Raw genomic sequence first — 62,813 nt, 5'->3', positions numbered from 1 at the left:
ACTGTCTTCCCCCCGACTGAACGTATTATACGTTTGAAGACACTTGTTCAAACGCCGAATAGAAAAATTTGTTCCCTATCAATGAACACTGAAGAAAGCTGAATCTAACCACAGTTTAAACTATTCGAAATTCGGTGTGTAGGTGTTAAATTCCATTAATAATAAGACGTGCCAATTTTTAGCCAAATACTGACAGAATTACTAATCTATGTACGTTTTAAACTGAAGTACATAAGACTCACGGTAGGGCGAGGGGAATTGTATGGATTTGAACGCTGGCCTCGATATTCTTGGGGATAAAAAGTTGCGCCGGGTATCGGAAACGTTAGAATATTACGTTTCCGTGATTTCAGAATCGAGTAATCTGCGCTGTGTATGAAATGAACGATCTTTGCGGCGATGAATGATCCGTGGATCGTAAGCATGAAAGGTGTGCAGAGTTGAGGAGAAAAGATATTGTCAAAAACGATTTCTTCGCTCGAACTTCAGTCTCCAGCTAGATGCTGTTCCTTTTCTTTACCTTTTTCTCTCCATCTCTTTTTCTCTCGCCAATCAGCGCCGCTACCTACATCCGCATATGTCTTACCAGCTGTGTTACCGTATAATTTTCATCCTGAAACAAGAGGCTGCTGCTCATATACCCTCAACGAGTCTATCCACGTGAGCATACCTCAATGATAGTTACGAGGCTCACGTACAGAAAACTACTTAGCTAATAAGTAACAATTTCAGCTGAAAACAAGAAATTACGTCTCTAGTCACTTCTTCACGAGGTATATTCATGCAGAATTGTTTTTCATCGCAGAGGTGATGACGCTGTTAATTCCCAGAGGGTTTTAGTCACAATTATAAATCCCATCAATCCATTTACTGGAAAGCTGAAGATACACAACGAATCCTCACGCATCGAGATCGCGTTGGGATAGCGGCAACATGCAATCTATAATTGCATCGGCAGTACGTCATAATCGAAGTACCTCTCACACTCTCGAACCTGGTCCGCTGATATCTCAGTCCACAGGTAATCTGCGCTATCCTTTCTCACTTCGTTATTCCCATACAGTACGCTTGTCGTCGCTCGAAGATCCACCGAACATTTGGATTACGGCGGTTTCATTTTGAAAATAAGATTAATCGTAACACAGTTCAAAATCTTGCATTGGTCTTCATTCTTTTTAACCATATTTACAGAATATAACACTTTTTCAGGTGTTAAACCGAAGCCTTTTAGGAAGTTCAGCACCTTCCCCGTCAAAGTGCCCGATTCATTAACACCTGGAACAGAGTGCACCGTTGTAAAATTTGAGAGGGAATTTTTGTTCATCGAATAGACTTTCGCCATTCTAGTTGTATTTTCACTTTTGACAACTATTGCACCTCATACTTCTGCCACTTATACCGGTATTTACTCTCAAGATTTACAGCAGCGCACTTTGTCTCGCGTTAATTTTTACCTCAAGTGTATTGCACCGCACACAAGCCAAGATACGGTGAGGATAAGTGAGGATCGGGTTTCGCGGTGTTGTTGGCTTGAATCTACCGACGAGACGGTTAGCTAGGTAGGTAGGCAGATATAAGGATACCATTGGAGAGATGCTATCTGGTAATAGTGCAATATACAATGAATATTTAGACTACGAGGTGGTATATTACCATACAATACTATGTGGAGCGGATCTGCGTGCCCATAGAGGTGCGACTAACCATGTACAAGGTGTACCTCTTCACTGTGTATACATAAACTCGTGTATTTAGATTTATTCTGTTCCATAATATCATGGTACGAGTATATAGTATGAAGACGTGGTGCATAAGGGCAGGTCTTGGGGTATGCAGAAATATCTTCAGAAGTCCGTTGGGGCGAAATTTAGTGAGTGTTGTCATTGTAGAGTTAGCCGCGTGGATTCGGCGTACCGGCGATTATGCTGATAGCTCATTTTTTGCCACGACCTTCGAGTGTGAGCACCGACTATTCATAAACTGCCCGAGTAGTGTCCTACCTTGACATACCAGCAGGAGCCGAGCTCTTGGAGCCTGTGTAAAATCATGCCGCCTTCCCTTTGAGCCCACAATGCGGCGTTGCTGCAGTCAGCTCCACAGTATGCGGCTGCGGGACAATAACCGAATCAGCATATTATGTATACCGACCCGGAAGAGACGCGATACATGGTGTCGCTTCTTCTTCAGGATTTGTGATGGTTTTTCTCTGCAGATTACTACCGGTTGGGGTATACTTTTTCAAGTGTCGCGAATCTGGATTTTGTTTTCTCACTCTTCGAGAGTGCGCTAAGCGATTCTACAACGAGATGCTTTGTGTATATTGGTCCATTACCTGATGGGACAATAATTTAAAGAATCTGTACCGGAGTTGATTAACGCCGTCGAGACCACACCCTCGCTAAGTGCAGTTTACATTATACCCTAGGATATATCTGCAAGTTATAGGTACGAGTGTTTCAACTGTAACAAAGAGGTTCTGCGACCGCGATACCACCCACTCATTCTCTCGGCGATGTGGTATACAGTGCCTGCATTTCATTCTCGAAAGAGAATGCGGGTATTGAAGAAAAAAAGGGGTCGTTTTTTAATAGTTATATTCAAATAGCCAATTAAAATGGTGTACACGTAACAGATAGTATATGTGACGCAGACAATGTGTGAAATTGCAAAGAGAGTGTCAAAAGAAGAAGAGGAAGAAAAAACACCAACAGAATCCCACAGAAAAGTAAAAAAAAAAGAAAATAAAACGAAACCGGGCGGACAAGTTTGGGTCTGCCAATTCCGTCCGGCCCCGCGGGTATTGGTCCCGTTTGAAACAATTGATTGCGACACATCGACAATGTAGCTGTACATGTTATGCTGATCAGAGAGATCCCGGGTGCAGACCTCGGAGATCTAAATTCAAATGATCGAATTGTGACCAGCGTCCAGTAACGCGAGTATCGAGTTCATCGCTTCGGTGTGGCATTCGCAAATTTCTTGTGGATTTGACAACATTTTTTTTCAATTTTTCCGTTGTACTTGACTACTATCTAAATGTGAATCAGTTATAAATATACTACTGAAGAAAGTCCACTCATTATATACACTGGCAATCAGTGAAATATCAGTGATAAGTCACTGAATAGTCAGTGTATATGCACAGATTTTTCGCAGCGGTATACTTATAACTGGGAACCAGTAAAGCTTCGCTGATTCAAATGTAGAGAGTAGTGTGACAGAGTGATTATGTGTGATAAATCCACACTCAGACGCTCAGTGGCACCCGGATGATGTATACAGCACTGTGCTGAGGATACCTGGGATACAGTGTCCAACGGGTTGTCGCTAACGGAAAGCCGTTCGTCGTCGCTTGAGACGTGGGCCACAGTCGCAGCGCCGGTTGATATAAGAATTTCTACCCCGGGGGAACAAGGACCCGAGCTGAATACTTAATTAATTGCCAAAAGTAAGTCACTATCTGATCGCTTGTCGGTATTCGTATGTGTGCGAAGAAGGCGACGGCACAAGACGGTTTTGTACAACGACTTACAAGTATGCGTATGCGTATTTCGCTGAAAAATCCCCGGTCGGACTTGACGACTGATGGACAGTTGGTTAGAATAGTAAAACATTACTCAACGAAGTGATCTCTCTCTCTCTCTCTCTCTCTCTCTCTCTCTAGGGTCTCTCTTCTTCGCTAAGCACTCGACACACTGCGAAATTCCAACATCATCACCGTCGTCATGTCGAAGCCTCAAATGCAGCTTTCATTCGGCAAGTGGATTTGGACTTCTATTTCGATGACGCTAAGTGTACCTGATGGAAATCCCATCCACTTCAAGTTACACCACAAATCACATCCACAATATACTCGTCAGATACCACGTTGATACTTAGAAATTTGGCACAATGTGGTTATACTTTGAATCAGTCCATGGTCCGTCCCTCAACTAGCTTAACGTGACTTATCTCCGGATTACGTGAACGGATTATTTCTGATTCCTTTTTACCGTCATGCCAGTCTGTAACGATTCTCTCGCATTATGCTGAAAACCAGCAATTGGCGTAACTTTTCGATCGATCACCATTTGTATTTATGTAATTTGTCGTTATAGCGGTTCTTCGTTAATTTTTATCTTTTTTAAATTATTCGTAACTTTACTCTAAATTTTGGTAAAAATTCGCCAAATATTGGCAATTTTCTTTCATCCGAACTAACGATATACATGGTAAAAACACTCGAGAGAATCTTTTCTGAACAATAGTTTCAGAGTCAACTTCCGAACCATCTGTAGTGAGAGCTGTGTGAGTAACCTGTAAAAAATGATCCAATTTTTGTTCCAGGGAATGATCTTATCCACGATGTTACTTTCCAGGTAATGCAAAGGGCACTGTTTTCGTTTACACGATAAATCAGCAGCGAGCATGTTCTTCCAGCGTCGATTTCGCCGGTGGCAATTGGGAGCCGTACAGTACATCCATAGGATTCTGGATGGGTGTCAGAGTTCACGTGTCGTCGGTACTCGACGTCCCGTTTCACCTATTCCCTAACCTCCGTTCCGGGGTGAGTCGGGTTAGGTTAGGTTAAGTTTACCTCGATACTCGGCTAACAGTTACCCGGCTACGTTCACCGTGCGGGTCGCACAACTTATATCCGCGTTATGCCCACGTCGATGTCAGCGTCCTCGTCGTTGTCGTCGCGGGGAGAGAGACACGCCAGACATACCTACCCACTTACTGCTTCTGCAACTATGGTGCAGAATGGAAATAACGCCGCGAGTGGCGAACTGCACGATCAGTGGCTTCTGGATCCTGTTGCCAGACGCTGCGCCGTGCGGGAAAATGCTGTCAACAGCTGTGCCACCGACGGAGCGAAGTGTGAAACCCATCTGCGAATTTTGGCGATAAATTTTATTTGATTCTCTTTCAGGTACTTATCAGTCTTAGGAAATTCAGTGGGTCACTGAAAGTTCGACTGTTCTCTGCGAATTCCAAATTCACAATTACAGAACGTCAGCATGAAACCTTCTTCCGATTCATGGTAATGTCCGTTCATCATAGTATCTCGAGTTACTGAGATTGCATATTTTGTCCAAAATTGATATTCAGTATAATTAAAACATACAACTGTAACTTCGACGAAATCTGTACTAACATCGGTACGTCAGGGATTTTGGGATCGGTGCAGTTTTAACATATTACGTAGAAAATTTAAATTACCGAAATGGTGGATTCGGTGTTGATCCATTGGCGTAATTAAAACGACGAATTCTGAATTCCTGAAATTAATTAATTCCGACCACTTTACAGTGTATGTCTATCCAAGGATTGAAAGTTCTTCGTTTAGGATCCTGCGGCAGGATAATCCAAATCTCAAGAATAACACGTCTCTCCGTTTGAGCTTCATGTTTGGCGATTGGATTGGAGGAGGGTTGGAGTTTGGAAAAGGAGGCGTTCCGGGTGGAGCAGGAAACCATGAGTGGAGTGAATAAGAAGGGTGACGAAAGGCAGGCCGAGGGATGCGCCGAGAGAGGAATATAAGGGGAGTGCGAGAAAGAAGCGGCCAGAGGTTGAAAGTCAAGCCACTCCGGCGGGACGGTCCGAAGGATCGACGTAGGCGAACAAAGAGAGGCGAGAGGCCGCGGAGGACCGCCGAAGGCGTTCTGCTTTCCCTTTCACACGCAGCGCTGGTGTATGCCCGCCACACACTGTAGCGCCGATCATGCATCGCGCAGTGCTAGTCACTAATCTGCGATTATACGCTGCGCCGTATATTTCGCATCGAAAGGTGCCCGGCGCTGGTGCAGGGAGATACTCCGAGGATTATCTCCAAAGGATTTATTTCTACCTTCCTCATTAACTCCGCTGCCAAGCTCGCCCATGGCGCTCCTCGGGTTCCATCGTTTCACAATTAATCGCCCGCTCTCAGCTCCCAACTCTCTCTGTCCCGGCCAGTTCCTCAATTTCTTAACTTATACATTGGGCCTATTGCCCACGGGGACTCAGGACTACAACCTGTCAATGAGACTCACCATTCAACAGCATCCCAATTAGGTACAACCTGTCTATTTGCCCATATGGCATCACTTCGATCACTTAACATCGTAGTTTTATCACTTTCTGTTGTTGCAGTTTAGAATATCTTACCCTGAGGGTTGCTTATAACTTTTCGTCCATACCCTTATTCTTGTCGTATTTCATCTTCTTTACGGCCATCTTCATCTTCGTTTAATTTTTTTCCATTCTCAAATAGAATTCCTACGCACGGTGTGAAATAGTACCAAGTGAACACGGCACACCGTGTTCAGCGATGGGCTACAAGCACATTCGGTGTATTGCGCAACAGTCGGACGCAGGTACGTACAAGAGATTGCCGAGACACACGTGTGCAGTTTTCGCATCTTCTATTTCAACGCTAAGAAAAAAAAGCATCAAATAGAATAAATAATTTTTCTTGCCTTCAAATTCGATTTAACGAAAAATTTACAAGTGCAATCAACTACACACATCTGTTGGAACAACAGCATCTATGCATTAAATAAAATTTTACATATTTTCAAGTTATATATATCTCAAGGAAATAAATATTTTTCCCGTGAAATTGAACTACTATTTTATAAATCGAAAAGTTCGCTTGAAAGAAGCAATTCAATATCATTCGTAAAAAATTAAGTCTGATTGCCGATTATGTCAGTTCAAAAGTATCAAATTATTGAATGTAATAATCGCTCATGGGCATAAATACTTATGTGATGGCCAAAATGTATATTTTGTTCAATGTGACGTCCATCGGATAAAATAAATAACTATTTTAATAGACGAAATGTAACCTATGTGGAAACAAATATTCGTCAAGTGCGTGAGATTCTAACATTGATTTTTAAAAAGTGTATTTTTTATCAGATTGTACTACAATTAGAAAACAAAAATTCTTTCTAAAATTAACTAAAAACGTGTAAAATCAAACAAAAGGTACGCTATAATAGTTCTATATCATGCATTTTATTTAAATATCGGACGAATAAAATTAAATATACATTTAATTGTAGTCGACAAAAAACGTGTCGTTGAAAATCATAAATAAAATCTTGAAGCCAATTTCGAAATCTAGCGATTAAATGCTACATATCTGCTTTTACGAATTGAATATTATCTCACCAAAACAAAATTGAGATCGATCTGATAATCTCCTGATTCTCTGATTTCCATGTTTCGAGTTGGGTTATAGTTTTGAACCGATTATTTCTTCGAAAAATTATTTTGGAGTGATGCTTTTACACCTATTTGGCGACGGTCAATGACAATAGCATATCGTATGCAATAAATCATCAAATTATCCAAATGCATTTTTTATTGAAATACGAGGGTGAGTCGCTGTAGTTTCAGTTTGTTGTGTACAATGTCATATCTCCTTCAGTTTAAAAAATATTGTATCGGACAAGCTAAATACGCTCGGACTTGAATTTCCTTTTTGACAATAAACCAATCTATTGAGTTCTCCAGACTCTGCCTGACCAACTAATTAAATAACCAATTTTGTTTCATCGTAAACTTAAATTCGAAATTCATAGTATATCTACGTGTACTGTTAGGACTATCCGAAAAAATCGTTGAATTAATTCAATGAATATTTAATAATTTAAATCCTCTTCTTGTTTTTCTTAATGTATATAAATATAAATATATTCTCGGTATTGATTTTTATTTTTATTCCTGGTGCGGAACAGCTTCTAGTGCCTGGTATGCCAAGGACTAGATTTCTAATTAGCATCACTCGATCATCCCGTGTAAACTCTGAATAAATTTCCATTAGTGTTCGTGAGTACGACACCGTGCCTTATATCTCTTCAGTCCTTTTTTACGCTGAAAAACGCCATACGCGCTAGTAATGCTTCCTCCAATTCATCTTTTGCTGTGACTTCTATTCCTTACATTAACCGTAGTATGCAAACAGGTTAGGTTATGTCATATGAGATTAAGTCAGGCCAGATTACACCTGTAGTGAAGATCGTCTTCGCGGTTTCTTACGGGAATATTGTACTCGATTCCAACGTAGACTTAGACGTATCCAAATATCCAAATTAAAAGATTTCGGAGGCAAAAAACAGGATAACACTTACATTCTACATGTAATTTAGAACAAAAACATGTCAAAAAACTTTGGTTTTAGGCAAAAATAAAGAAATGTTCGGGTATCTCTTCGTTCAGGATTCCAATGTAGATTGTGGCGGTTGAGCCTGTTTTCGCGTTCGAAATCGTGGACTTTGATCATTCGGAGATACCCAAGTTCACATCGAAATCGAGTATCGCACCCACTTAACGGTCTTTACATTAGCTGTCTCAGAATTGACACTAGACCTCAGGAGTGATTCAGGAAATGTTTCCTGTGAAGTGTTCCAGTCGCCCTGTAGAATTTCGCCCAACATTCATTTCAGGACAAAGGCACAGAGAAAATCAAAGATCGGAGCACACGCAGCTTGTCAATTTAGCGTTTACTGGAAGGCGTAAGGCATATGGTACAAGGAACCTCGTGCCGCACGGTCCAATCATTCGTTTGCAACCGTCCGTGTGTTTGCGGCAGGTTGCCGACGCGGTATTGCAGTCTTGAGCTGCGGCAGCTTGTCGATGCCAAGCTAGCTGACTAGATAAGCACGCGGCCATCAGGGAATGAATCGTCATACCTATTTCGGAATGACAGCCGTTCAATTATTTTCTCGTCTCTTGGATGGATCGTAAGTAAGGTGCATACCTTGGTGCAGCCAGTCGGCTGCGTTCGCTTTGCATCTCCCGCGGCGGTTGGTGCAGATCGTCTGTCTTCTCACTGAGCTTAGTTCAGCTCCACTGCGAATCAACCGCAAATGGACCGAACCGAGTTATTCGATCTTATAAATCCGCCGAGGGTGCAACTGCGCCGAGTTTCCTACTTTATGCATACTCCATGTGCACGTAATACGCACATGGCAGGTAACATAAGTGGAAACAGGTAACTTATTCGAACTTGTAATCGGCGCGCGGTTTCGTCGATCGATTACAATCCCGTAATGCCGATCACCGATTTCATGAACGAGGTTGGGTTAGGCTTTTCTTTTCTTTTATCACCAAAACAGCACTTGTAAATTTAATTTATTATAGCCCGTATGTTTTCTGTGTTTTCTTTTCATTATCTTCTTACGTCTTTTTCTTCCTCTGTATTTAGTTTATAGCGTTTCAGCGGTATATTTTTTGCATTAACATATAAACACATATATACGGAAAGTAACGTGCGCATGGATTTTTTTCGCAATTCAATCATTAATATTAATTAAAACACGCTGATTCACGTTGCCCCTGGCCCTTTTATATGTTTTTGCATTTGTCACTTTAAATTAGAATGCGGTAAATAAATAAACATAATATATAATTCTCCGCATTACGATCATTTCGTTTCAGCTATAAGCAAGTTTTTCGCGGGAATTTCAGTTGTGCACAGCGATCATTCAAACCAGATAGCTGCGTTATAAATACATGATAGAATGTATGAAAAATATCATTTTTGATTCTTCGTCTGACCATTATTAATGCTTCGGTCAGCAGCAATCGGATTTTACATTTCCGCAATATTGTTTATAATCGTGCATCTAATACGACCTTCGATAGCTGATGAATACTGGGAATAATACGGAGGGAACATCGCATCGCACACGGTTGTATTAACTATCCTATCGCACGATTATTCTAGCGGGATAGGAATCCTGATTCGAAACAGAATAAAAAAAAAAATTATAAATCCCACGAGACTTACATAATAACAACAATAATGATGATCACTATCGTCAGATAATATATACATGTATATTTGAGTTGATCTAAACTCGTACTGAGAATGCGCGCGAAACACTATTGCCTGTATATATATATGTATATATATATATATCCTATGTTAATATATTAGACATATGCGTGTGCAGGTAAAACCGTCCGCCCAATTTATTTTATTACCAGAACTTTCAATTTCTTCTTTAATGGATGGCCAGTCCTTACCATACGGTGTTGATCAACGCCCCGTTACTCTTATGTACATACACATGCACATGTATATATATTTATGCTTATACTTGCATGCCTCCAACTGGTACTTATGTATATTTATAGATACGGGTTACACAGGCGCAATGCAGCACGTTTGGACAGGTCTTGGTTTAACGATCTCATAGCTGCGATTCTTAACTTAACGATAATCGTTTATTAGGAGGACCGTGTGCAGTGTAATTTTATTTTACAGATAATTAGATTTTCGATTCGTTTTTAGGCACGATCGTTAAAAACGACGTGTCTTATACATTCGCTATCGCAAAAAACTACGGATCGAGAAAAAATTGTCAAACCATACAGGAAGCATGTTTTGGCACCTAAGAAGTTATTTTCGACCATTTTCAACAATGGATGCACATGTTTAACTACCGATTCCTTGTAAAGAAGGTTACAGCCGAACCGCCGAACCGGTTTTCATAAAATTGGTGCAGGATACTCTTTCTATCCCGAAGGTGTGCAAATAAGCATTTTCACTTGATCCCGCTCCTAATATTTACAAATCTTGACAGCTATTGTAAAGCAATTTGGTTCGAACTATAAAACCGACACGAGCAGTTGATACGGACAAAGAAAACCGAACCACTAAACAAACTAGCATCGTACGATCGTGCCTTACGCAAAAAGGTGACAAGTTTTTAGCCTAAAACGAGCTATGTTTTCTTATCCTGTGTGGGATCAGTCTCCTTGTTTCTCGTTCGACAAAATATATAATTACTGATGTGTAATGCCGATGGTAAAATGAAGTATATGTTTGACAATAATTTAATGAACGACTGACAATTATAGTAATAAAATGCTAATGCACAAATAAATTCAAAGTTCAAAAAAGATCTATCGATTGGCACATCCTTCGAATTTTTTAAGCTGTTAATGCCATCGTATCTTCAACGTTAATGCTAGAAAAAAAAATAATAATAATAAAACAAGAAATATCAGAAAGTGAATGCAAAGTTAACCACGCAGCTACATTTCTGGTCATATTGATAGATCACATGGTTCCACACTTAACAGCTAGAAACGTTTATTGTGTTTCATGTATGTATAACACACAAGTGTATGCACAGAATTTTTGGGAATGAATCAGAGAATTTGATAAACCGAACCTTGATGAGGTCGCCAAAGATCTGGCGAGATATTAAAAATGCGAGGAGTTAAAAAAATAGAACAAGAAAACTAAAAAGCGATTATTTAAATACCGTTTAACGGGCAATACATGCATACGACAAGGTAACAAGTACTGATTGACTGCAGGCAGGCGTTCTTTTTTGGAACGGTCAGAAGGATTTATATTCTAAAATTATGAGGGAATAAATAAAATTACAACATTGCGTATGTGTGAATGTATGATGCATGCATGGACGTTATGGCAGCGGTATTTAATATTTATTACACCTATCGAGCTTTCACGGATGTCCAAGCTTTTACCTACACGAATATGTGTACATGCCGCGCACAAAACATGGGATGGGTGAAAAATGTAACGTTAATGTAATATATGTATTCTCCGCCTACGGGTTCACACCTTTTTTGCAGATGTATAGAACAGAAATAAACAAAAGATTGTAATCTCGTCTTCACTACCAATCGACGACCACTGATCAGATTTAATTTTATCACTCGATTTAATACATACATAATGTGACACTCCGACCATCTTGCAAAGCATATATACTAATAATGTTGGGCGCCATTTGCTTGTTGCAATAATATTTAATAATAACGTAACGGAAGTATAAATGTGGCGAGCAGAGGTCCTTCTCAGGGCTTTGGAATTTAATCAAGGGTATTATAACAGTCTTAGATTGGATGACGAAATCGAGGCAATAAATTGGCAAAAAAAGTCAGGTCGTTACAGTTATATATGATATTGATTGAAGATTAATTTATTCAATAAATATTAGGATAAAGGAACAAAATACATGGAACGAATGGTGTAATTATGCTAGATATTTGTGGGTTAATACAATTTTAAATGTATTTGGGCATATGTATGTAAATTAGAATGAATCTGTTTTCAGATTTCTTATAAACAAGATAAATAATAGAATTGCCATTATCGGATAAATAAATCATAATTCGTTTTTCTTTTCTTCCTATTTTAATTTCTGAGGGTCTATTAACGTTGTATTGAAATTATATATATTATAATATTAATTATTATATATTATAACATAAATATGTCGAAATAATTTCCATACTATCATGATGAAAAGAGAGACAAAAGAAAAAGGAGTTAGAAACGTAAAAATAAAATCGATTAAATCCGATTTTATTAGTACAGAACCATCTTGATTTTTTTCTTTTCTTCGCGTACGATAGAGCATTGTTTCAGAGGTAGTATCTGATCAGCAGTTTTGTCAATAATCCGACCTTTTCGGTTTAAAGTTCACGGAAATGAAAAAAGCATTCGAATTTGCCAGATATGATGAAAATCTAAAAATAAAAATTACAATCGAAAAGCTCAGATACGTAGTAACCACGGAAATCCGTTAAAAACCTATCTTCAAATGGAACAAAAGAAGCATTGAGAATGAAATCAGGGTGAATCGGAGAGAAGAAAAAGCTCCCAGCACCTCTTGAGCCCGACGAAGTAGCAAAATCTTATCTTAAAATTCTTTTTCCCTTCATAGCAACTAAATCGTTTTAAACTTTGGAAAATGGTAGTGTTTGCAATTGTTCGTAAGGGTTGGTGCGAATAAGATCGAAAATTGATGCAAAAATATGAAAAATATGGGATTGAAATAACAGTAGCGTGCCATAATCTCAAAGCGAGTGAGAATCCGTTGAACACGTGTTCAGTGTTTTCCTCAATTTTTCGTACATACTCGAGCCAACCTACAAGCACAATCATATAAGCCTTATCATCTGCCAAGATTTAAAGAGATTTCACAAACGTAAGAATGTTAAAATATGATTTGCCGCATTCAGCAGAGGTCCAAAATCCCCTTAAGGAGAGAAAGAGATAGAAAAAGTAAACGTTGGGTATGTGTCCGTTACATGTGTACCCGTAAGTACAGTTGTGAGTTACGCAAGAAAACCAGGCGCCCTCGACGGGTCCCTTCCTGGTTTATTACTGCCAATCGAGACCGGTTCTTAACTCTGGCAGGTGTGTTCTTGCGTGATAATGACGGTGGTGATGATGGGGCGGTTGAGAGTCGAGTTTCAGCTGTATTCATCCGCTCTCCTGATCCCGATTTCGATTTTGATACCAATCTTTCAGTATAGCTTGAAAAGGATAATTCGTCATCTGAAATTCGTGATTTTGAATTAAAACGATGTTATGCTGTAAATGCTGCCGCAAGTTTTGAAATTGGTCGATCGGTGTGTGTAACTAAATTTACATAACTATTCGATTTTCGAAATGTCACGTTATTCCATTATACATTCTATTCACACATTATACTCTTATACAGTAAGGTGGTCTTTATATGCGATCAAAAAATAAAAATTCATGACGGAGCCTTTCAAATCGGTTCCAAATGGTGAAAGAAACATAGCTCAATTTTTTCATATTTTTATTTCGTTCCCCTAGTCTCCCTATGAATGAAATAGAAATCTGAAAAAGTTGGGGAATTTTTTTTTTTTCCACCATTTGGAACCGATTTGATAGGCTCCATTATGAATTTTTTTTGACCCCATATAAGGGCCACCCTAATATATTTTGACACTGCAACTAAACATCAGTCGACGTAATTAAAAATTCGCTTAAGGGGGTGCCCAAGTCAATGTCAGCGTTGAAGTAGAAGTATGTCTCGAAATGTCAAAGTCCGCGTATTTCAAAAGCGAAAAAGAGCTTAACAGCCCCATTCTATACACAATCCTGAACTTCTTATCGGTGCGTGTTCGAGCTCTGTAGGGGAAATTTACATTTTTGTCCGATCTCTTTGAAAACTCGTCATTCCCCATGCATGTAAAGCAGGCACAAAGTAGCGCGTTTCAGGCCAATTCGAAAGCGGGTGGACAAGGACTTTCCGAATTGGTCTGAAACGCGCTACTTTTCACCTGCTTAGCATGCATGGAATGACGCGTTTTCAAAAAGAGTCGGACAAAAAATATCGTGTCCATCACGGGTGGAATGCGATTTGACTAGTGTGAAGGCCACCCTCGCTTCGCTTGTGCGGCTGACTTCGCGCTGTTCAAAATCGCCTCCTTGCCGCCCTCGATACACAATATACTATTTCTTGAAAATCGATCCGATGTCGAGTTGCATAACCACGTTGTGTGTTTATTATTCTGCGATACCACCACAAGTTTCAAATTCAATTGTCTCAAATCCCCGATTTTTCTTCAATGGTAGGGATCAAAATTTGGCAATTTACAAAAGAAAAACAAAAAAACAGATGCTTTTCTCATGAGAATCGATCCTAATCCGCACTTCATAGTCTGAACACTTGAAAGATTTGGTAACCGATCTAAACAAGACAACGATCGGTAATCATTATCGCTTCCATTTATCTCATGAAGATCAGAATCAGCGTGCAACAGTAACGCACTGCCGCAGAGTTCGAGTTTGTCTATTGTTAGATTAGTCAGGTAGCGGATTCTAGTCTGTTTTTTTGTTCCCAAGTTTTTTTTATTCTTTTCATTCTCTCTCCTAGGCGGAAGGCATCTTCTCGCTTCATGCCAAGAGACTTGAGGGACTTGTCATGCGGGACAGGCTTGCTAAAGCTCATCGCAGGGTTGAGGAAGCGCCTCAGCCGCTAATCCGGTGGCAACAACTTGACGTTGCATCATCAAGACGCCTTATGCACTTTTCCACGGTTGTATAAAGACGCGTGAATCTCGTTTCATCGATTTTTACCCGTCATGACACCGTCCTTTATGAATTTTTTCTTTCAATTTTCTCTCTTTCCCTTTCATATTTAGTACATTTTCTGCGACGCTGGAAAATTGAAGGATCTAGAGGACAGAAATTGGAAAAGGATGGAATCTCAGGGAGACAATATTCCCACTCTTCCGTGACGTCACAGCGGAGAATGCGGAAAGCCAAGCACCCAGACAATCAGGAGCGGGAGCGATTGGATAATATCCAATCATGGGAGGGACTGGATCAGATGACGTCACCGGTATCATCTCTTACTGGTCTTTTTTCTCTCTCGACGTATCTGCAAAATGTGTTGTCTTCTTTCATATTTGCATACGACTTGAATTTTACTATTTTTCAGTGTGTTCGTTTACTAGATTTTTTTCCACAGCTGACCGTACTCAAAATTATAATACAGTTAATTTGTACAATCGAATCTAAGATATCGCCTGTGAGATATTTACATTTACCAAATATCAGCTCGACACCTAACTCGAAACTTGAATCACCTGTCTTTCACCTTCCTTTTCAATATCATTAGGCTTTCTGAATCCTTCCAGAATTTTTCACAGATCATGAGGTTCAACTGTATATTCAAGAAAGTGTTAATTTCAGGTGAACATGAGGCCACGACGTAGGTATCAGATATTTTATACCGATACCTTCACAGCACTTTGGACGACTGAACAGACTTCCTCAAAAGATTATTCATGCAAATCTATCAGGATTGAAAAAAAGAAGAGTATCAATTCCAAGAGAGACCAAATAGGTACTGTAAATTAGACATTTGACGTGTAACTGGACTGTACTAAACAGTTTTAGAACTTGCAACCATCAAGCTATTTTTCTTTCCTATCTGACGAAGCAGAAAGTGTTAGTAGGTTGGCAACCTTTGCATAGCAGGTGGTGTTCTTGACTGCGTACAGAGTATTTAATCCTGACTAATTAGACTGACGTCATCTATGTAATAAGGACTGAGAAAAAGCGACGTGTCAATTCCAAGAGAATCCAAGTACTGTGTAGTAAATAGGACCTCCGTTGCACTTGAAGTGTGATTGGACTGCGATAAATTATTCCCAAACGCATTGATGCATGATTCCGGATGCATTGGTTACCTCTGCATAGCAGGTGGTGTCCTTGAACGTGAGAAGAGTCGTTCATCCTGGGTGGGCTTCCGCCAAAAATTAATCAAGTAACGAGGTCCATCACGACTGAAATGAAGACCAAGTGTCAATCCAAACAGAGTCCAAGTACTGTGAATCGGACTTTGACTGCACTTGAGGTGTAATTGGACCGCACTCAATCATTCCCAAATCTCACCATCCAGCAGTTTATCTTCCTATGAAAGCCGGAAGGGCTGTCAGTTTCCGGATCCCTTGGCAACCTTTCTCTACCAGGTGCTGTCTTTGACCGTTTGCGGAGTCTTTGATCCTGGATGGCAGTTGGAGTGGTAGTGTGACGAAGGTCAGCCACGTGCTGTTTCCTCGAGCGCACCATCCCCGATTTTCCGATTGATGGCGCGTCGATCATGAATGGAACGCGGCGGAGTCCCGGACCAACGCAACGGGCGGCAGCCCAGGTGGCCCTGGGTAGCCCTGACGTCGATCATCGGTCTCGCTTCCGCCGGTGTGTCGGGGTGTCAGCGTCTCAGTCGGGTGTGACGTGGCAGGTGATGACGCAACTGGTAGCGCGTCACGTGCGCTGGCGAGTGGAAGCGGTGCCCAGCGCCGGTCCATCGATCCGGCCCGCGGTGGGTGTGACGTAGCCGCCGGGAGTGACGTCACGAAGTGCCGTTCGCCAGGCTACACACAGTACGGTTTTAATATAGCGGGCACCACCGCCGAGCCCGGAGTCAGTTACGCGGTGGCCGGCTTTTCGAACGGACGACCAGCACGACTGCCTGTCCAAGACGCCTAGACTCGATCCCGCCTCGGGAGGCTGTCTCTCCCTCTGCGTTCATTTCCCCTCTGCCTCTCGGTCCAGCACCGAGATCCGAGCACCAGCAGGTTCTGCCCGCTCACTGGGGAGCAGCCGCGTTTCGGAACCGCGACCCGTAGTCAGTGTTCGTGCCGCGGAATCGGTTCACTTCAAGGAACCAGATAGAAGTCGCTCGGTTCTACACTGGCGAACACGTGGCTCAGGGCATTCGGAGGGTGACGTGATCAGTGCAGTGGGTGTTTAAGTGACCAGCCCCTGCATGCGCTACCCCAGCAACGGTCAGCTACGGCTTCTGCGACCCACGGTATCACCATCGGCAAGTGGGAAGTTTCTCGGGACCGATGTTCACCGGCCGTCGCTTCCAGGTTCGTCACAATGAGATTGGTCACTGACATATCACTTTAAAATACCACTGCACAAGTCGAAAAGCGAACAAGCATTATGATACTTACCTGATGGTCGTTAGTAAGACGCCCTCTGGGACATCCTGGCTCTGCACAAACCTGTGGATCATCTTCGAAAACCATTCCAACGTTATATTAACACTGACATGTAGTATGCTGATTACCTGCACACCTTGACTTGCAAGTATAGTCGTTTCATGGATCTCGTGTCGTCTATTTAACCCCTGGATCAGGACTACTGATGGGATGCTTTTTCCCGCTCGTAACAGAGTCATTCCCTTCTCACGTTCGTTCGCTTCACGACCTGATGATTATCCAACTGACTTCACGGATGAGGATTAGGTGTCTCAGCTGATTTATACATCAGTGGCAATAATGCCCGTCATCTGTACTGCGAGGGAGGGTCTGCGTTGAGGAGATATTGAAGTGGGTTAATTAATGTACAGTGTGTTGTACAAATGTAAATAAAGAGAGAGAAGGAGAGAAAGCGAGAGAGAGAGAAAGAGAGAGAGAGAGAGAGAGAGAGAGAGAAAGAGAAAGAGAGAGAGCGAGAAGGAGAGTTCTTCCGTCATAACAAACCGTCGAAGGAGCAAAGGACTTTCTCGAGTCCCCCGGCCCCGGCGGTTGTGTCCGGCTGCTTGGGGATGGTGACAGTGAAAAGCCGATGAGAGGTGAACTAGCAGGCTCTTCAGTTGATGAGAAAAAACCACAGAGGGGTTAGTTGTGCGATGCGTACTGTCGAGAGTGCCGGGACTACGGAGACTACGACGCCTTGCACCGGGTCAGCCCAGGACCTCCACATCTGCAGCTTGTACCTGTCGTCCCAATCCTCCTCGGTGACAGTCCGCCGGAATTTCGACACCGGAGAACCTCCCTCGGCATCCTCGGCCTCGGCTGACTCCAACAACAACGACAATCATCACCGGAATCTAGAGTCCTTCGAGCCCCACCTCGGTCAGCGTCTCGAGTCCAGAACGAAGTGTAAGTCTGACTATATGTACAGTATGATCGAGGAAGAGAGAGTTTGTCTAAGCATGCGGATCCACCGGCGAAGGGTCCGTCCCTCTCTAACCGTGACTTAAGCTGGCCAATTGCGATTAAGTTGCGTAAATTGCGGAGGGAATGCTCGACACCGGTTGGCCTCCAGTCAATCCTGCCGTATATCCTAACGGGCTGGAAACATGAACGGGCCTTGCCACTCGCCGACGGTGTGTTCAACAGGTCGCGATTAGCTTTCATCGTCTTGATGAAGAGCTCTCGCAAAATTCTGGAGTCCACGTCTGGTCCATGCATCATGCCCGTGAGACTTCCAGACGATAGTATTTATCGGCCGTCTAAGCGTTGTCTGTCTTCCCTCCATTGCGTCGTCGGGATTCGGTGTCCAGGTTACGCTAATCGTTTTCCCAGACACTAATTCGGGTTCTGGTATTACTGTTAGCGAAAGCCCGATTGCTTCGACTCTTCTCTTGATGCCGAATTCGCGGCACGCTGGATAGAACCATCTGCCAGCGTGAAATCGGTAATCGTGGGTCTGGGATGGATTCGATAAAGTTCGATTTCGCAAGTGGTACCGACGATGATCACTGGTTTCGGTACCGGAATTTGTATCACGATTAAGATCCCTAGTCGCAAGGTATTGCAGGTCATGAATAGCACCGCCCTTCCGCGTGATAATAACACAGTCGAAGCCGTTTCTACTTGAACCGAATCTCTGCCTTTCTTTCACGCTCCGTCCCCGCTAATCTTAGATGAACTACAATTTAACCCGGTGCGTGACAAGAACGTTTCGTCATCATCGGTGCGATGGTTCGATTCGGGTTTCGGCGATCTGGAGTGCGAATCTGCATTTCCATTGCCTGAATAATTTAATCGACGTTAAACGCGACATAAATATTTCGTGATTGTCCGGCTAGCCGGATGGGTTGTGGGTAGTAGTGGCGGTCGGTAGTACGTGAGATGCATTTCACCAAACCTGTTTCCAACAGTTGCTCATCTATTTTAAAACCGCTCTATTTTCACCATCGACACATGCTCCTATTGTCGTTACGATGTAACCGCTGCTGGTACCGAATACTCAACAGCGCATGTAGTTCTGTGTCATTTTTTAGTCATTACGCCTGCAGCCAGACCTAGACGGGTGAAAAATTCATTTTCCCCCAACCACCGCCCCGTGCTCTGGTCTCTCAACTCTGTTAATCCCGAATCCTTGATCCTTGATCACATACCGAGTGATTGAACCATGAAAGGTTTTTCGCCATCAGTCTGAGCTTCGACTGTCCCTGTTGTATGCAGATTCGAGGTTGCGTAATCAGGCGTCGAGGTACAGCTGCCTCTGGTGGACCTCGAATGCGCTGGTATAACTCAGGAAAGAACTTCCTAGAGGCCAACTGCATTGTTCCTACCCCAACTATAAATATATACACACTTAACTCGCGAGGAGACAGACAGTACCTGCCTAACTCGCGATCCGCGACTGCGATCCAGCCTCTCAAGCTCGGGTCACAAACGCCAAACGTTTCTTTACACGCCTTCTGGTGCGTGCCATCCGCGATACCAACCTTTTTTCCCCGTCAACACTTCAGTCGACTATTTGGATGGCTGTTACGACTACAAGATCCTCCCGTTAATAGGTACTGGCATAATTAATGAAGTGATTTTCATGCAATTATAACTATTTCCATATTCAGGAACCAGTGACGCTTCTCTAATCCTGAAGAGTTGAAGAGCTCATAATAACAATCGAAAGTGAAACTATCAATCAACGTGGAATTTTCACATGACTACCAGGTCATTTTATCCGGAAATTAATATCAGTTATTTCCTACATTTGCAACCACCGTCTACCGATGGTGATCGATGAATTAAAGTGTATTTCAGGAAATCAGGAACGTCATTTCGCATCAATGATTTCGAGTTTCTTTCAGTGAACCAGTTTTTACGCAACTTAACGATAGGAACATACTCAACAATCCACAGTCCTTTTCGAAAGGTGGTAATCGTAACTGTAATCACGAATAAAATAGATTTAGCATAATGAATGAGAAATCTGAAAGATCGCGCGCATTATGTTACCGATCGTCAATTGCGCTCCAATCTCACGAAGAATCGAAAAAAGTAGTTTTGACATCCTGATAATTTTAAACAAATGAAATTTTGCCCGTTGATTGCTCACCGCACATCTGGTGTGTAAAGTTTCGTTAATGCGCAGATAATTTTTGCGCTATGGTACTTAGCCTGTGCTGTGTTCGCTGCACAGTAGCTGGTATGAGTAATCAAAATTGGTAAAAATCCAACCGGTGAATACAGAGGCTTATATATATACCTGCACGTATATGCATATGTGTACACCTTGACAGCCTGTGTATAAAGAAAAGCTCCTCTGGCTCAGTGCCGACGGGCCTCGATCTAATATTGAGATGTTCGTATGTACCGGTGTCACTATATGATCACGTTGATGGAAGACTTCCGCTTGCTTTTATTGTAAAATTCATCTACGAGGGTGTGTTTTCAAAACTCTCGACTGAAATTTCATTTTTGGCAATAACATTATCATCTCACTTCGCGTGTTTCTTCTTTTCTCCACTTTCATGCTATTCACTTATGCTCGTTTTTTCCTCGCGTTCTCATTCGTCGGGCACAAATGTCCGAATGACCTTAAGTGTAGCTGACTTCGACGCTTTGAAGTCATCCCCGCATCCTTGCAAAAATACGTTTTTTTTACCGATAAGAAAAGAAGATGCTTCAACCTCATAGATGCATCACAAGTCTTTGCATGCTTGAAAGCCGTTTCTTGGGTCGTCTTCAGATAAATCAGAGATGCATAATAAAAATGTAATGTGCTATCAAGTCTGTAATCGTTTCACGTCTTTTCGACTCGTAAAGACCCTCTAGACGTTTTCGCAACGCCTTTACTGCGTTTTTTGGCGCGTGTTGTTCGGGTATCGACTTAACGGCCTGCGGCGTTCCACCCTCGACTCGTTCGCACGTGGAATCGAGAAGAGGCGTCACGTAAATTCTTTGACGTCACAGAGCAGCCGCCCCCGCCAGCATCGACCGAAACCAAAGACGTCACCGGGCGCCAAGGACGCCGCTATTTTCAGTCCGTTTCCCGTCGTCCGTCGATCCTGGGCTGGTATTGGTGGTTGCTGGTCGGTTGTAGGTGTTGGGCGCAGGTTCTACACCCCACTTACATGTCCCTCCATATGACACCGTCACGCGCTCGCTCCAGCCTCTGGCAGCACACAGCCGTCTCTGTGTTTGTTTGTGATCGCGCGTGTGCGGCTTCGTCACAACGACGACACGGCGACGACCACCGACTGACTCTCGTCTTTCAGCCTCGGAACGATCGACTCACGGTCAGAAATTCAAACAGTCGTCGATGGCGTCTCAGGCTCCGATCCTCGTCGCTATATTCGCGTTATAAACTCTCCCGCGGTCATGATCGGTTACGGTGCTTAACACGTTGTGCTGTTACGTCGCAGAGACGTAACGCAATAGTGCCGTTGTTTTCTTTTTATATTTAAAGAGTGCAGTCTGTTCAGTAGTATTTTAATCTTTCGTATGAAATTTTCATCCTTTCCTCCGAACGGTAATTTAAAACAAAAATCAGCTCTCGTTGATCTCGGACGATTAACATTGAACGGTCAGTGAAATGAAAAAAAAAAGAAACACATTCACGTACAATTAATACACAATTGCACACGATCGAGTGAAATTACTCAAGTGTACTGTATAATATAGTATTTAATCATGGGATACGCGTATGGATATTGAGAGTGAAACATATATATGTAACGTAAATATACGTGATATATTCATATAAACCGGATGAATAATTTTGCGTCGCAACTGTGTAATTACACGTATAACTCGACTACCCTATGTGTTCAGCCTGAGTAAAAAGAAGAAAGAAAACCTAAACATTAATCCGTGGTACCTACATCTTGAGTATCACATGTGTATCTAGATATTTGAATGTATCTAATATCTGTATATATATATATACGATAGAAATTTTTTCAATTTTTAGTATTCGACACGTGTTTTTCTGCTCCGTAAGCTAACGAAAATAGTGAAAGTGTAATTAATTTCTACTCTACTTACCGCCTTTTTTTATTTCCTCCGTTTAAAGAAACAGTGAAGTGAACTTACATGCTCGGAGAGACTGGACATGTATTCCTGGATCCAAAATTGAAATGACCAAAAATAATTCATACGTAAGTGGTAACACATGCATAGGTGTAGATGTAATACACGTACCTACCTGTGTTGGAACCTGATCACTAATTCGAACCGAACGATCAGGTTGTCACATAAAAAAAAAAAAACTTAGTAATTCAAATTTTCTGACAAGTTTTTTTTCTACAAGCATTGCATCATGGTTTTTATATAAGGTGTTGGAAATTTTCTATCCCGCTAGCCTTATTTTTTTTTTTTTTTGTAAATAGATAAATAAGTTCACGTATAGCGTAAATACGTAACGAGGTACGTACATAAACATATAATAATAAGCACCAGGTGCGCAGGAGATGTAAGTGCGAAACTTTTGGATGAATGGAGAGCTCGTTGCGGTTGAGTGACGTCAGTTGGCTACCGGGCAAGCCGCATGACGTCACCGTTTATGCGTAGTATACGTGGGTGTACCCGTGTACAAGTATGCACGTGCATGTACAGATAATAATAAGAAAGATGTGCTGTGTTGGTGCATCAGTAGCTGTGCAAACATAATAAAGAACTCAAAGACGCTTTGCGGCTAGTACTTCTGCAGACCCGACCGTGACCGACACCCACTACTGCTGTTACTCTTAAGACGATGCTTGATAATACGGATACATATGCCCCTTTTCATTCTCCTATTTGTTTTTATTTCTTTCGCTGAGTTTGGCTCGTCAACGAAGTACTGAACTCGGTTTTTGATACGACGGTACGAATTATTTAGAATTCTTCAAGACGTCTTTAAGGAGTCTTATGCATCGAGTCAAAATTCGAGATGCTTTAAAGATATCACTGATATAATCCGACGCATTTAGACGCCTTCGAGACGTCTTACAAATGGTTATAGTCGTTTGTTTTTTGACCCGCTAGGCGAATCCAGAGAATTCTGGATCGTGAAAATATTGCGAAAACTCGAAAATCGCTTAGAATTGGCTGGACTTTTGCTATTACTTCGTCCGGCGAACGTATATAGAATTTACTTGTTTTTATTTGAGTTAGGTTATATTAGGTTAAGTTCCATTATTGCAATGTTCAAAAATCGCAAAGCTATAGGCTAAATTGACGAAAAAATGTAATCCACTGGAATTTTGGTACGACACAATTCTAAATAATCGTGAAGAAGATAAAGAAAAATTAAACATTACTTAACACAACATTCGCCGAAATTATTTTACTTGAATTTTTATTAAAAAAATTGGATCCGTCATCAATTCAAAACTTGTCTGCGTGCGAATTAAATTTCATCGTCTGTTCCCATCGCCAGCTGCTACCGTTCCTGCCTTTTCTCATCGGGTCGGCGTTAGCAGACGGTCACAGCTGTGTGATAGATCGATGAAACGGAACTGCGGCATTGCCGTGACGTTACCGACACTAGTGTGACGTCACGAACGTTATCACGTTGGTTATGTGAAGCGCCCCGGGTCAGGGAAGGATGGCCCGTTGCGCATCACGCGGAGCGCGGGACGTTCAGCGGGCAAGGTCAACTTAAAGGGGGTGTTCCGTACTTGTATAACCGACCCATCAACCCATCCGCACCAATATTGCTCAGGGCAACAAAAACCGAAACAAGTTTTAGATGGATAATAGAAGTGAGATTTAAATAAAAAAGGGTTTATTGTGGGTACGGTAATTTTTGGCTTAAGAAACCAGGAAGCGAAAATTGCGCGCAAGAAAAATTTTCAGCCATATTGCAACTCTTCAACAGTATTGAGCAACAGAGAAACGAGAAAAAAAATGATGAAAATAACATGGCGAAAATCATTAACAATAATGTTAATACATATTTTATTCCAGGTTTGAGTCTTTGTGCATATTTTATGGAATAAAATCGGGAACAGGTCATATCTGTGATTAGAAAATGCAGGATAGGTGAAATCCAAAATCTGAGGAACTGCAGAGTCAGGGCGACTTGAATTGCGAAACGTGCGCGGCGCTTGAGTGTTTGCGGCAATTAAGGGAGGTTCGAGCCGCGAGACGCCACCGGTAGTTGGCACTTTTCAAACCCCCGAGTTTTTACGCGTGGGAGATTTGAAAACTACAGCAGCGTATACGTTTATATTCTCATTCTGCGAGTGATAAAAAGCTGTCGCACGTTATAAGTATAACGGTAATAATATTTGCCCATGTCTATGGCGATTTCACACGGTATTATGATCAGATACATGGATCGATTGAACATGCTTTAGATGCACGAATGAAAAGTTAGAAGCTCATAATATGTCAAAGAATGCTATTATTATCATGCCTGTGTAAGTACGCGCATGCAGATCTATGTTTGGTACATCCACAGGAAGTAGACGTAAAAATTTCGCAAGAAGATAACGTTAGAACGAGATTATCACACATTTAAGCTTGCTTCCATGTAGACATGCGCAAGTTCTAATGCCTATCGACTGCGATGTAAAGTCCACCCTTTCTTCTTCGTTGTTAAATCCGAATAAGGAGAGGATAGAAATTCGATGAAGTTGGAAATATTTTACGAAGATTGAAATGAGGCCGATTGCATAAAATCGGGCGCGAGTGTTGGGCAGAGATTATAGCCCACATATATATAACCGAAGATTTCACATCACTATGGACATTCCGTACTTATGTCTAAAATATGTAAAAAAAGTGTCAAGAAAAAGGAATGTATAATATCTGATGGATCGGTGCCAGATTTGAATACATATGATTACGCGTATTGCGTAAATTCGGATTTCCAAAAAATTCAAAAAAAACTTTAAACCAAGAATCGATATTGCAACGCGTGATACCTACAGCACGAGGAAGAAAGATGCATGAAAAAATGAGAGCGTGAGAAGGATTAAAGAAATTATTGTAACGTTGTGTATGACGTATGATAAATTTTTTCGTTTTCCTTCTCACTCCTTCCTTGTTTGAATTCTTTACTTCAACTTTTTATCGTCAAGGATCCTGGATATGTAGAGAATATTCCATAGATCGAAAAAATAATCCAAAACTTAGAAAAAAATAACATCTCATTAATTCTAATATAAATTAAGAATTGTTAAATGGCAGAGGCAAGATTGAGAATAAAAAGATTTATATACACTACTGCACGATTCACATTTTTTTGCAATTCGCAAACTACCATTATCGGTTAAATCGCGGACGCGGACACTTCAAGGCGATATGCTAAATGTGTGTAGGAATAGTGTATAAGTATACATCCCGAATATCGGCCTTCAACCAATTATTGCACACCTTGTACGTATACTTCTGATATATTTCTATATTATACTCTCGTCAACTTGTATATTCAATTTTCAATCAATATAGTTGCGATTTCACCAATGTAATCTTTTGTTTCAATATTTTTATTTGAAAGTCAAAACAGATGGAAACAGGAGGAAATTGTACTTTATAATCATTTCTTATGTCAAATGTTCAACGGCCGATGAAATTGGAACTGAAAAAAAGAAACATTATAGCTACGCTGATTCCTTTGAATAGCTTTTTCGAATTGAATAGGGTAAAATGTTTAAAATTTATAATCAATTATTCCCTGCTTAATGCACAAGTAACTACGTAAGAACAAATTTCAACTGTTTGAAATAAAACAATATGGTCGGTGTTGACACGTTATGCACTTTGAAATAAGTGTTGTCTATATGATCGACTCCGGGGCCTCTCGCTTACCGAACGTTATTTCAGACTCAATAAAACCATGTCAAAAACAATTGAGCTGTTATTTTTCCTTCGATTTAAGCTTGATTGACGAGTATACTTAAGTTGCGAAATTTTCCGCGCGTTAATTCCACTGTTAAACAATTTATGTAATCAGTGATCGAGAGACAAGCTAGTGGAAGAACCCAATCTTGTTTCGCTAAAGGCGATGAAGCAACAGAACTTTTGTAAAAAAAACTTCCCTCACTCCAAGACTGCTGATAAAATTTCCGAAATACTTGCATGTGAAACCTGTTTGTAAAATGAACACCCTGTACACCGAATGGCGATGGCTGGGTGACGGTATTCTTGTTGACACACACTAATCCTCTTCAGTCATAAACCATCGCCACTGGTCTAACTCTATTCCGTGGAGTAGGTATGTAATTACTACTCTTCTCAGTGCAGGAGAAAACGATCGAGGTGGTTGAGAGTCACCAATATTTTCAGTCTAATCACTGTAATACCGATGCGTAACGTTGCGAACCCCATTATGCAGAGAATCAAGGTCAAAATAAGGGTGCTTTTTATTTGCAACAGCTTTTGATACTGCTTGTAATATTTTCATAGCGTTTCGCTCATGCGTACCCATCTGCACGAATGATAAGCGGTATGATTGACTGAATTTCCGTTTTAGTCTTTTCGTTCTGAATTCAGAGTTGCGTCGGAAAGCGTCGAAATTTCAAGCGTTAAGTCTTCGTAGTTACAAGAGTGATTTCTCAGCTCTTAAGCTCCCGGGGAACGTAAAATTCCAACGAATCTATTTATACGATGATTTTAGTCGCTAATCGTACTGCGCTCGATCACTGATTAATTGTGGAATCGATTTGATAGTCAGAATCAATACGAAGTGTGCTAACGTGACGTGACGGCCATGTTGTCTTTTCCCCTGGATTAGTAATCGCGTGACCATTTTTTGCTCTATTATCGTTGAAAAGGGTTTCACCCACTGATCTTAGATTGATCGCGGCAGCTTGTGTCGATTAGAAGCCCCAAAAACCGCTGCGATACCCGAAGTTAAAGTAACGGGTCACGTAGGTGATAGCCTATCAGAAACAGATTTAGTCACATGGTTCTACGATTTTAGCCAATGACATACGCAGTGAACCACGTGATTCTTTAGTTCCATTGCGGCTACTGTAGCGTTGGTGTAGATTTCGTCTGCTTCTAACCAACTCAGGCCGAGGACGCTAGTCAGCTATCCAGTCAGTATAGAGATCAATGGTTTAACTAAACCGATTTCTATATTATGGAAATTGTAATTTACACAGAAAACCTGTTGTACTATAAATTTATGTTTTGATGCTATCTTTTTTACATACTTCCTGATTCTGCACTGCAATAAAAGACCGTTACATGAGTACCTGTTGTATCAAGCCAATCGGAAAGAAAAGACGTGAAAAAACCGAAGATAAATTATTGGACAGTATAGTGAGAGCTCGCGAGATCGGGAAGTACCTCAGGTCGTTACTGGATCGGGTTTAGGATAAGCAGTTTCAGAAATCATTGCGTAAGGGTATAACATAGGTATGTACAAACTGTTTGGATGCGCAGGAGGAGTTTATATGAGCGGGTTTAGCGCCGTTTAAAAGCCAGTTGATCAACGGCACTAATAATTATGCCCGAACGATATTTTAGTTTTGTTTGTGCAATACTTACCGAGCCTTTTTGGCCGCGGCAGTTAAACGCAGTGATTACAGATGCCCGTCTGGATCTCTTACTCTTGTGACTCTAACCAGGGGAACCATTTAGCATAATTCATTTCGCGCAACGTGCGTTATTTCTTTTTTTCTTTTCATTTTCTTCCTTTTTTTTATTCATGTTATTCATCCTCGGCTATATTTTATTCGCATACAGCAGTTTATGTATACGTTTAGTATGCATGTATTTAATCCCAGATCACCTCGTCGCAGGAATTACGTAATACACCCGTCTAGCTCAGAGGCTATTTTATTACATACATGTCTACTTACACATACACACGCATGTATATAATATATATATATATATATATATATATATATATATATTAACTATAATATCAGCTTATATATATGTGTGTGTGTGATTTTTATTTTTTTTCTTCTTTTAACGGCAATAATTATAATTTCTGTCAAGCACGCTGCAGCCGCAGAAACGGTACCGACGATAAAGATTGTAGAAAACTTATTCGCAAATATAGGTGGCGGTGTTCCAGCATTCCAAATCTCGAAATTTCTCCAAGCTTTGACCGATCCATTAATCGTACTGCATTGTCGCGATGCGCTGACACGGGTGCGCTATCGACGCAAGCTATTAGACCCCGTTCTTACTAAATCCGTTCTTTCAGCGCATGTCGCCCGCGCCGAAAAAGATTTCCACAATATTGTACAACAGGTCGTTGGTATTCAGGGGGCGGAATTAGACTCCGCGATGCGCTAGCATGCGAACCGCGTACCGCGTCGCTGCGCGGGCATCGATCGCGAAGAAATAAGGAAAGAAGAGGAAGAAGAGATCGTGGGAGAACGACTTCCATATAAAACTTATCGTTGATTTCACACGGACTCAGCTCTCACTCGTTCGAGCCAGGAGCGTATTCAACACAGCGCCACATCTCCACTTCTTTTTGTCGATCCACGTATAGCTGACGTCAGTACGAACCCAACAACTCCTGGATCGTTAAAATCGGTTTAGCCGTTCCCAAGATATCGAAGTTTGGATTTTGCCGCTAGCGCGAGGCGTTCACTCGCTATTCTCTGTTGTTTCGTTCGCTCGCCCGTGCCGATTCGCGTTACTCGCAAAATTCGAACGGCGATATCTTGGAAACGGCTTAACCGATTTTAACGATTCGGGACTCGTTGGATTCGACTTGACAACGGCCACGAAGTGGACGCTGAATTTACGCCTTGTCGCCAAACTAAAAATTCGATTTCGATTCAATACGATATTGCATCTTCTGCCCAACTCATGCATAATTCTCATGCCAGACAACGCCGCGGGCCAGATCGGGCTTTTCTCCAATCCAGCGGTGGTTCCAAGATCCTCTTTGGGTCACCACTATACCAGTTGTGAGGACCGACCGACCGCGTGCCGCGGGACTAAGTTGAGGCCACCCGCTTGGCCGGCCATACACACCGCGCCCACATCTCCGCATACTGATGATTCGATATCGGGTAATACCTCAGTCGGAGGTGAATCAAGGTCGCGCGTATGATTTCCAACTTTTCTCTTCTTTTTCTTTATCTTTTTTTTCACAGCTTTCATCCTGACACATGTATCAAACGACACGATTCTTCTACCGTCACATAAAAAATTATCCGATTCTTGCAATGTTGAAACGTTTTTTTTTTTTTTATTTCTATCTTTTCAAGAAAAATTTTTTCTACCCATTATTGCGGCAATTAAGAAGTAAATAAAATAAAACTGCACAATGTAACCGTACAAGGCGCGATGAGGATACTCGCTTATGGCGTAAAAAACGTGTCCTGGGGTACATGATTTATAAAATACTACATAGTAAAATACTGGTTTTTAATGTACGGATATTTTGTGTCGCGTTTGGAGGCGGAGGTGGAGTCTCTGCACGAAGCGAGGTGTGCGTACATATATACATATACACACATATAAATCGATCATAGATCGTGGAGTCGACCTCGTTCACCTCGAGTCGAAAGCGCTGCAAGGCGGTAGCGAGGCTGGAACAGGCTAAAAGTCCTAGAATACCATCGGCTAGCTGAGGACAGGACAGGCTAGGCCTGAACCAGCAGTAGCTGCTGGCAACAGCGGCAGCACCAGGCGAGGAGAGCCGAGCGTTAATCGAGGCAATCCACTATACACGGTGCTTCAGAGGTACATATACGCAGGCATGGGTTATACACACGTGGGTACATAAGTTGTATAAAATTCCACTCGTTATGTATACATTCATGCATATGTACATATGTATAATACCGAAGTGAAGGTGGTAGGTTAGGATTGTCGTCGTTTCATCGTAGCGTCGCGACGCGTCGCTGCCGATCCGCTGAATAGCTTCCAGAGGGCGGATCCGTCGCCGCTATTAATTTTTTATTTTCTTCGTTTTTCTGTGTAAAGAAACCTCTTGTCGACAAAAATGTTTAGGATCAGATTATAAAACAGAAGAAAAAAAAATCCATTCACTTCCTGAGATCTTGACTATTTCACGGTAAATGGTTGAGATTCACAAACCTCACTCTGTCGATTCTTATTATACAGTGGTTTTCTCTTTTCAGAGAAAGTATGAGATTTTTGGATTTTGATTCCGTCGATCGGCTTCTCATCAAAATTATATCAATTTCTTGAAAATATGTTGGATGGTAACTATAGCGTCAAAGATCTGCAACTTCGAAATCGATTTTAATCAGAGTGTTGCAGTAAAATGAGTACATTTTGAAAACCAGAAAAAATTGCCTAATACGTAATTTCATGTACTTTTTCATATTTTGAAATTGAACAGAAATCAGCTTACTGCACGAGGTCTGAAAAGGGTGAAAAAAAAAAATCGGGATCAAAAGAAAAAAAAAAATTCCATCGGTACTAATATATATGTACGTTTATATGTGCATAATTAAGAATGTCTCCTAGCTTTAGGTACATGTTCGATAATCAATGTGTGCGTTTGCGTGTATACATGTATATATATTAACTCGGGTTCTTAATAGTTGTGTATTAGTATTGAGGTATGCATATGTTTGTCTCTGTAGGTGTGCGAATTCGATTGGCCTTGATCAGTATCTCATATGCGATCATTCTTTCGGCGCGGTCTTCGGTCATACAAATAGGCGTATACCTATATTTTCATATAGGTATGTATAGCGCACAGTGACGGAGAATGTTAATTAACTATTCACTGTACAGCCGAAAAGAGAGACTTCACAAATGCAACCCTTGTTTTTTAATACTGTTGAACCAGTTCAGTATGCAAAATATATTTCGAAATAAAGAAAATAAAAAAAAAAAGCAAAAAATCAACGTGAAACGAGTAAAGAAGTCTACAACAGCCTCGAGTCTGTGGATAGATGTATATTTTACACGAGGGGAAGCGTATGGATTAAAAATAGGTTCACAGAATTAAAATGATCAATGAAATGAAACGAGGTCTCTATAATTATACGCAATAATAAATTCGGGCGTTAGAAATGAATCTGGATGACGAAAAATTCAATGTTAAAAAAAAGAATTGAACAAAAAGGGAGACAGAAATAATTTTTTTTTTTTTTTCTTCCAATTATCTCCGATGATCTGCGACTTATGTAATAAGCGGTTAGGCACCTTATACCTACGTGTTGATAATCGCGGTGTGGCTGATTATGAGTTACGCGGGGAAAGGCGAATCACAAATACCAGTCCATATGTATATAACTGTGTAATAGCTGCAGCGAACGCAGCGTCGATGATAATGATGACCCCGTCAAAAGCTAGAAATCCTTTCCCTCACGAGACGACGGTTCGCGACCGTTCAGATATTGGGTAAATGTATTGGCGCGTTCTCCATTAATCGGTACCTATTACCATGTGCCGTTAATTTCTGCACCTCTTAATTATACCCGTACACAGAAAACAAAGAGAGGGAGTGAGAGGGACAAAATTCGTCTAGATAATGTTTCAGCATTATATTGATTTGCACCGTGCCAAATATGGCGAGACGATTATGAATTTTTTTTCTCTTTTATATCTTCTTCCAGTGAAACAAATCCTTCTCGATTAAAGAAAAAAAAGGAAAAAGAAAGAAAACTGCGATTAACAGATTGATTTGCGATATTCTCAATAGTTATAAAACGCTATTTAATTTATCTATAAATACGTTTATTAATTTATCTCTAAAAATCGGATTTTCTCCATCGTTTTTTCGTTTCTTTTGCCTGCTATAGTAATTCTCTGACGATGAACATCAACGAAATTGTTCATGTATTTATGACTCGTGTAGCCCATTTTTCATTCATCGCTATAAAACTAGTCTTTCGCGAAACAGCGAGTATGTGAAATGAAAAAAAAAGAAAATAAGAAAAAAAACTCGATAAATTATGTAAAAAAAATGGTCAGGTATATCATATGATTAATGAAACTGACTAGTAGTAGTGTAATAAAATTTCCAATTCGATGTACACACACGGACGTTTTCATATATATCCTTACACACGTAATGATGCGAAGATTATTACAAGCTTAGAGATGCGAGTATAAATAATGTGGTTTTATACATCTACATTTTGCAGATGCACCGTTCCGTTCTCGCGGCGGAGACTTCGACGCGTGGTTTTACACGTCTCTGCGTCGTCGATCGGTGAATAATGTAGATTATACACACACACACACGACCGCACATAATTTTACGAACGAGCGCCTAAAAGATCGAGTGAAAAAATTTTGAGGCAAAAAACTTATCAACATAAGCATCCGAAAAACGTACGGAATACCGTCAAACAGATTCTTGTCCTTAAACTAATAGAGAGTACGAATAGCAGTTGATGCTTTTCCGAGAAAGACAGACAGATAGATACGAACACGTTCCTTATACGGTAATCTGGAAATGGAGAGAGATAGATAGCTAGATAGATAATGACATTTATTGCAAAAAAATTAATCAAATATAACAGCGTGTTGCCAAACTACCAAATAAGCTTTATTAGTATTTAAACGACCGTAGAGAATAACAGAATCGGAAAGTAGAGGCTAGAGGCAGCAAATAAGATAACATGAATAATACATAACTATATATATATACCGGGAAAATCTCTTGAAACTTGAAAATCAACTGCGTATGCGCGAGTTTTATCGGCTGTTCGTGCAGGCTGGCCATCCCGAGTTTCAGCTGTCAAACCGATTTTGGCGGCGATGTAGTTGATACGAATTTTCGAGGTTAGCATCTCAAATAATTGAGGTAGTGACTCGGAAAGGTTTGGGAAGCATTTGTCATTGAGCCGGAAAGTTGATTCTTCAACGAACGGTCGGAATTTAATGCTTATGCTCTTTGAAGATTCAAACATACACATTTTGCGTACGTTGGCGCACCTGCATCGCAGACAACAATATCGCCGCGGGAAGATTTCGCCGACCAATGAGATTGAATTATTTGGCGCATGCGCGGTTGATTTTCAAGTTTCGCGAGATTGTCCCGGTATATAATACAATGCAAAGATTTATAACATAAAATAAATAATAATAGGGAGAGAGAGAGAATACTGCTTACTTAAATATGATAGTTTAGTTGTAGGCGAAACATTAGTTCCTGTTACAGCCCAGTGTAACGGATATACCATAAATATAAATTGATGAGGGACAACCGGGGGGGGGGTCGATCTGTGAAAATCGAGGAACGTAACTAATTCGAATGTAACTAGCATGATTATATACATATACATATGATGCTCGTCTAACCCACCAATGATAAATAATAAAATATTGTAACTACAGACACACATTGCGTGTATCAAGCAAACCCCTTTATATGCAGGATTTGTCTTACATCATCTGATTTACGTCGAGCTACATGCATACGTACTTATACATGTATAAATTTACGTTGGTGCATGACTTCGAAAAGAAATCCGTAAAATGAAAGGGGACTAAATATGAAGAAGAATCCCGTTTTTCTTAGTTGACGAAAAAATTACGTTTCAAAAGTATGAAATTACTGTGTGTAAATATAAAGAAAATTTGCGCGTAACGAGAACGGAACAAGTGAGTGAATAATTTTACCGAATTGCAGTGCAAAAGCGATTAGGTATACCATACAATGTATTGTGAAATGTGTTAATTAATTAGAGTTGTGCTACGAGAAACAAGGAACAAAAATTGAATCGAACCTGGTCATTCGAAATTTGTATCATTTGTTTCTTTGCTCGTTGGGTTTGTTCCATTTCTTTTTCTATTTATGCGTACATCTATCCGAACAACGGTTCTTTACGAATCAAATGGCCTATTGTGATCGAACAAATAATAGTCTGATTAGTTTCTCCACGTACTCGGCATTTTTTTTTCTTCCCTTTTTATTCTCTTATTTATTTGGAATTTCTCTCAGTCTCTGTGTTTAATTTTTTTTTTTTTTAGCCTACGGTAATATCGATTTATATTATGTCAAGGTCGTCGTGAATTGAAGATTTTTCACAAATTGGAACATGCTTGATTTAAGTGTATATATATGCACCGGTATATACATAGTATATGTAATACATATATTATAAGTATATTCCGGTGGGCCTTCCTAATGCCCTTGACATCCATATACGCGTGTAAAATTCCAGGCATATATGCACGAAGTGGGTTCGTATTCGCACGTAAACGATAAATAGTTGGCAATTAAAATTTTTTTCTTACCGTAAAATTTAGCCTTAATCTTCAGTCTGTTTTTCATTATGATTGTAATTTTTTTCCTCATTCTATTTTTGTATTCAATCCATTTTTACAATGTAATAATATATTACGAACCGGTGGTGAGGAAATTTTTTGAATTAATTATGCAGATATAGAAATAGCGTCGGAGTGGAAGAAAAAAAAATTGACAGCTAATGTCAGCAGACGATTAATAATAAATTAGGGTAAACGAAAAAAAATCATGTAACAGTATTGAATCAGAACTCGTTCGCCTAATAAACCGTTGGAATATAGCCATTTTCAAGTGACTACATAACGACATCATCTATGAAAAAAAAAAGAGAGAACGAGGTGAGTTATAATAAGCGATAAGTGTTTGACAAAAAATTGAAGATGTGAAATTAAAATAAAACAGGCAGTCAAAATAAATGCGATCCGGAACATGAAATGACAACATTTTCAAATATATGTTGCACGGTTAGTGCAGGCGCCAAGCCTGATTTATCACGGTGTTGTAATACGAGCTTAAGGCGGTGATCACTGGGAGAGGTTTAAGCCTAATTGAACCGAAGTTAAGAAGCTTATCGACGATGAGAGATCGACCGATTGGAATCGATTGATCGCGAGTGTATACAGCTGGAATATCGATAACATCGGCAATTAATCAGTTAAACCGCCTATATATGATATCAAATCCACATAGTATACCTTATATTATATGTGTATAAGTATACATATAGAGAGCGTGTGACGAAGCGAAATAAATCCTATAACAGACGTGTTGTTATGGGATGTTGTGTATCGATCGGTATTGTGTGTATATATATTCACGATTCAATACAACACACACATATATAGGGCATTCTATGCCAACTTTAAAAATAGTTGACATTTTTATTTTGGCCGAAACTTGGCTATCTCTTCAATTTTTTCGTCAAGCCGTTCATCAGATATGAATTATCGAAAATTTTGACAATTTTTTTCAAACGCTCATAACTTTTTGAAATATCCATAAACTCGCATGTTTTTTTAAATCGAATATTTTTTAATGTGATTATTTAAAATGGAATGAAAAAAAATATTACAATCGTTTTTATTAATGTTATTATTCAATTTTTATATTGTAATGTTTTTTTTAAACTTGATTATTTCAATTTATTACGCAATAGCAACTTATAGAAAAGGATTTCACGGGAATGATATTAAATCAAGTAATTATCTTAATATTCGATGTACAAAAAGTGAAACAATAACAGGGACTCGAAAATTCCATTGCGTGATTCCAAACAAATATTGGTATTTAACGTTGAGATCGATTTCAAACTCGAGTAAAAGTAATATTTAAAATAATTAAAGGCAACGTAAATAAAATAAAAAAATTAGGAATAAAAAATTTCGTTCAAAATACTGATTAATTATTTTCTCAACTTCTGATTCCTTTAATTCGCAACTTTTCACTATTAATATGTTTAATGAAACATTGTATTAGGCATTAAGAGCAATATTTCAAGTTTTGAAAAAAAAAAGAAAGTTTCACAATTTTAAAAAATCGAAAAAAAACCGGAATATCGTTTTACCAGGCTAGGTTTGAAACTTGAACTTGAGGGAACGGACAGTAAAATTTTGGAGAATTTTAAATAAAACTCGATAGATGCATTAAAGTTAAGAAAAAAAATATTGATCCTAAAATTGAAAAAACTATAGTAAAAAAAGCTTTCGAAATTTTTTTGCACAACATTTTCAAGATATCCATTTAAAAACATACGAAGTGAAGAGAAAAACATCGAATTGACATATATTTCAAAAATTTACCAGCATTTGAAAAAAAAACTATTCAAATTTTTGAAAATTCATCCCTTATGAACGGGTCGAAAAAAAAAAACGTTTGAAACTCACGGAACGTTTCTTCGCAGAATGCATAAAAATAGTCAAGTTTCAGCCAAATCAAATATGTCAATTTTCGCGGTAGGTTGAGTTGGAACGGAATGTCCCATTATACGTATACAATACGTGCTTCATAATCATCGATTGTTCATGACGTGCGATAATCGCCGTATAGATTTCATTATCCGTTGTTATACGTGATACGTTTACACACACATACAATGTTCATGCACATGCACACATTTAAATACATATATTTATACACACGGTTAGTAATTGACGCGGGTTTAAATACCCACCAAACCTGTTTCGCGCCGCACATACCTACACTACTAAGGAGATCAGTGATCACAAAAATAAAAGGCTGAAAAGCTACCTAAGAAAACACAAGAAGACAAACCATGAAACACGCGGTAGTCTGCTATCTGGCACTGCCGCACATAAACACTACAAATGTAAAACGCCAATATGCAATAAAAACCAATTCATTCATTCATTCATACCTTCGCCACACAATGTATCATACACATTACGTACGTACGGATACATACGTTATTAAACCCTGCGCGCGGTTTTTTTTTTTCACTATTATTAATTGACTCACAAACCAAGAAGAAATGAGTACTGCGAAAGCTAAACTTATTCCCATGGAGTTCGCTTTGTTGTAAACTGGGTAAAAGTAAATTAAAATTCCGTTACGTATTCACGAATTCAACTCGGTAAAGTAAAATATTTGAACAATTATATACGCGTAAATTATAAGTATTGTTTATTTACTTTTGTGTTTCCAGGTTGAAACAGTTTTCCCAGTGGACAACTTTCGTACGGAAGTAATTGAACAGTAGAGAGTTGGAATTGAAATTTTTGGAACGCTCCTTTCTCTCTGAAATACGAAGAAAGCTCATTAAAAGTAAAAAAAGTTCGGGATTTTTTTTTTTTTTTTTTTTTTTTTTAGAACGCAGATCAGAGGCAAATTTCGAAGCAAGTATGGATAAGTGTAAGCAGCGGTGTGTCAAAATCAAGTAGCCGTAATATATAACTGACAAGTACAATACAATAAAAATTGAAACGAAGGTAACATTCTCCGTCCTATCCGATACATCGTATCCTATCTCGTCGCGCTCGCGGGTTCACAATGTAATCAGATTTGGCTGGCATACACATAATGTTATGGTTAGCCAAGGCACGTAGGTATGACCCGGGGGGTTATTGCGACCCATTAATTGCAACACGATTTCTGTCTCGATCACCGCAGACGGACATCGTCGTTGCACCACGTAAATCTCTCACACGCCCGACGTACGTCTCACAGTTTTATCTTTAAATTTTAACTCGGACCCTTGAAGTATCGGAAAAACAGATGCAACGATCTACTACACGGTGAAAGCTCGGTTATCGTTTCGAACTTGCATGTTTTTCTAGTTTTAACGTGAAATTTTCTTGCTCCTGGCAATTGCTGCCTGTAAACGATGTGGAAATATTTCACTTGTACCATACGCTACGTATTCCGACAACCAGTGCTGTTCTCTATTAATATATACGTTATTGCAGCTGATTTTTAGTCGAATCTTTCGATACGATGATTGTCCTGTTTACCGCTAATTAGCGCGCGAGTTTTGATGTTTCGCGTACTCATCTGCCGCTAGATGGCGCAGCGTGATCTGTGTGCCTGTTGTTCTCCCAAACACGTTCCGGCAAGTTCAGATCAGCGCATCATCTACGGAAAGATGATCTCCACTTACCGTCACTGGACCGAGCTTAATCCCTCGATAACACACCTATTTTTGCAATCATTGGGAACACTCTGGGTCAAAATGACACTGCGCTAATATTGATTTGTTACCATTTCAAATTTACGAGTCCGATCTACATGAAAAAAATCATTTACAATGCGACAGTGTGGTTTAGACGTGTCAGTATAAATCATAAATATGAATATAAAAAATCAGGAAAAAGAGAAACGTTTGAAGAATTACTGTTTTAGAAGAAAAAGAAGGTCTGTGTCAGAATAATAGAGTGTGTTCTCGAAGGGTTGACTTAGCGTGCGCTGCGGTGAGATGCTCTGATTAATAATGTTAGTCGATTTCGTTAGGGTGAATAAAATGACAAGGCGATACTTATAAAATTCATATATTTCACTTCAACGTTATACTCACTTATACAACAATATCGCCACATCCTTTGAAAAATGTATAACTGAAGTTTGATTTTAGTATCAAAAAGATACAATAGTTTATTGAAAATATGTTACTTAACAAATAGTTTGAAACATGAGAATCGAATTAAAAGTCACTCGTGGTAGTAAATTTTGCATCGGGATTTTCCAACACATTTTTCATCAAATTTTTTACCCCGAATCAACCAAATGTAACAAAAGAGAAGTTTAACTGCTAGCACGTTCTCTTCTACTTTTTTTACATACGTGTTACTGACCTGAAGCAACGAGAGAATAATCCAGTTCAGATGTGATTTATCGTTAGCCACTTTCACATTTTGAATTCCCAATTGCAAAATTGAAGATTCTTTTGTCGGCCACATGAATGTTCGAACTGGTGACTCCTAAAGAGGTCCGAATCGCCTCGACGCGACGAGATGAGGATAAACACACGTTAATGAGTAACCATATAACTCTACACGCTGAACACGTGTGGGCGACTTTGCACCCTTTTTGTTGTCCAGTTACAACATATGCGATGAACCGCTCTGTGCTATCTGAAAAAGCTAGGTATACTCGTATGTATAGCGATGATGCGTGTACGAAAAAGTCGAGTATTAACATCTGTAGTGCTCCATTTGACTCGTCTATAACCTGTTTCAAAGACGAAGGTACGGCTTATCAGTCTTCGCTTTAAAGTACCTCATGAATTCCTAAGACTTGACAAGTATTGTTTAAACTTCCGCTGTCTTCGCATCACTTCGCAAATTGCAGGCATAATGTGTCTTTGTACAGTGTGACTTGAAGCAATTCAAAGTCATTCCAAGATTGCTTCTCACAATCTCTTGTGAATATGACGTAGTGGACTTTATGTGGCCTCAACATAAATCGAGATGATTTAAATTGACTCGAGTTTAACATAACATGTGTTTGGAAGACCTCAAGTCACTTTTTAAATCATAAGACATCGCATTAGTAGTTGTTTATTTCTTCTTCGAGCTTTTCGATGAGATCCGGTAATTGAGGTGAAATCAATCGCTGGTCTTATTCAATTATTATTCAATCTAGGTCAATTATGTTCACCTCCGAGTTACCGTCGGACCAAACCAGCTGATCTCGACGAGCATGCATGCACGTTGACCGACTGCTGCGCCTATCGATCATTCTTTTCTTCAAACGTTCCTTTCGTTTTGCGCGGTTCAATTAATTCCCAGGGTGTTACGGGTGCCTGATATTACCTCTGCGTTTGAAGTAGGACAAGCCGAAAACTTGGCTCAGTAAAACATTCGCGAACTTATGGAATATAGTAAGGTTCGGAAAAATGTCTCTACGACGCATTCCGCGTTCTTCGTTCATCTTCCGTGTGTTAAGCATCAGGCCGAGCTAAGTTCGACGGTGTTTGCCCCGAGGCTGTTGGATGTGCTGGTAGCCACATGTCGCCGTCTTTGTCCAAAGAGGTGGTCGCGGTTATGTAGGTCACATTATGTAGTAGACTTAAGCTACCGAGGCTCCCGTCCGGCAGCACAGCCGCGTAGTACGAGTCGCAAAAACCGGGCGTTGAAAAAGGGAAAAAAGCCAGCAAAGAGGCGAAAACCGACTCCTTTTTACCACCGCATCGAGCCGCCGAGCTGTGATGGAAGTTCGTCGATGATCGGCCTTCGAACGGCTGACTCAAAGGCGCGATGTTGCAGCTTGTTGGATTAGAAGCGTGAGAGACAAGAGTCTTCACTTCTTCACAGACTCGGACTTCTTTATTTTTTTTTTTTTCTATTTATAATTTGCACAGTTCCAGCAGCGAGAACTTCGTCCCGAGGAGAAACTCATTTTGCAACAATGTTACAAGGGCCAATTTGTGACCGTCTCAGAATCTCGAAGCATGTAATATTCTTTTCTTCGGACGTGCGGTTGAAAACATGGGTGATTAATGCGTTAGCAACGTTTCAGTAGCGGTCGCATGAAGAATACTAACGCTTTTATCGTAAATTCAAATGATTGGCGAGATTTATCCTCTGCTTTTGATGGTATTTCATACTATGTTGTATACGAAGTATTACTTATCTCACACCATTAAAATAGTAATATCGTTTTACAACTTTCGCTGAGAAAAATTTCATTTGTTACCGTAACTAGAATAATTCAGTAAAACAAGTATCGTTAAAAAAACTGTTTGGATATTGTTGGAATTACGAAAAACGTGGTACAGGTAATCATTTTGCGCTATTGTCGATCCTTTTTTTGGTAATTGCGACGGAAAATCAGTTTGTTCGGTTTAGGCTACTTTTTTTCTTAAATAAGGCTTTAACGTCAACTTATTGTTGCACAAGCATTAAATTTTCGCAACAGTTATACAAGGAAATATAGTAACAGTGATCCTAATGAGAAAGAATAGTAACGGATACTAGACTTTTTGGTAACAGCTACAAAACTAATTTCCATTCTGGACCTAGAAATATATTTTTTGATTGTGGTAAAAAATGAAAATAGTTATGGACTGAGCGGTAACCGGAACTAAAAATTTCTCTCAGTATTGTATCAATTTTTGAGCAAACTTGTTCATTGCATGCAATGTTGCGTTGAAAATATTTCTGCTTTTATGCTATTGCGAGGGTTGCATCGAAGTTACAGGATTTGAATATAAATGCCAGCAATATTGCTATGCATCTTACAATTAGTAGGAATGTTGCAGCAACGTCAGATTTCCAAGATCAAAATTAAAGAATAACCGAATTGACCCACATGAGTTCACCCACATGTGTCGACAACGTGGCCGAATAAAGTTCGAATCGAATAGAAACTTGGATTCGCAACATAGATTCCCGAACGATTCTCATCTCGATTCCGAAGATGTCGATTCCGTGAATCGATCCGATGAAGCACAACAAAGGCTGCTTCATTAACGCGGATTCATCAGGCTCGGGTAGGGAAAACCGGAAAAGAGGTGGAGAACCGGTAACGAGTCGCCAGCGCTGGAGTCCAGCACCTAAGCCGGATAGGTGGTGAATATGTCGGAAGCTACATGCATGCTCGAGCACGCAATGTTCACCTGACACTGGCACGTGAAGAGGCGTGGCCAAATCTGACCGTGGGTGTGACGCGTGGCGCCTACCAGGAATTATGGGCCCCGCGCTTTTAATGCACCGACGTTTCTGCCCCACTGGCATCGCAGACTCCCGCGCATCCGTTTATCCCAATTAGGTTGAGTTGGGTAAGGTCACGTTAGATCGGGTTGGATTAGATTAACAAGAATGTTTCCTCTAGTATCAGGTGTAAGAGTGATCACAGATTTGAAACTCGTTTGTTTGATTATAGTTTTTCGATGCAACTTTGAAGATTCACTGTAAAAAAATTTTGAAATCTGTAGAAGTGCACGCTGTATTTTTTTCGAGTATTTTCAAATATTAAACTTCGTCAACTATCCGACAAATTGAAACCCTATGTTCGGTCAAACTGAAACAAAAGTATGAAAGAAATTGACTTGCCGAACAATCGAAACACTGCACGCAATACACAAGTTCGAAATACCGCATACGACGATATTTTTAACTAGCAGCCCGTTGCGGTTCCGATCGCGAATATTTTCAAATGCTTCTCGGGGCAAGGCAAGACTATTCGATATAGCCGTAAGCTTTTACGGACTTTTTTGTAGAGCTCGTTGAGACCTTGGATACTCTTGAACGTAACGTTCCTCTATATGTAAGATTTCAGTCAGCGTTCGCATAAGTGTATGAGCCCGTTCCGACTTGGCTTACAAATGTCGTTATACCTCTAAAACTATTTATCTCGTTGTAACAGAATATAGCCTAAAATCTGGTCGGACTTTGTTGCTATCCACAAAAAAAAATATATGTATATATAAAAATCGGTTCAGTAGTTCTGGAGTTGTAAGCTCACATACGGATAAACAGACAAAAAAACGTGGAGTTTTACATACGTAGAGATGAGAAGAGAAGAGATGTAATGGCATCAGATAATTTTTAGGCCCGATGATGTCTCGCTGATAATGTCTGTCTATGGGTTGGTCGAATATTGTTGCATTTGTCGATTCGAAACATTTTGAAAACGTTTGAGTGACAGTTTATCTACATATTCACTAAATCCACGATTCCATTGATTCACCTGTAGAGAAGAACATATAAAAAATATTCTACCATCCCAGTATTGGATTTGATTTTGCAACAATTCCGCATTCCAAAAGAGAGACAGAGAGAGAGAGAGAGAGAGGGAGAGAAAGTGTGTCATCACCTGTGGTAAAAATTTGGTTTTAATCGGAAACGTTATCATTTTTCAGCCTAACCTGACCAAACCTAACCTAACTTGACGTAATTCAGCCACGGCGAATAATGGTCATGCCGTGCGCCCGAGATTCAAAAACAAAAACAACGACCAAAGTTAAGAAAAATAGCAATCACCTTCTGTTGCATACAGCAGAACCGGTACGCGCTGAGCTGTGACAGCATCGGCATCAGAATCTGGGTGGCGGCATGAACAGTAACGGGCCTAAATATAATCCAATGAATTGAGCGTGATCAGGTATCCGTGACTATCTGATTCTATCGGACGATATTGTCCGTCCCTTCGTGCCCCCAATATTATACCATACTAACTTCTGCAGTCACCCTGGCATGGTGTTAGGTTTCAGTTCACGTCGCCCTGGTTCACCGGGATCCAGTCAGCTGTCACCCTGTTCACTAAATCACTCCATTTAGCTTTAGAGATGGTGCGGACTAGCTGGGATACATAAAGTGCCGATCGGGTCTTTGATAAGAGAGACCAGAAGCCTCTACTCCTGCAATATATTCATGGTATATAAATAATCGGAACGATAAACAAGTCGGTGTGGATGATGCAGGTTAAGAGCTAAGAATCATCTGGCCGATTTTTATAAATCTGAGCTTCGAAAAACTACTTGCATTCAAAGTAGAAATTCATTTTTTATTCTTAAATATTTTCCTTAGTTTCCGGAGGAGGGTACAACTCATGATTGGGTCGTGCTAGATGTTCCGAACAATGTTAGAATCGCACTGTGAACGCTAAGCTGTATTTCGTACTTTGTCCAAAGTCTGTACCTATTTTTCTAGTACCCAATTCTGTTCCCAAGTTACACCATGTCAAACGATTTCCAGCAATATTCTTGTCTATTGCGATTACTGTTTGAAAATTTCCAACGCGAATCATTTTTCGGACTTACAATTTCTGACCTTTCGATCGAATATAACTCAGGAATTTGAAAAAAGCTCTAAATTCAGCTGAAATTTCATTCGTTTTTCTGTTGTATTATTTATTTTATGATAAAAAAAAAAAAAAAAATTGCAGACTTTACTACAGAATTCGATCACCGGTATTTTAAAATTGATCTCGCGATATCAATAATTATTCATAGGGCTTAATACACTTAACAAAATTGAACGCAGGTTATACAAAGGCGTATAATCACACGGTGCATATAAGAGTGGCGATCGAGGTGTCGCGTCGGGGGGATGAGCATATTGTTGTGTGTATATAAGTCGGGTATAATAATCTGTGCAGTGTTGGGGTTGAGGAATGAGGAACAGGAGGAAGGGGGGAGGCTCGGCTATACACAGGGTAGTATTTTAAATGCCAATGATTTCAGTCCTCCCTTGGGGTGTATGACGGGGCCCTATATATGCCCGGTGAAATTCTGCCAAGCCTTCAGTCGCCGTTAGTATAATCTCAGGTTAAACAGTGTCAAGTTGCTCTTCTTCGTCTCGTCCTTAAACCACGAAAAAGAAACACATGTGTACTAATTGGCTGAACGTAACAACGCATGGATAAACGTACTCGTGTGTTTGTAGTTGAAAAATTGCTAAAAAAAGGCTGATATTTATGTGTTTGTCGGGAAAAATTTATTCAACAAAAATAATGATCAAGCATAATATGGAAGATGAAACTCATCGGTAGACGTAACATCTAATTTATCGTTCAAAATCGAAATCGGTCTGAGATGACCACAATGGACGATCATGGTCAGGCCTTCTACTGTAGATACTGTGGGTTTTTAATTACTAATATACCTACATTCTTAAATATAATCGTACAGTTTGTATGTTTGACGTGGAAAAATGTTTTCTTTTTTCACTCATGCCTTTATAATATAATTCTGTTCATCTGAATTTCTGTGCTTAGTTTTTGCGCCATAGATTAACTTGCTTAATTTTAGTACAAGAATTTAGACCTTATTCAAATCCACCAAATTTCGATAATGCAACGATTATCAAGCCTGCGCTAAAATGTGAAAATGAAAGAAACAAAACAATCGTTTTTGAGTATAAAGATTTCACAATTTTTTCCTCAAAAAATTTTCAAATACCAAAGTACCGATGAAGAGTATATAATGAAAAGTTTGTTTCACGATGTCGAATTCTTAAAACTTGACCTTTTTCTTCGATCTGTCAAACAATTCCACTAGTAAATTAATTTTTAATCTTTCCGTGACGTAAGAAGAATAATGTTGCGAGAAAATTGTCCAACAGATGAATAATGGAGATTCTAATATTGTGTTTCAGGGCAGCTGCAGCATTCCCCGATCGGCGAAAGTGAGAACAGTAACAGCAACAGTAACAGCAGCCTGCAGCATCCGAGGTGTTTGTCTTCTTCAGCTGGTGGAATAGGTCGAATCGAGGCAGTTGAGCAATCGACGCCAGCAACAACGCCACAGTCTCAGGTTCAGCAGCAAGCTACTGCGATTCTTCAGCAGTGTAACGCCGGGCAAATTTCCGCCCCCATATCCACGAACGTTATACCAGTTAATTCGGTAGCGCCTTCGGCAGCCATAACCGCCTCAAACGCGGTTCCTGCACTGAACCGACTAGTGCAATCACATCCTGCTGCAGGTGTCAACAACGCTGCGGCAACCACCACAGCATTTACCGTCGCTTCAAGTATGCTCCTGCTGCAGACACAGGTTGGTAGAGTTTTTGTTCATTCAATGTTTTTCGCACAAAATCTAGATTCTCTGCAATGTGAAGATTTTTTTCGATCGCAAAAATGTATATCACACTGAGAGAAATTTTTAGTTCCGGTTACCGCTCGGTCCTGGACTATTTTCATTTTTTAACACAATCGAAAAATATTCTAGAAAAAGTATTCTAGGAAAGTCTAGTATCCGTTACTATTCTTTATCATTACGATCACTGTTGATATATTTTCTTGTACAACTGTTGCGAAAATTTAACGCCTGTGCAACAATAAATTGACGTTAAAGCCTTATTTAACTAAAAAAGTAGAGTAAACCGAACAAACTGATCTTGCGTTGTAATAACCAAAAAAGGATCGAGAATAGCGCAAAATGGTTAGGCGTACCTCGTTTTTCGTAATTCCAACAATATTCAAACACTTTTTTTAACGGTACCTGTTTCACTGAATTTTGCTGGTTACGGTAACTAATAAAATTTTTCTGAGTGTACCGTACGATATCACTGTCTTTGCTTTATTGCAAGAATCAGGATCCGTTCAACTTCTGCAGCCTGTTGTTCGCGAACCGGATACCAAATTTAACGTTTTTGTCGATTTTTCGGCGACTTGCAGCCTCGCGTATCGATCGAGTATCCACATGTACGGTGAATTATATATTCACATTTTGGGTGTCGGAAATTTTCTGATTTTTGACTTGTCGTTTTGATCCGAATATTTTTTTTTCTTCCCAGAAATTTATGCTTTAAATTCCTGAATAGTTAATTATCTATACCTCTCTTTCTCCCGCCTTTCACCCCGTACTAATTACATGTCCCCTCAATATATAAAACATGTACATGAGCTTAGATATGTACATACATAATAAACGGGTCAGTAAAAATCCAATCGTGAGGACAATGCGTGAATTATTCGAGGGTTATATAATAGCGTATATAGGTAGAAATTAAGCTGCCGCTATGGGGATGGAAGAAGATAGAGAGAAAGAGAGAGCGAGAGAGAAAGCGAGTCACGGCTCGACGGCCGAGAGACACGGCCGGATCCCGAGGGAGCGATGAAGGAAATGTCAACCAGCAGCGGAACCGCCGCCGCAAATTGAATATCCTTAGCGCTGTGCTATAATGCATAAGTATACACATACATACACACATTGTACGTATAATGTTTGTATGTATGACGAAGAAAGGGGGAAGGAAAAGAGAAAAGAAATATGAATCCGCGATGAAATCCGGTGATGCACAATGGGGGATGGGGAATTAGTAGGAGAGAGAGAAAGAAGAAATGGCCAACGATTGTTTCTTCCCCGGGAGAATTCGTTTACCGGTTTTGACGCGCGAATGAGATCAACGTCCTGCAGTTTGCAGTCATAGTTATGCTTGTTCGGAACAAAACGATTCATTTCAGTGTAGGAATGGAAATCTGTCGTTCAAGAACCAAAAATCGTCCTCCAAACAACCTGGTTTTTTTAGTTTTTAAACTTCCAATTCAGAATTTTCCGATTTAGTTATTAAGAATTGCCTGTCACGTCAAGTTTTTTTGTTTCTTCAGTTTGGAAATAAGTCACGAATTCCTTGATTCGTCAAAAACGAGTTACTGCGCTGCCTCTGTCAACAACTTGACTACTTGGTAGTTTTTGACAGGAGGTAGCACACAAAATAGGAAATTCGCGTAGGGACTTGCCGCGAAAATAACTATACTAGTATTGTTTCGTTACAAAGTTTAACTCAGGAATGAACGTCGATCTACATTTTGAGATTTGTCCAAAGTCTCTAGCACGTGGAAAGAATAATTGCCGGCAATGGCTAAAAAATGCTAGAAATTTGTCTCGTTTTTAAAATTTTGAATTTAGATACAACGTCTTTCATGACGTTCTTTGTTATTCACTTGCAACTTTTCAACAGGCTATAAGTCGGGAAAGGAATACGCTAGAGAATTCAAACGAAACTTAAATTGCAGCTCAGGATTTGTGCTAAGTTTCAAGCTTTGTTCAAACTCCTCGAATTATCCCGTTTCTGAGTCACAAACTTCTTGAATGAATACGATAAATCGGTTCTCAAAATTTCAAATCAAACTCATGTAAAAGAGAAGAAAACAAAAAAAAAAAAATAATAATAACAATCTGCCGTAATGTTTTTTCCGAACTTTGAAATTCCGGGACTTGCTTGTGCACGAAAATGACCGTCACGTATAAGCTGAATGATGAATGTTTTGACTCGCACAAAATTTCTAACATTTCTTCTAGTCGAGTTTACAAAATTCCAATCAACATCAGACAACAGTGTCTTTTGCCGTGAAATGAATGGAGGAAAGATGTTTCGACGACAAGTGAAATGTAAGCGATTGTAAACCGGTTGCAAGATCTGACACGTACGATTCCACGTCAAGTAAAAACGGAAAAAAAATCCGACAAAATCGCAATCGCGAGGCATCTAGGGGACCGCGAGACGACAGCTAGAGCTAGCAGGTTTTGGCGGGTAGGCGTGTTATAAGACGTATTGCGGATCGCAACTGCGCGTCGGTGCCAGCGCGGTGATTCGGAGCTCCGCCCTCCTTGCCATAAGTTGGTTTGAGGCGATAAGTCACCAGCTCCTCGTAGGCGATCCAGGTGCACGTGTCCAGCCACCATCCCCTCTTCGGGTCGAAGAACGCGGAGCGGGAATCTTCGAATTTCGGTTCCCCGGCTTCCACAATCAGTCGGCATTGGCCCGTCGCGCCGTTTGAGACGCCCGATTAACGGCCTGTTAGTGACGAAATCTGAAACAACTTGAAAAGTCCTCGATGATCTGCCGTAGGTACGAAATCGGTGTTTCCAATGTGCTGATGTCAAATTTTTTCACACCTTTACTCGACCATCCCTGGTATTGGACGTCGTACAACGTTGCTGGGTGCTACTTTATGGGGAAAACACCTTTTTCGCTAAATAACACCTCTGAACAACCTCGGATTATGAAATTCAATTCACAAACCTGCGCTGTAATTAGGTTACATATGTTGTTTCTCTCCAACTATCTCGTTATTATCTCGTCAAATTGAAAAAAAAAATTTACGAAATATATCCAGATCAAATCATTCAAAAAACTGGCGGTGTCTTAGGCATTCGAATTCCTGAAAATCTGTTTCATTTCACTGCTTCCAATATTCTTATTTCTGGAACCAAATTTTCACACAATTTTTACTGACTTATTCGTGATTCTCGAGGGATTTCAGGAATTTAGTAAACAAACAATTCACACACATTCTTCGGCCTTTTTCTGAAACAACTGTGAAGAGAAATATTCTTGCACCCATTATCGATACATTTTTCAAAATGTTTTCCTTACACTTCTGTACAAATTTTTTTTATTCTCTCGTCATTGGAATACCAATTACAGCTAATTGTTATGTTAGTAACGTTAAAAACCAAAATATTTTGTGCAAAGTTAGCAGTTTTTTTTTCTGATAGGACTATCGAAAATATGAGTAACCGAAGTTTTGTGCAGTGGCTAGAATTTTACTATTACTGAAAAAGGGGTTTTATTATTTCACAAGCCCGATAGTCGGATTATACTTACTATGAAAGTTTTCGTTGCTACAAGAGAATCAGTGTAAACCCATGTTGAATTCAAGTAAAAACCTTTACTGTTAGATATCTTTGGATTTGAAAAAGTCTTATCCACTACCAACTGCACACATCTAAGAATTCGAAATTTAGCACTTAGCTACTGTTTAAAGAAGATTGTCGATTAAACCAGATTTTCGAATTTATTCTGTTTAACCGACGCATCCTTGACACCGAAAGGTGTTCGTCGCAATCGTGATCATCATCATCCGTTTCGATACCGATCATCGATTCAGTCTGCCATCGTATCCAAGCGTCAAGGAGAAACGTGGGACGTTGTACATCGGCAATGCTCGATTTCACCAATTTGATATAGGCGATAATATTCGGACGGTCAGATTGAGAAATATCACGCGCACCGATTGCATGACGTTAATTTACTGTCCGAAATAAATTTATTCCCCAGAGTTGGGATGTCGATACTCAGCACATTCGAACTCATTAAAATGGGATACAAAATCAGTCGCTGCACAGAGGCGTCAATTTGAAATTAAGAAAGTAGTATTCTTTAAGAGCTATTAATCTTCAAAGAGAAAATTTCGGTCTCGCGATCACACTTAATTGTTAATGATAATCGTGATAATAGTTTATACACGAATTTAAATTATTTTGAACACCAGTTAAAAAAATCAGGCGTGCAGCTTTGAAACCTTCCTTGCGTAACGCACCGCTCAGTGATCGTAGACGTTTTATTTATTATCAACATTTATTACTGATTTTTGTCCACTTTTACTGGACGATTATAACATCTCCTCTTCGCGAATTAATGTGTCTCACATAACTCAACCTGACTCAACTTTCGAGGTTCGTCGAAAGTATCACTCGATCTATACCGTAGCTGTATATATAATTTTCCCTCCAATGTTGAACTGCTGAAGTACCGAGATCAAGTGGTCATGATGGTGAACGAGAGAAAGAAAATATTCAAATATTACAGAGCCCCTTCGGATGTAGCAGTTTCGCGGATCTCCTAACGGCGCCATACGCGGACCCAATAGAGGGCGGTAATTTGTCAGAAGATCTTGACCCGTTCCCGGAACTAAGTTTGGGCAGCCAGACGCACCAGGGAACGGTCTCGACGGAGTCACACAGCGCGAATTCGCACCCCCAGCTGATACCGGGCGACGTGCAGGCGGACTCGCTGAGGTCAGTATGAGTGGAAGATAGCAACGGGCGAAATGGGCGCGGAATCGAAACCCGTGAAGAGCCCAATTCCTTTATCGGTTTCAGTCCAACCCCGCTTCCCAGCTTCCAGGAGACCTACACCGTCCAGCGATACACGAGGCAGGAGCTCCAGGGCCTGGGGATCAAGATGGACGAGGATTGCTACAGCAGCCAGGTCTACCCCACCGGCCCATACCCCGAGTACCAGGCCGCCGTCACCTACAGCCACCATCACCACCATCAGGCCTACTACCAACCCGAACCCCCTCCAACTCCGACCCCCGTTCCCCAGGAGTCTCAGTACTCACCGATGCCCATGGTGTACAGTTCGCCTGCCACAACCCCCGTGCCTCCGCCTTCGACCGTTCCTATCGACCTTCACACTGCGGCCACTGTCACACCCAGGCAAGGACGAGCGGCACTTCCTTTACAGCGGTCAGAGTCCACTAGGTACGTAAAACGTCGATATTTATTGGTACTAGCAATGATTCCTGGATCCGATATAGACTTGCTAGAGCTTTTAGACTTGGTGTCGACACCAAATCCCGACAACGTTACTGTCAGGCAACTTTTTCGAAAAGTGTAATCGACGTTCGAGTATTGCCAAGATTTATCCAGGCGTCCACGATTTTGGAATCCATGGTTTTGTTTGTTCCGGACCTAGTCAGCATTCTTCATAAGTAAAATATCAAGGTTGTGATGAGGAAAACTCTGTTCAGTGCCACGTCAAGTCTGTGTTATGGAACAGCTGACTTCAATCTACATACCTAAAAAATTGGAACACCGCAGGTCCTAGTTAGGCGCGATTCAGTATGAAAAGTGATTTTAACCATTTGTTAGACAGTAGTATTTACAATGCATATGAATCAATTCTGACCCGAGGTACTCTGTTTGATGGAACTACTTGACAATTACTCTAGTACATACCATTTGCATTCCTGAAGATTTACTCCGGCGTCCTCATCTGGACCTGATAAACGTCAACCCAAAAAAGCATACTGAGAGAACCGTCTAGTAAAAAAGGCTGCATTCTAACTGGAAGTTGTAAAGATTTCGTGATACACTGTCAAGCGTAGTTTGATCAACTATAGATCGAAAATAATTACCCCTGCGTGTGTAAAAAGCATACAACATCTACTGTATGGAATGATCAACTCAACTATTTACGAATAGTCAACGCAAATGCTTAATAGTCAAATGGTTCTACTAACAATAAGTCCAATTGAATAGTAGGATTTTTATCAGTGACAGTGCTTCTTTTTGATTTTTTCCCTGAACGGTGTATGTTCTTGATAAAAACAACGATTAATCAATGGTTCTGTATCCAAGCAGCAGTAACGAGTCACCAAAGCCACGAGGGGGTTCCGGATCCGTGGGATCAGCCTCACCGGGTACAGGTGAACGGGCCCCACCGAGTCCAAGTCAGCTGTGCGCAGTCTGTGGCGACACGGCAGCCTGTCAACACTACGGAGTGCGAACATGCGAGGGGTGCAAGGGTTTCTTCAAGCGGACGGTGCAGAAGGGTTCGAAGTACGTGTGTCTGGCTGAGAAGGCCTGTCCGGTGGATAAGCGCCGGCGGAATCGGTGCCAGTTTTGCAGATTCCAGAAGTGCCTGATGGTTGGGATGGTTAAGGAGGTAAGCGATCCGCCGCCATTTTTCGCTCGACAGGTTTCGCTCACCGCAATCTCCGATCCGCAGGTCGTCAGGACAGACGACCTCAAGGGCCGGCGCGGTCGGCTTCCCTCGAAACCTAAGTCGCCCCAGGAATCGCCCCCTAGTCCGCCCGTCTCCATGATCACAGCCCTGGTTAGGGCACACCTCGACACAACCCCGGATCTTTCCAACCTAGACTACTCCCAGTACCGCGAGCCGGGACCGGCTGAACTTCCGGTTACAGAAGCTGAGAAAATTCAACAGTTCTACGGATTACTTACCACCTCTGTTGACGTCATACGTAATTTTGCCGACAAAATACCAGGATTCACGGAACTCGCCAGGGAAGATCAGGTGAGATCATACACCACGTGTTGTTTCAACCCTCAAGGTCAATTTTCGTTTGGGAGTAGAAACAAAAGTGTGTAATTATTCTTGAACCGACACTATGACCTTAAGAGAGCTTAAAGAGATCAGCAGTGCTTATATCAAGTAACTAGTGTTACCTTTCTGCGATCAGCCAAGTGATGGTCTCAAGAGGGTGTCCAATCCTATGGTGCATGGGTATGAATGACATGTTTTTGATCATTATCCTGTGATCAGTCATCTTTCAACTACTATCAGTTGAGTTAATTATGGTCAGCAGATGATCATTGTTCTATCACTGTCGGGTATAAGATGAGTAATGGTCACCAGGTGATCGGAAGTCTTCGAACCTTGCAGAACAGGGGTTGAATCTGAAGTAGCGTTCACAGGCAGATATTTCTTAGAATTTATCAGGGTCACTGATGACAAATTTGACCACGAAATAGTGAAATCCTATTAAACTAAAGTTCCAAACAGGTTAGAAATCTCAATTGTTGATGAAGCGTTCGCGCAGAGAAGCCATTAGCTCGTAGTAAATTGGTAAAGCAGCCCGAAGCGCTGAAAGGAGGATCAATAGCCCCCCTGAATTCTATAAAAGGTCGCGTTCAAGCAACGGAGACAGGGTGGTGATATCCGATGCTCGAAATAAGGAAGTAAAAAATGGAAAAACGTATGAGTAAGAGTGCGAGCTGCACGCAGAGGCTTCCGACTGGGGTATCGACGGCGTTTCACCCTCATGGAGGCACACGCGATGTAGGACTGTAATTACGGTTTCCTTGTGCAGGAGTTGCTGTTCCAGTCAGCAAGCCTGGAGCTTTTCGTTCTGCGGCTTGCCTACAGGACGAAATCGGACGCGACCCAGCTGACCTTCTGCAATGGCGTTGTTTTGGCCAGAGCCCAGTGCCAGAGGAGCTTCGGCGACTGGCTCCACGGTATTCTCGACTTCTGCCAAGGTCTCCACAGTCTCGACGTCGATATCAGCGCATTTTCTTGCCTCTGCGCTCTGACGCTCGTCACCGGTGAGTTTAAGAACGAGAAGTCTCGATACTCCTCGAGCAACAAAACAACCGCGCGGACAGCCTGGATGGTAGATTGATTGACTGACTGACTGACTGACTAGCCTTATCCATACTTTATTCGAGACCGCATCGCGTGCCGACTCGCCCAACTTGAGTGGCACTCGATGATCCCATATGCTCATGTGTCTGGCAGTGTACACCTGAAAATCATGTGGCACAGATCGTAATAACCGCTGAATCGAAACACGGAACACGTCGTCTGCATGCTTGCAGGTTTCTCCGAGTGCCATAACCGAACCCGAACTCGTACAACATACATTGACCGCAAATTTTCTCATTCGCCGAAATTGTAGTGACACAGGAGAGAAGAGAAAGAAATTAATTTGGGTTACCGTTTTCTTTGCAGAGAGACACGGTCTGAAAGAGCCGCACAAGGTGGAACAGTTGCAGATGAAAATAATAGCCTCGCTAAGGGATCACGTTACGTATAACGCAGAGGCCCAGCGTAAGGCCCATTACTTTTCGCGTCTTTTAGGAAAATTGCCGGAGCTTAGAAGCCTCTCGGTGCAGGGCTTGCAGAGGATTTTTTACCTAAAACTTGAGGATCTTGTTCCTGCCCCGCCACTCATAGAGACAATGTTCGTCGCGAGTTTACCCTTTTAATTATTTAATAATAATTACGTATTACGTAAGATAACATGTTATGCATACATGTAATGTGTACTGTATTATATGTATATTGCATACATACACTGCACAATATTCATGTCGATATATCTATGTGCATGTATGTATATATATATTTTTTTTTTTGTGTGCATATGTATATCTTTATCTGTTTCACGTGTATCGCAGTTCATGTTGTACGTTAAAATCGAAATGATGATATTTGTTCAATCTATTTTTGGTCTTCCTCTTCAAGAATCGTGTATGTACGGTATAACACATATCTTTTTTGCATCTTTACTATCATACTTGAGTTATTTAATACAGAAGATATACGGCGTGATTTGTTTTTTATTTCACCGCACTTGTACATAGAAAAAACGGGTGTAAATATAATAACTCAAGTTTTATGTAAAGCATCAATTGATGAGAAATATTTGTCGAGATTTCTTGTTCTTCGAAATATCCGTAACGTGCAGTAACATAAAAACAGAAAAGCAGGATATTAAAAATTATAAAACGAAACATTTTTTTCACAGGTCTGCTCATATTTAATCGTTGCATCTTTCTTTTTTTATTTTCACTTGATGAATTGAGCCCTTGTTCATTTGCACGCTTGCAAAATGATTGTTGTTTTAACTTGGTGTTTTTTTTTTTGGTCTATCAGTTCGATGAACTGAAAACAAAGGCCCAGGTGGTAGAAAAAAATGCAGTATCGTGTACGTTCAATGCAATGTAAAAAAATTCTTTCTATTTCCTTTTGTCCGTAACGCGGATCATGCGTCTAATTGCAATATTGACGGAATCAAAAACGTTGCGTGAGTAAATATAATATTGGTATTCATTGAGCCGTGTAATCAAGCGGCGTGTCTCAATTACGGAAGCACTGTTAATGCTGTTGCGATTACGTGTAAGACATCCGTGTTTTTTTTTTATTTCCATCAATTCTCTTCGGTGTGTACGTAATGTACATCGATGCGCGTAATGTAAAAGTAAATGCCGATGAATCGGTAAAATTAAAGGGAAGTAATACATGGAACAAACTAATAAAAAGAAAAAAACTTTTCTTTTATGCGATTTTCTAAAATTCTTATACTACGCGATCGCGCATCGTCATAAACTTACCGGCTGAATGTTTCTATGTGCTAAATATTACGTCATTTAGAAAGTACATATATATATGTATGTATATATATAACCAATTTATTATCTGGTTACATCTATAATTTTTCGCCGCGGGCGTGGAATCCGCTCATCGTCATGTAAGATTGTTCACTACGCGCAAAGAGCTGATAAAAAAAGAAAAAAAAAAAAAAAAATAAGAAGAGAAACCGAAAACTAAATTTTATAATTCAATCTTAAACATCATTTATTTACTTTGGTTCCTTATTTTTCTGATCATGCAGCCACGGCTTGTCTGAAAAGAAGTCTTGGGCGAAAATTCCTTTTTGCAATACCAATTCCATCAGCGAATCCACGATATACATTTCAGCGATAATAAAATCACGACCGCAATAACGATTATAATAATTAAAATATAATAACAACAATATGTATAACGTAACCATGTATACGCGATGTAGTAATAAAACGATAACAAATGACCAGACGGTAGTAATAATAACAACAATAATAACGAAGAAATTTGAAAAAAGAAACTATTTTCAAAATAATTAAACACAATATCACTGTAGTAATACTCTACACATGTTAACGATCATGGAATATTGATAATATATTGTCACGATTCATTACGATCACTTGCCTGTTGCTGTTGACAGATCGGCATATTAGTATCATCATCATTAGTTTATCAATTAATTAATATTCATGTGATCACAAACTTACAAAGACATATCAATTTTCACAATTTATATTATCCATTGATATCTGAGTAGAAGAATGTGTTATTGAAGAGAAAAAAAAAATTAATATATAATAATGCAAATATTGATTATACATACGATACAATATATTTGTATAGCATGTATAATCAATAATTGTATAATAATGCACGTTGATGTGTAAGATTTTGTACCTATCATATATATATATATATATATATATAAAGTATATATAAAGTAATATATTTTGAAGAAGTATATATATATGTATATATATTATATATATATATACGTAAGTAAAAAGTAAAGGAAGACATAATAGTGAGAGGTAGCCGTATATATATATACACATATAATAAATCACACGATGTGTACAATTATATAACGATTAAACGCGTGTATACCTATACCTATATCTACCTACCCAGGCAACTGGCGTTTCGGCATTACAGACGTATTAAAAAACTTTACGAGTAGTCTTGAAGACGACGGTGGTGAATTCGAAAACGTGAAGACACTAAAAAAAAAAAAAAAAATCGTTACTAGAAGAATAAAAAATTCCGCATGGAGTAATTTTGAAAGTGTACGAAAGACGATTCATGAAATTTTATCCGCTCGCGTAATCAAGACGTCCGATAAATAGATGTCTTTATAACGCCCTCGCATTGTTTGGGTATAATTTATATATACGAGTACTTATCCTAAACGCATACAGCTACGTGTGTGTACGTTGTACGTATTATAAAATATCGAATGCACAATATATTCGTATAACATGATACGCATTATTTACCGAAATATATGTATATTAAAATAGTATAACCTGTGTACCACGTACGTGTGGTAATTAAGCAGCTTCGTTAGTCATAATAATATTTGGAAGTTGGAGAGTGACGGGGGACTCTCCAACTCCCAGATATTACTAATGATTCACCATTTCTATTAAATTTCAGACAGCATAAGCAGCTTCGTTTTACCTACATCCTAATACAATATAGTAATACATGTACACTGTACATTTATAATTATGCGCAATGACTTTCGTTACTACTTGGATATTAAATGTATGTTTAAACAGAAATACGTATATGTGTATATGTTTATAGGTATATGTACCAACTCTTATTTACGCGTAGGAATCAAATTTACAATTTTCTTCTGTTTCTCTCTATTCTCTGTTTTCTCGCTATTATACATGTACCTACATTATATATGTATAATATTGTATATCTACGTATAGGATATAAAATAAATTTATATGCGTAGCTGTGTTACCTTGAATATCAAATACCTATATTATATATATAATATATATAATACATACATACATATATGTATATATATATATCGTATAACGTTATGTGATTTTTTCAACTTATAAGTAATAAAAATAAAACACTTATAATATATGTATAATACGTATAGCGGCCTTGTTTTAATACCATATAAACACAAGGATACACTGTGTATAAGATGTATCTAAGATTTTTCAAGTGAACAAAATAAGTAGTCATGATAGCTTATGATGTGTATAAAAATTCCCAACTTCCAGAAACTTTGGCGAATGATAATATATAAAGAGAAGTAATCGAATGAAGGAGACAAAAAAATTTAAGACAAGCCCGACTAGCGATAATTATAGTTATCTGTTAATTTACTATGTGTTAAAATGTATATACCGTGTATATGTGTGTATACATTAGGGTGGTCTTTGAAAAGTTTATTTTTGAATTTCAACCGGGTCGCCCCACAAATCGGCACCACATAATTAAGAAATAATTCCTTAATTTTTCAGATTCTTATCTCAACTTTAACCCGTGCCCCCAAGAGGGTGGATTTCCCCATTCAACCATTTCAGGGGCACATGAAATCGACCGAACGGACTTAGATGAAGTTTGGTATACGGGGATCTTTTGGGTCGCTCATTACGAATCTGAACTCAAAATTTGACAATTCAAAGCGGCAGATCCAATATGGTGGACCAAACCCCAAAAGTCACTTGATATTGCCATATTAGGTCCACCATTTTGAATTTCGTAATATCAAGTTCAGATTTGTAATCAGTGACCGAAGAAACCCCCCCCCCCCCCCCATACCCAGTTCAAACTAAATCCGTTTAGTAGATTTGATGTGCCCCTGAAAGGGTTGAATGGAATCCACCCTTTTTGAGACACGGGTTAAAGTTGAGATAAAAATCTGTAAAAGATAGGCAATTATTTTTTAATTATCTGGAGCCGATTTCGGGGGCGAGCCGGTCGAAATTCAAAAATGACCTTTTCAAGGACTACCCTAGACTATATATATTTGGGTATACGTACATATGTTTATATGTATACATATTTGTGTACGCATAAGCGGATGTATTATGCAATTATACCTGTGCTATACGTATATTATATATATGTAATAATAGATAGTATGTAATATAATAATACCTAATATCTACTATATCAACGTTTTTACGATCGAATATCCATGTAATATCTACTATATATGTATATAATTGTACGAAAAATCTCCTATCCTATTCATTTACCGGGTGTCCTATATTAAAAAACGCGTCAAGATATTTTGCAAGGTACGCGACGTAGAAGAAATATCAAATGGTTTTGTGTTTAAACAAAATATTTCTTTTCTACCCTCTCGTAATCGAAGGTTTTCATCAAAGCAGTCAAATATTTTCAAATTTCAACATTTCAACTCTTCTTGAACCAGTAAATATTACGTTACGATTTTCTAGCATAAAGCTTGATTTTTCGAATACTTATTTTTGGCACTTCCCTCGAAATTCTTCAATTTTGATCCGAACAATTTATTTACGTCTCCTTTAGTACCGAACTATGTCAATGGCTAATTCGAAATGGGGCACCTTGTATGTACAAATTTATGTACATAATATATCTAATAGCTATTAAAGTGCCTGTATAATATAAATGTTTGGATCCGTGCGTGAGGCTGCAGAGAATATATTTGAATTTGAAAAAAAAAAGAAATACGAAATTCAATAAAGTTTTATTACCGTATAAAACATAATTGGTAATCAGTAAGTAATTGAAAGAATATTGCAGTCAATGTTCCGCATACCTATATCTGTGTAATATATTGCATTGAACTGTGAAACATGGAGAGATGTAACAATGTAGACTTTAAACTTATAGGTATTTATCTTAGGTAAACATAATTATCCTATTCACGAAAAATGTCTTAACCGTAACTGTATCTATAATATCGTTAAATTCTCAAAGTTTCTGTACGACTTCAGCCGCGCACATGCGCACATAATTGTATATGTACAACGTATATTACGTGTAATTTGTACAGCTACCCCAGACAACCAACGCAAAGACGTCCAAAAAATTCGTGGTTTGTAGTCTTGTTTGTAAAGATATCCGATAGTGAGTCGTCTTATTTCTAAACGTCTGACCTTTAGGAGTTGTTCTCAGTCATTTTTTCGATGAGCGTCTCTTAGGCGTAATTTAGGCGTCGATATGCTTAAGACGTCTGAAGTGCGTCCAAAATTAGACACTTTTCAGGCGTCGAATTACAGCCATAACCAGAAAAGCGAGATACAACGTCTAAATGACGTTGATTAGGCAGCAAACGTCCGTGTAACTATTTACTGAATACGTCCTATATCATTAGAAACGCGACAGAAATGATAATTTTTTGAAATTATGTGCAATGTAAGAAGGTGTAAGACAAAACAGAAACTGCGAAGCTGAAAGTTTAACAGGGTGCTCTTAAGTACGCAGAAACCACCCGTCCTATTATGAAAGCGTATCATATAGAATTATTACTAACTATTGTACAATACATGAACATGTTACAATGACAGTCTAGTTGTTTGTATGCCTATGTATGCTGTGTCATAGATTTGCGAAGAAAAAGAAACATTTTTGTATGTCTGTGACGTAATAGTGTATTTTAATTTTTTGCTACTCGCTTTACTTCTTGTCTCTTTATGATTCTTCTTGTTTTCATTAATTATTAATTTATCATTCGACAAAATATCCATGACATACATATGTATGATAGATCGGTATAACATATTATGATGATCAAGATTACGAGCGTATAATTCGCTTAATGTGAAATAAAGAAGAAAGTCAGTTGATTACCATCCTCCTTATATTATGCCGTATATTATGTACGAGCTGCAGCGTACAAATGCCCACACCATATGATCGACGTTAACCATAGAAATAACAATAATAATTGAAAAAAACTACCATAGTATACTTATAAATATGTATTATATAACAAGAAGGAATAAAATTTGAAAGTATATTATACAAGTAATACATATGTGTACGTATGTGCACATGCTAAATAACGTTATGCTATTTTATAAAAAAAAACAATGATAACAACTCGTAAAACAGGAAAAGAAAATGCTTAAAAAGAAAAGAGATGAAAAACGAAAAATACATGAGCAGAGTTATGAAATGTGATATATAGAGAATAAGAAATGTGACATCGACAGTGCAATGCATGTATGATGACGTATGTATAATACATATGTGTAATATAATGTATTCTGAAAGGAATAAAAAAATCAATAATATACGTATGTTTCGTCGGAAAAAAAATTAAACGAAATACAAGTCTTCGTTCAACATATGCGGCAAATCATGTTCTTTATTCTCTTTGCTTGTTACCTCGGTAAAAGCGTAATCGGGAATTTGGTCGTACACATAGTTCACGTATTTAGTAGCGTCACCTTATAGAAAATTTGTAAAGCGCGGTACTGACGGCTGGTAACGTAGAGACTCAGCATTCAAACCTTGATACGGTGTTCAGTGCGCTGCAGAAATTGTAGCGAATATCGGCTGTCCGCAAATGAACTCGTGGAGTACTTGACCTTTCGTTGAACAGAAAGCGCCACCGATTCGTTGTTGTAGGCCAACTCGCAAGCTGTCAAGCAATTGCGCGATTACTGTTTGCGTTTGAAAGGCCAAAAATGTAAAAACTTGTAATTTGTAGTAATCCAGGAAAATAAAACGTTGTGTTGACGTCGCGGTGAAACGGCGAAAAGACAGTAACAGCGTCTTTCGTCAATCACATTAATTGACCTTAAAAATAATTTGCACTTTATCCTGGACCCGTCATGCTTGGCGATGGTAGCGAGAATGCAAATTCTCAGTCTTGTACTGCACCAAATACTCATCTTAGGGTATGAATAATTTCCACATACAGTTGAAAATACAAGGAAACGGTTTTTCAAAACTGTTATTTGTTTCAGGAATGTGGAACTGGTTTACCTCCCTCTGCGAAATCGATTCATGGGGTGAAAAAAAGACGTAGACGTGTAATTATTACTAGAGATGACTTGTCAGCAGCTAAACAGAGGGTATCGAGGGAAGAATTCAGGAGGTATTTCGTCGGTACGGTTGTCAAGCCGGATTTGCCGAGAATTGACGTAGACTTGAAGGGGGACCGGGAAGTGAACAGATATTACTACTACATACGAAACGGCGTTGACGCTATACATGTCGCTCCTCTGGAGAGCAAAATACTAGACAACATATCGTTACTAGTGCCAAAGACACTTTGGGGATACGAGGTGCGGGATAAGTTGGTCAAGGAAATCAAGGACGATTTTCTTTTAGCTGTAAAGAGATCGATCGTCGAATTTGTCCTCAAGGATTTTCATGATCGAGAAGGATCCCAGGATGAAAAGGTTTGTTTCAAAACTATTTATTGTTCACCGTTATTCCATTGGTAATTTGTATTTAAGGAACAAATCGAGATGCCGGAAAATTATATTGAGCAGTACCACAAACACCAATTGGTCATCGAAAGAGACTTGTACCTGATACATACTTGCGTTCGCCAAATGCTCGAGGTCTGGATTCACTGTTACGTGTAAGTATTCTTCAGCCACTGCAACAACTTACCAAAATTTATCGATTTACCGACTTTCCCACTGGCAGGGACTTCCATTTGATCGACATCAGTGTGATCGAGGGACAGCAGAAGAGCTGGGACTTGATCGCCTTCCAAACGCTGCTGACACAGCAGATAGAGAGGTCCAGAGATTACCTAAAGTACAGTTGGTTTAGCGATATACAGAATATATTTCTGATGGTACGTGGATTTCAGTATTGATGAAATAAGTCAAAGTTTCGTCATGATGTATTCAAATTTGAATTTTACTTCCATATCACCCTGAAGAATGACAGAAAGCACATCGTGCCAAGTCCGCTCCAGAGGAAGAAATTTAAAAGGTTCTACGACTGCGTTTATAAATTCATGGAATCCCAACTGCTGGCTATCTGTAGACAGACAATGTCCCAGTACATGAATTACATTTTTGGAATTGGTGTAGGTGCCAGAAATCCGGATGTATCATCATCTAGAAAATGTCTTAATCAAGTTTGTCATGCGTGCATTGCAGTACCGAAATCCCGGTTTTGTTTTGCGAGTGACAATCAAGAACAGGGAATGTGTATTTGATCCACCTTGCAAGTATTTCGTCGAGGTTCTTTCGAGCTTGCTGGACGCAATGTTGCAAGCGGTGTCAGGCTTTCCGCGACTGGAAACACAACTGTACTTGGACTGGAGCGGACCACCCGCCTTCTTGAAGGTTCAGGATTAAGTTTTTTCACGCGGTAAATTACAAAATTGAAAGATGTGTAAAAAGTGCACATTACCTTTGCAGCCGAAAGTATCACCCGTGCAAGTTGCCGTCTACAAGAAGCAAATTTCAGCCCTGATCGAGGAGCAGCGAGTAGAGCCTCAGACGAGATTGGCGGACTTTGAAAAGTGCGGCACTTGCTCCACCTTGACGAAGTTTTTCAGTATGTAATGAGCCTCTGGGTTCTCAGGTACGAGCACCTCTTCAACGACAAGGAATCGGAGCAGGTCAACGCCTTTCTTAATGATGAAACGAAAACCTTCACTGACTACGCTGAGCTGATAGCAAAGTATCACAAGCTGGCGTTCAACATCACGGCTGCCAATGAGCCGACGATATTCATGGGGCTTTTTGAAGTCTCGAGAAAGGAATGCCTTAACGTCATAAACGGGAACGTGAATGCATTCAAGAACGCACTGATAAACCGGATGGTCAGAGACTACCAGGCTATTTGTACATCGTGAGTAGTAGCAAGGTGGTAAACTGAACTCTTGCCAATTTCAT

General features: G+C 39.8%; 1 protein-coding gene across 3 annotated transcripts; it reads left to right on the top strand.

Moving 5' to 3' along the window:
* Positions 1-16,711: 16,711 nt before the first annotated feature.
* LOC107217651 (nuclear receptor subfamily 4 group A member 2) lies at positions 16,712-60,068 on the top strand. 3 transcript variants are annotated; one of them, XM_046740197.1, is made up of 8 exons: positions 16,712-17,160; positions 44,956-45,353; positions 49,897-50,105; positions 50,190-50,573; positions 51,456-51,759; positions 51,823-52,131; positions 52,928-53,162; positions 53,569-60,068. In XM_046740197.1, the coding sequence occupies exons 1-8, from the start codon at positions 17,055-17,057 to the stop codon at positions 53,823-53,825; spliced, it is 2,202 nt and encodes a 733-aa protein (XP_046596153.1). In that variant the 5' UTR covers positions 16,712-17,054; the 3' UTR covers positions 53,826-60,068. The 3 variants fall into 3 exon arrangements, with proteins under 3 accessions (XP_046596153.1, XP_015510752.2, XP_015510751.2); XM_015655266.2 differs by having other exon boundaries at positions 16,712-18,180; positions 50,208-50,573; XM_015655265.2 differs by having other exon boundaries at positions 16,712-18,180.
* Positions 60,069-62,813: the final 2,745 nt, after the last annotated feature.

The sequence above is a fragment of the Neodiprion lecontei genome, chromosome 5 (assembly GCF_021901455.1).
Source record: "Neodiprion lecontei isolate iyNeoLeco1 chromosome 5, iyNeoLeco1.1, whole genome shotgun sequence".
NCBI lineage: Eukaryota > Metazoa > Arthropoda > Insecta > Hymenoptera > Diprionidae > Neodiprion > Neodiprion lecontei.
Note: the sequence above shows the minus strand (reverse complement) of the source record. Positions and strands in the feature narration are given on the sequence as shown.

Excerpts from the sequence above, each read along its gene's own strand:
- LOC107217651 (XM_015655265.2), top strand. The coding sequence starts at position 17,895 with ATGAGAAAAAACCACAGAGGGGTTAGTTGTGCGATGCGTACTGTCGAG. Across the intron at positions 51,760-51,822 it reads TGGTTGGGATGGTTAAGGAG|GTCGTCAGGACAGACGACCT; the intron begins GTAAGCGATCCG and ends TCCGATCCGCAG. Across the intron at positions 52,132-52,927 it reads AACTCGCCAGGGAAGATCAG|GAGTTGCTGTTCCAGTCAGC; the intron begins GTGAGATCATAC and ends TTCCTTGTGCAG.